The sequence below is a fragment of the Lutra lutra genome, chromosome 3, assembly GCF_902655055.1.
Source record: "Lutra lutra chromosome 3, mLutLut1.2, whole genome shotgun sequence".
Lineage (NCBI taxonomy): Eukaryota > Metazoa > Chordata > Mammalia > Carnivora > Mustelidae > Lutra > Lutra lutra.
Window position 1 is genome coordinate 119,417,879 of NC_062280.1, and position 65,649 is coordinate 119,483,527.

The 65,649-nt window shown below is 39.2% G+C and overlaps 3 protein-coding genes and 1 pseudogene across 9 annotated transcripts; 3 read left to right on the plus strand and 1 right to left on the minus strand.

The window, feature by feature from the left end:
• The first annotated feature begins 4,089 nt into the window (after positions 1-4,089).
• SAP18 (Sin3A associated protein 18) lies at positions 4,090-11,897 on the plus strand. 3 transcript variants are annotated; one of them, XM_047722888.1, is made up of 4 exons: positions 4,090-4,344; positions 4,514-4,623; positions 11,299-11,421; positions 11,672-11,897. In XM_047722888.1, the coding sequence occupies exons 1-4, from the start codon at positions 4,105-4,107 to the stop codon at positions 11,826-11,828; spliced, it is 630 nt and encodes a 209-aa protein (XP_047578844.1). In that variant the 5' UTR covers positions 4,090-4,104; the 3' UTR covers positions 11,829-11,897. The 3 variants fall into 3 exon arrangements, with proteins under 3 accessions (XP_047578844.1, XP_047578845.1, XP_047578847.1); XM_047722889.1 differs by having other exon boundaries at positions 4,090-4,332; XM_047722891.1 differs by having other exon boundaries at positions 4,167-4,325.
• A 2,422-nt stretch (positions 11,898-14,319) lies between these two features.
• Positions 14,320-39,598, minus strand: SKA3 (spindle and kinetochore associated complex subunit 3). 5 transcript variants are annotated; one of them, XM_047722883.1, is made up of 9 exons: positions 39,350-39,598; positions 36,399-36,460; positions 36,125-36,290; positions 31,117-31,528; positions 26,827-26,906; positions 22,485-22,570; positions 20,484-20,687; positions 19,081-19,211; positions 14,320-14,607 (listed from the first exon to the last, which is right to left on the minus strand). In XM_047722883.1, the coding sequence occupies exons 1-8, from the start codon at positions 39,450-39,452 to the stop codon at positions 19,083-19,085; spliced, it is 1,242 nt and encodes a 413-aa protein (XP_047578839.1). In that variant the 5' UTR covers positions 39,453-39,598; the 3' UTR covers positions 14,320-14,607; positions 19,081-19,082. The 5 variants fall into 5 exon arrangements, with proteins under 5 accessions (XP_047578839.1, XP_047578841.1, XP_047578843.1 ...); XM_047722885.1 differs by having other exon boundaries at positions 14,321-14,592; XM_047722887.1 differs by lacking the exon at positions 14,320-14,607 and adding an exon at positions 14,634-14,939.
• Positions 39,599-41,066, plus strand: MRPL57 (mitochondrial ribosomal protein L57). Its single transcript, XM_047722892.1, has 2 exons — positions 39,599-39,702; positions 39,906-41,066. Exon 2 carries the CDS (start codon positions 39,914-39,916, stop codon positions 40,220-40,222), a length of 309 nt encoding a protein of 102 aa, XP_047578848.1. The 5' UTR covers positions 39,599-39,702; positions 39,906-39,913; the 3' UTR covers positions 40,223-41,066.
• Positions 41,067-59,293: 18,227 nt separating this feature from the next.
• On the plus strand, positions 59,294-59,815 carry LOC125096170 (60S ribosomal protein L12-like; annotated as a pseudogene).
• The last annotated feature ends 5,834 nt before the right edge of the window (positions 59,816-65,649 follow it).

Here is a 65,649-nt window from a genome sequence, read left to right on the forward strand (position 1 = left end):
GATAAAAATATATGTTTATAAAGCTGTAAAAAAAAAAAAAATAAAAAGAAAGAAAGGATGAATCCCCAAGTTTTGTAGCAACATGGACGGGACTGGAAGAGATTATGCTGAGTGAAATAAGTCAAGCAGAGAGAGTCAATTATCATATGGTTTCACTTATTTGTGGAGCATAACAAATAGCATGGAGGACAAGGGGAGATGGAGAGGAGAAGGGAGTTGAGGGAAATTGGAAGGGGAGGTGAACCATGAGAGACTATGGACTCTGAAAAACGATCTGAGAATTTTGAAGGGGTGGGGGGTGGGAGGTTGGGGGCACCAGGTGGTGGGTATTGTAGAGGGCACGGATTGCATGGAGCACTGGGTGTGGTGCAAAAATAATGAATACTGTTATGCTGAAAAAAATAAAAAAATTAAAAAAAAAATAAGTGCCTCATATAAGTGGAATCATACAATGTTTGCTCTGTTGTGTCTGGCTTATTTCATTTGGCAGAATGTTTTCAAGGTTTGTCCTTGTTGGCGTGTATCGGTACTTCATTATTTTTTAAGTCTGAATAATATTTCATTATAGGTATATCAATTCACTAGTTGAGAGACAGTTGGTAGTTTTCACTTTTTGACTACTATGACTAATGCTGATATGAACATTGGTGTTCAAATACCTGTTGGGAGTCCCTGCTTTCAATTCTCTGGGGAATATACCGAGAAGTGTAATATTCATGTGTGTAAATTCTAAAGGATGCATATACTTAAATATTACAATTTGTGTTCAGGGCTGGACCTAGAAGCCCAAGTACATGGACTGAGGGATGCTGAAGATCTACCTTAACTATACCTGCAGTTCCACTGCCTCAGGGTATTGGAAAACTCTGTTTTGATGAAGGCTTGTCATTTGTAAAGCTCTAAAGGACAGCTTATGTGTAAGAAACAAAACCTCCCCAATAATAGCAATAACACACTGTGAAGTTCTTCATTTTCCCAGTTTCAACGTTGTCCCTTTAACTGATTGGTTAGAGTGCCCTCATGTGTCTGTATTTTTGTGCTATGAAAGTTTTGAAAAAGATTTGGTATTATAATCATAGAGGGTGGGGGAATGGGAGAAATAGGTGATGAGGAGTAAGGCATGCGCTTGTGATGAGCACAGGGTGATGTATGAAAGTGTTGAATCACTATATTGTACACCTGAAACTAATATTTCATTGTATGTCAACTGGAATTAGAAGAAAAACTTAAATAAAAAAATAAAATTTAATTTAAAAGATAGAATCATAGAACTGGAGAAGAAATTTAAATACCTTTTTAAAAAGCTGAATATTATCTACATACAAGGACCCATTTCTAAGCAGTTTAAAAAAATCTTTTTTAACAGAGATCTAAATCATACACACCAGTATTTATAATGTATAGCTACAGTGTAGCCAGTGAAAAACCACACTTCCTCTAGTGAGAAAGAGTACTTATTAGTCCTAGAAGCTCCCTGGATGCACTTCATAAATTGCATTGCCCTAGCTTACTGTCAGAGGTAACACTATCCTGAATATAGTGTTAATCATTGCCTTGTTTCTCTATAGCTTTACCACTTAGTGTTTGTTTCCCTAAACAGTATTTGGGGGAAGAGAGAGAGAAAATTCCTATTTTTTAACTTTCCATAAATTGAATCCTATTGTATGTATTGTTCTGTGACTTGCTTTTTTTAGTCTACCTTTTTAAAAAGTATATTGATTCATATTTTCAAATCTTTATGGAATTTCATTTTATGAATATATTCTTGGTAGACATTCAGCTTTTTCTAGTTATTAAGAATAAGTGTTTGAACCTGTTGCCTGGGGCTCATGTGTAACAGTTTCTCTGGGTGTTCAAATATGAGTGGAATAGCTGGGTCCTAAGGTGTGCACACATCCAGTCTCTCTAGATAACACCAATGTTTCTACAGTGGATGCGAGCGATCTATGGCAATTCCGTTTTCTCCATATCCTTGCCCATACTTGTTAGGTTTTTACATTTTGACCAATCTGAGTGAAATGTTACTTTGTTGTGGATTAAATGTGCATTTCTATGATTATTCATGAGATTGGGCATCTTTTCATGTTTATATGGTTATATGTAATTTGCGTTTTTTCTTCTATGAAATACCTATCACAACTTGTGCTCACTTTTCTATTGGATTGTATGTTTTTTATCAATTGATAGGCATTCTTGAGGGGGGCTTTTTTTAAATAGCAAGATACAGCTTTCATACAGAGAGTGTAAAACATAAACACACTGCTTAATGAATGATTTAAAATAAAAACTGTGCAACCACCACAGAGGTAAAAGAATGTTGCCAACACTCCAGCAACACCTCCTTTGCGTTCCCCCAACCTCATCACCATTTTTTCTCAGAGGTAATTACCATTCTGACTTTTGTGGCAATTACTTCATTACTTTTCTTTTTATAGACTTATCACCTGGGAATGTCTCCTGAACAGTATAGTTTAGTATTGCCTGCTTTTGAACATTACAAAAATGGATTCACAGAGTCAATTCATGCTGTTTCACATAGTTGTAGTTTCATGTAGCTATAGTTTGTTCATTTTTGTTGCTATATAGTATTCCATTGCTGTTTGGTACTTTTGTTTCTGTATAGTACAACACAATTCTTGGAATTATTGTCTTCATGATGGAATTGGGGTTGTTTTGAGCTTTTTGTTCTTACAAAATGGCCAAGAACATTCTTATAATGTCTCTGGATACCCTTGATCAAGATTTCCTATCTCTAGGGTATATACCAAGCAGTGAGATTATTGGATCTAACATATACATATCTTCAATTTTATTAAATAATCCTAAACTACTTTCCAAAGTGGGTATACCAGTTTCTGCATTCACCACAAGTATTAGAAAATTCTCATTAGTCTACCAACAAATGTTGTCAGTTTCTAATTTTTGCCAAGCTAGTGAGTATAGTTTGTTACAAACCAATCAATTAAAGCCAATCACTATGGCTTTAATGCATTCCCTGGTTGGTAATGAGTTTGGGCACCTTATATGTTTATTGGTCATTTGGATTTTTTCATTTTAGAAGCACTTATTCAATTATTTTACCCATTTTCTATTGGGATGTCTGTCATTTTCCGTATATATTCTGGACACTAGCTTTCGTCAATCACATGCATCGTAGATTTTTTTTTTTCCACTCTGTGGTTTTTGTCTTTCTTTCCCTAAGGTGTATTTTGAAGGTCAGGTTTTGTGTGTGTGTGTGTGTTTTAAATTTAAATCTAGTCAAATTTATCAATCTTTCCTGGTTAGTGCTTTTTATAGCATGTGTTCCTTTATTTATTTATTTATTTAAAGATTTTATTTATTTGTTAGAGAGAGAGAGAGAGCATGAGCACAGGCAGACAGAGTGGCAGGCAGAGGCAGAGGGAGAAGCAGGCTCCCCGCTGAGCAAGGAGCCCGATGTGGGACTAGATCCCAGGACGCTGATATCATGACCTGAGCCGAAGGCAGCCGCTTAATCAACTGAGCCACCCAGACATCCCTTTATTTATTTATTTATTTAATCTTGGGATTTGCTTTTTATCTATTGATCTTTTTTCTTGGTGCTCCAATCCATTGATCATGAAGATAGTTTATGATGTTACATCCACAAAGTTCTAGTTTTGCTGTTCACATTTCGGCTTTGCTCCACTGTGGTGCGGGAAGAGTCCAATTCACTTTTCCCCAGTACAGATCACTAATTATTTCGTGAGCACTTACTGCAGGGCATTTTGTCTTCCCCTCAGCTTTGCAGAGCGTCTTCTGTCTTCACTCAGGGGTCCACATACTAGGGTCCATTTCAGAGCTTGTTATTCCTTTATAAAAAGGATACTTTGCTAATAAAGTCATGCTTTTGCTTACTCACTTACCTCCTGTACCACTCTTAAGAGTGGTTAACTTATTCATTGCGTAGGAAAAATGCCTCCGCAAGCTCGTGTGCCTTGGGCTCATCTCCGTGATTTCCCAGACCACCAAACACCCACCAAGGCTAGTATCCCTTAGAAGCTCCGCCCCGCGGACGCCAACGCCCGCCTTTTTCAGAGCACGCAAACCGCAAGCGCGGCCGGGCCCGGGCACAGGCGCCGCACAATGAACTGCGCTTGCGCCAGCGAACGCCCCTCCCCTCTTACCCCGGTCTTCTATAAAGCCTCGAGTTTCTCCTCGCGAGAGAGTTCGTTCTCATGCTCGCTGCAGGGGTCGGAGGTCAGACCGAGCGTCTCGCGGGCCGTAGGAGGAAGATGGCGGTGGAGTCGCGCGTTACCCAGGAGGAAATTAAGAAGGAACCGGAGAAACCGATCGATCGGGAGAAAGTATGGGGTCCGGAAAGAGGTGGAGGTGGGCCCGGCGGGGCGGAGAGCGAGGCCTGTGTGCGGAAGGCGGCGGTGTTTTGCTCCCCGGGCAGTTCGGAGGCCCCGGCATCTCCGGAGGGAAAGGGAGCTCCGGACTCACAGTCATTTTCTTTAACTTCTGCCCTTCCTTTTCCTCCTCTCGCTCTCAGACGTGCCCACTGCTGCTGCGTGTTTTCACCACCAATAACGGCCGCCACCACCGAATGGACGAGTTTTCCCGCGGAAATGTACCGTCCAGCGAGCTGCAGATCTACACCTGGTGAGGGCGCGGGGGTGGTGGGGGGCGCGGGGGCGCGGCCGTTGGGGGTTGGGAGGGTCCGGCAGTAACATTAAATAATTCCCTGTGCCAGTGAAGAAATATCCTCTCGACTTTGCTTTCTGTCACTCGGGGTCTTTGGGCCCAGCTCTCGGGAAGTTAGAGATTTTAGCTGTTAGGTAAAAGGGGATTCACGCCATCTGGTAATACTGTTAGGTTTAATGTTCAAAGTTTTGGGTTGTGAAGAATTGACACACCCAAGATTGCTATCACTGTTGTGGCTGCTTGGTACAAATATAATATGTAGATAAATAAAATGCAATAGCTGCCGTTAAGGGGCTCATAAATAAGTGGTACTGGAATAACATGGTAAGGAGGAGTCATGGGATATTTATCTTCAAGAGCATTTCTGTGTAATATTAAGCCTTGGGTGCATTAAAAAATAAAAAACAATTGATTTCTGATCTGGTGCTTAATGGAAAAGCTTTTGGTGTGTTTCCTGAAGACCTGCCCCTTAAAGTTTATATCTCACCTGTACCTTCTATACCCCCAAGTCTGTCTAGGGCCATTACATATTACAAGCGTATCTTTAGAGCTGCATATATTTCCTGAGTTTGACATCATAATAGCTGTTAGTAGCAGTAAAAGGTTAATAAGGTTTAAAAATATGTTTTGTGGTAGAATTACATCACATTTGTGTAACCATTACCCATTACCAAAACTTTTTCTTTTACTCCCTGGCAGAAGTTTTGTACCCAATAAGCAATAACTCACCATTCCTTTCTTTCCCCTGTTAGACTCTAATCTAGTTTATATCTATATGAATTTGCCTGTTCTAGATATTTGTGTCCACTTGTGTAGTGGACTCATACAATATTTGTTGTGTCTGGCTTATTTCACTTAGTATAATATTTACAGGGTTCATCCATGTTGTAGCTTGTAACAGAACTTCATTCTTTTTTATGGATGAATATTCAGTGTGTATCAACGTACCACATTTTGTCTATCCACTTTTTTGTTGATAGGTACCTGAGTTTCCATTTTTTGGCTTTGTGAATAACGCTGCTATGAACTGGGTATACAAGTATCTGTTTTGAGTCCTTGATTTCAGTTATTTTGGGTATAGACCTAGAAATGGGATTGCTGGATCATACCGTTATTATATGTTTAACTTTCTGAGGAACTGCCAAACTGCTTTTCACAGGAGCTGCACCATTTTACAGCCCCAGAAAGGTGTGTGATTTTAAACTGTGAGCCCAGCATAGTAAAACTTGATTCTTTTAAAGATTGGGACCCAATTTGTCTTTTGTAGGTACTTGTTAAATTTATGTAGTGTGATTTTAGTTCAGCATCATTCCAGGATAAAGTTCCAGAAAGTTTGATTTAACTTACGAGGAAGAACTGTTACTAATGTATTGATGAAAACTTCTGTTTGGAGATTAAAGTGTATACTTCTTCCAGCAGTAAGAGTTCTATTTGCTAGGTGCGGTGGTTAGATTCTGACGGTATGAAGGAAAGAAGGTACTGCCCCTCCCTGTAGTAAGCTGAGTCTAACAGAGAAAGCAGATGAATAAATAATAATTAGGTAAAACTTTAGGGTGAAGATGGCAGAGTGAGATTGTTCTAGAGGTCCTCTATTCCTAATCCAGAAAATTTAAAAATGCAGAAAAATTCTGCCCTAAATTGCCCTATCTCTAAACTGCAACCAAATAAGGAAAGGCAACCTTATGTTACACCTCAAAATGATGGCCAAAGACAAAGATTCTAAAAGATTGAGTGGTTGGTGTGACAGCACGGAGCCCTGCCCCCTTTTCCAGAAGGAGTACTGAAGGAAGATTAGTCAACAAATCTTGGGAATTCTCTGTTTGTAGAAGTAGACTGAGGGACTAAATAGGCAGTCCTAAGATAAGTCAGAGAAAAAGGAATGAAGTCCAGAGGAGCCTAACAGAAGCAAGTTGAGTTTGCCAAAGTTCAAGCCAGACACCACAGGAGTGGTTAATCTCCTGTGCTTGGGTGGTCATTAAACATGTTATATAGAAAGAGAATTACCTAGGTAGCTCTGTCAGGGTTCAGATTGAAAAATGGAACCAGTAGGAGATCTCTATGAAGTGATTTATTGCAGAGAATTAATTGGCTTACATGATTCCGAGGGCTACCTAGATAACTCTTAAGTTCCCAGTCTGTGAGGTGAGCTCTAAGGAAGGGCCAGACAGGAATTTTTTTTTTTTTTTTTTTTAAAGATTTTATTTAGTTGACAGACACAGAGAGGGAACACAAGCAAGGGGAGTGTAAGAGGGAGAGACAGGCTTACTGCTGAGCAGGGAACCTGATGCAGGGCTTGAGCCCAGGACCTTGGGATCATGACCCGAGCCAAAGGCAGAGGCTTAACACAGATGCTTAACGGCTGAGCCACCCAGACACCCCCAGGTGGGAACTTTTTTTTTTTCAAAGATTTTTTTATCTATTTATTTGACAGAGATCACAAGCAGGCAGAGAGGCAGGCAGAGAGAAAGGAGGAAGCAGGCTCCCTGCTGAGCAGAGAGCCTGATGCGGGGCTCGATCCCAGGACCTGAGACCATGACCTGAGCCGAAGGCTGAGGCTTTAACCCACTGAGCCACCCAGGCGCCCCATCAGGCAGGAACTCTTAAGCAAGAGCTAAGGCTCCCCATAGCAGCTTGAATTTCTTCTGCAGGGAAGCCTCTGCTCTCGTAAGCCCTTTTCAACTAATAGAATCAGGCCTACTCTGAGTGATTGAGTGAGGCTTACTCAGATTAACTGGGGTAATTTAAATTTAAAGCCAACTGGTTATAGACTTTGACCATATACACAAAATACCATCTAGTAACACCTTTATTATTGTGATTGAATAACTGAGGTTGTAGCTTTGCCAAACTGACACAAAACTGAGTCTCACATTGGCAACACAAAGACTTCAGCCCCAAGAGAGCTCTTGCATTCCTCAAGCTTTGGACCAGTGGTCAGAAGGCAATACTTGGCACTCCCAACTACTGGTCTAGGGAGGTGGTTGTTAGGTTAGAAGCTTATAGGAGATTCACTGTCAGAACTGATAACAGATGTAAACCAAATTCCGCATGTTCACTAGGAACAAGATGACAATATGGGAAGTGTTTTTAGAAAGGAAGAAAGGACCCTTTCTTGTACATATCATGTAAGGTGTACCAGGGAATAGCTGATGCAGAGTAATTAGCATCAGAAGATCGGGTTTAAAAAAAATCCGTCTTGCCTCAGACTTCATGGGGACAGAGTTAAAATAGCCCCGGGAATTGTTGCAGAACAGAGTAGAACTCTGACAGAGTAAATAAGAAGTTACAAAATTAGGTGGTGATAGGGGTAACTGAATCTTTATTAAAATTTTATAATTCCTTCAATTTGTTTTTTATTCTGTTAAACTCAAGTAAATGTGAGTTTTATTAAAAATACATGTAATATTTGAAGCATGAATTACACTTATAATTATATAAAATAATTACCTTAATAATTGCATTATTCATTATTAATAATTACAGTTATAATCTTAGTATGTATAATATGCTTGATAATCTTAAGATTTTTTTTCTGTAGCATTGTGTATATGTAAAAAAAAAAGATGCCTACAAGTGATGTTAAATATCACTGGTTATTTCTGGTTGGTGAAATTTGGGATATAATTTACTACCTTTTTGCATATGGCTTTCCCACCTCTTTAAGTAACATGAAGATCCGTCAAGTGGAGAAAGGCAGTCATGCACAGCTTCTCACCCCTTCCCTGCATGGCCACATGAGTGACCTGGGGCCCAGAAGGGTTTTTTCATTTGGCTTTTTGTTTTTGTTTTTGTTTTCAAAGATTTTATTTATTTATTTGATAGAGATCACAAGTAGGTAGAGAGGCAGGCAGAGAGAGAGGGGGGTGGGAAGCAGGCTCCCTGCTGAGCAGAGAGCCCGATGCGGGACTCCATCCCAGGACCCTGAGATCATGACCTGAGCCGAAGGCTCAGTCCCCTGAGCCACCCAGGCACCCCTGTTTTTTTTGTTTTGTTTTGTTTTGTTTTTTTGCAAAGAGTTAAAGAGCTCTCACAACTGTGCTGGGTAAATGTCTTTGGGAGTATCTTTCCCTATTCTGGGTTTGATATGTTCTTTGTTCTGCCTGTGTGCCATTGTGTGGGACCTGACCTGCAGTATCTGTTCTCAGGGGTCTTTACCTGCAGCACAAGAAGGGTACATGCAGACTGTCTGGGCAACAGCTACAGGGGGAGACCTGCTGGCCATGGGGGACCCACACTTCATGAAGCATATCTTCTGCTGTCTTTTCTCAGTGCAAGTAAAGCATTGTTCCCTCTGTTGTCTCTGAGTTGTGTCTGTCTTGGCAACCCCACCACCTGCAAGCTAATGCAGTAGGTTGATATTCTGGGATTGCTGCTCCTGGTGGAAGGCATTTTTGGGCTCTTTGCTATCCACCAGGTGGTTGGTCTCCTCCCCGGGTGGTGGTAACAGGTGTCACTCGTGTGACAACAGCTTTACACAGAAACTTTAAAAAACTGAGATGGAGATGAGTCAAAGGCAGTTAAATAATGAGGTATAGAAATCTGTGATGGTGAAAAATGGAGAAAATGATATGCTCTGTATTTAGGAGGTAGAAATAATGGGATGGAAATGGGAAAAACTTTTAGGTTTATGGCCTGAGCAATGATGTGAGTGATAATAGAGGTTTTTTTGTTGTTTTTCTTTAAGTAGGCTCCACACCCATTGTGGAACCCAACATGGGGCTTGAACTCAAGACCCTAGTTGAGGTCAAGAGTCAGATGCTCAATGAACTGAGCCATTCAGACGCCCCAGTGATGGTAGTTTTGATGGTATTAGGAGAGAGCCAGGGCATGTTTTGGAGAGAACACTCTTGGAGAGTATCTAGTGTCCCTTGTTTTCATTTTGTGGCCCCCTACAGGCAAAATTGTTTCAGTTTCACATCATCCATTTCATTCTTTTAGTTGTCATGAAAGAAAACTATAAAAATTTACACTGTTACAGTTTGTTAACTTTTTCCAAGATGCTCATATTTAGAAAGATTTTTTTCAGGTTGTGTCATATTAGCTCAGAGGACTGTTTTAAGTTCTGAGTTCAAATAAATATTTGCAGGGCAAGAATATGTACTGTGAAAGGAAACTATGCTTAGTCCTAAAGAAAATTTCATGTTTCATTGGTTTTATGGCTCTATCTACTGTAAAACTCTTAAGATTCCATCTTAGAAAGAAGAAATACTACATCTTAATGAAAATGCTTTCCTGTCATTGATTCTAAGATGCATTCCAACTTTAGACATGAAATGTGGAAAAGTACATGCTTTAGAGATAAGGAAATATAATTATTTTAATTGGATTACTTTGGAGTAGTTACTCTTAAACAAGTAAATCACTATGCCAGTAAGATGTTATATAGCAACAAAAGATAACAAATATAATCCCTGAAGTGCCCCCCACCCCTTTTTTGGATAGGTATATTTATTTTTTTCTTTTTCTTTTTTTATTATTAACATATAATGTATTTGTTTCAGGGGTACAGGTCTGTGATTCCATCAGTCTTACACAACACACAGGACTCACCACAGTACATTCCCCTCCCCAGTGACCATCACCCAGCAGCCCCGTCCCAGCCCCCTACACTCAAGCAACCTTTCCTGAGATTAAGAGTCTCTTATGGTTTGTCTCTCTCTCTCTGGTTTCATCTTGTTTCATTTTTTTCCTCTCTTCCCCTATGATCTTGTTTCTTAAATTCCACATATATGTGAGATCATATGATAATTGTCTTTCTCTGACATAGTTTGCTTAGCATAATACCCTCTAGTTCCATCCACGTCGTTACACATAGCAAGATTTCCCCCTTTTGATGGCTGTGTATATATACCACATGATCTTTTATCCATTCATCTGTCGATGGACATCTGCGCTCTTTCCATAGTTTGGCTGTTGTGGTCCTTGTTGCTGTAAACATTGGGGTGCGGGGTGCCTGGGTGGCTCAGTGGGTTAAGCCTCTGCCTTTGGCTCAGGTCATGATCTCAGGGTCTTGGGATAGAGCTCCGCATTGGGCTGTGTGCTCAGCAGGGAGCCTGCTTCCCCCTGTCTCTAGCTGCCTCCCTGCCTACTTGTGATCTCTCTGTGTCAAATCTTTAGGAAAAAAACCAAAAAACATTGGGGTGCAGGTGCCTCTTTGGATCATTACATTTGTATCTTTGTGGTTAACAGGGCACTTGTTGGTCAAGGGTAGCTCTATTTTCAACTTTTTGAGAAATGTTCATACTGTTTTCCATAGTGGCTGCACCAGCTTGCATTCCCTTTTAGCACTAATAGTCTGACTTTAATGTATTAACATTTCGATCATTGGGGCTGGTAAGGGGAGTTTATGGGGGCAGATAGGATTATTAGCTGCTTTAAAATCAAGCATGGGGCACCTGGCTGGCTCAGGTAGAGCATGTGACTCGATCTCACTGTTGTGGTATGAGCCTCATGTTATGTGTCAGATTACTTAAAAATAAACTCTTAAAAAATAAAATTAAAGTATAAGACCTTGACAGTTGTAATTCTAACAGGTCACAATTCACACATAATTAACTCATTGTATATCAATATTCTTGTTATGTTCTTATATTATTGATTAATCAAATATAATGTTTTCTTTTAAAAATTCAGGATGGATGCAACTTTGAAAGAACTGACTAGTTTAGTAAAAGAAGTCTACCCAGAAGCTAGAAAGAAGGGCACACACTTCAATTTTGCAATTGTTTTTACAGATCCTAAAAGGCCTGGCTATCGGTAGGTAATTTTTAATTTTTAATTCCTATAATCTCTTTGGTTAATAGATAGGGATAACCCCTCACCTTTTAATAAGTCTTTGGTTTGGGGGGCGGATATAAATTCTATTACTCTGGTTTAGCTTAATGCAGTAATTAATTTTAATCGTGCTATAAGATATGGAGCAAATCCAGTCCCATGTTTACTTTGCAGTGCATATTTAGTTTCATTGACTTGTGATCCATTAACAGTTGGGTCTCCTTTTCTGCAGAGTAAAGGAGATTGGCAGCACCATGTCTGGGAGGAAGGGGACTGATGACTCGATGACCCTGCAGTCGCAGAAGTTCCAAATAGGAGACTATCTGGACATAGCAATCACACCTCCAAATCGGGCACCACCACCTTCAGGGCGCATGAGACCATATTAAATTTTATTTACTATTTCTTGAATTATTTTTCATTCAGTTATGTAAAATAAATTCTTTTTCTTCCCCTCATCATTGCCATTAAGCCTTTAAAGTCTAAACAAATTGTAATGCGTCTATTTAGGAATTAGATTTGGCTGTGCTATGGTATGGATATTAATAGAAAGTCTATATGTTTCTGGTCCTTCCATAGAATACAAGAAAAGTGCTCTTAGCATCCTTTGTAAAACTCTATTGTTAAATATATGTGTGCAATCAACCAGAGTGTGAAAGTTCATGAAGGCACGGGAACAGGGTTTAATGTAGTATCTGGGGTTTATGCTGAGTAATGGATGGTATGTTTAAGCCCAAATGGGGCCGACTGAGAAAGCCTCGGGATGAATTAGAGGGCGAGTTTGTGGCCTGGACTGTTGCCTGCGGTTAGAACAAGGATGAGGTGGCATTTTGGAATAGCATGAGCTGAGGCAAGTTGAAGAAGCTGTGTCTGCTCAAAGAGATGGGCCTCCCTAAAACAAGGTACAGTGATGTAAAAAGAGGAAAATGGGTGCCATGGTGAGGGCTTTTTATGTTTTAAAAATGGGGAGAATAGGGCATTTTGAAGACGAACCAGTATAGGGTTAGCACTTAGGATAAGTTGGGAAGGTTTACTTCGAAGGTCTGAAAATGGAGGGACAAAAGAGGAATCCCAAGACGTGGGAGCAGAGCCAGGGATTTGGCGAAGTTGAGTAAATAGAGGCTATCGACACTTGGTTACCAGTGCCGGGGATTGGCTTGTATCATTGTCTGGCGAGTCCGCGTGCGTCGTGCTTAAGACCAGCTGGGCTGAACATTTTTGCACCAGCAGCTTGGCAGCCTTGGACCAGTTACTTGAATCTCTTGGTATTTATTTGTAAAATGGAGAGGACAGCCCATGGGATTGTGGCGATTAAATATTTCTAGAGGCTTGACCTGTAAGAAACAGTAAATACTAGCTAGTAGCCATAAAGTAGTCAAAGCTGGAGCCGAGTCTTCTGTGGCTCTATTACATTCCCATTTTGAGGTTTCTAGAGTGTGGCCAGAGTGTAGTGAGCCTAAATTACCATAGTCTGTTACAGTAGGAAATGGAAAACGTATATTCCAAAATGAACAAATAGGTGCTAGCAGTGATTTTCAGTCCAATTCCAGTCATTTTATCTTGTACATACAGAAGCAGCCTTTTAAATGTAATGGTTCTGTGGAATTGATGTCCCTTTTGCAAAGCCCATCACCAGGCGGCAGAGAACCAGCCCAGAACCTAGATCTAGTGCCTCTTCTCTGAAGTTCACCACAAACCCTTAGATTTTTTTACTCATTCAGACTAGATAGACGAGTTCTGTCAGTCATAAAAGTAATTTAAACCTTTTTTCTTTTTTTTTGAGAAGAGGAACCATGGTTATCTTCCTGTTTGTGGGGAAGAAACTGATTTACTATGCAGAGAACAAGGCAGGAACTAAATACAGGACCTTTGTAAGCCAGTTTTTTATATGGCGTGAACTACAATGAGGGCTCTCCTGTAATTCCAGGTTATTCTCCCAGTAATTTTAAAGTGGTTTATTTGCTTGGTTCCAACATGGAATTTTTCCTTTAAAGATTTCAGTCTTCTACCAAAAGTACAGTTAAAGACTACCTGATGGATTTATTATTGACCATAATGCTAAGAATCAGACGACTTGTACTTAGTCCTTATTTACCTCTGGCTTTGGTAAGTATGGCTTATAGGTAAGTATCTGAGCGGTTTCCTCAAATATAAAATAGAAATAAATGGTCACCGTGACAGAACCGTGCTCAGTGCTTAGTATCCTGACTGCCTTGTTTGCTCAGAAGGTGTTTCTGGAGTTGAAATTTTCCCTTCGGAGTATGTGTTCTAGCTCATGTGTTGCCTATAATTTGCCTATCTTTTGAGTTTCCTCATAGTATACGTGAACTTGGTGTTTTGAGTTATTTACCAGATCTTCAATAGGGAGTCTCGCTGTTACATTTATATTTGGATTTTACAAAACGTGGCTGTGGGACCATTACACCCACAGTAATCGCTGGCTCGGGTGATGTTTGAGATGGTGGCGTGTGCACGTGTATGCGAGTGCACACATGCATGTGAGGGGGAAGGAGCTATTACACTGTTAGCTTAGGTTTAGAATTCTAAAACTTAAACTGTTATTCTTCAATAAAGAGCTGAATCCAGCCTGCCTCTTTCTATTCAGTCAAATTCCAGACTTGAGTACTTCTCAGACTCCAAGAGGGCCACACCCTGAAACAGTTCATCAGAATCACAGTTAGTGGGGTGCTGTGCTAGGCACGAGGAACTTGACTGTGTATCCCCTCAATGAACCTTCCCAACCAAGCTGCAAGGACTAGTTCCCATTTAGAGGTGAGATTGAAGCCTGCTTTAACAGGTCACAAGTGGGTCACATGAACCTAGGTACTGAACAGATGTTGAAATAATATATTTCCAAAAGTGATGTTCTTTGACGGTTTAATTGATCCTCAACTCTGCACCCTGGCTTCCACCCGCACCCCCCCAGGTTACTGTTTGCTTAGGGAAGTTATCCTCTGTAACTGATTTCTGCCAAGGTGCATTGTCCTGAGTATGGACTGGTTTCAGTTTTTATACAAACCAGAACATGTGTCTTAAATGATATGGTTCCTGCTTCCAGTTGGAGGGCCAGAACTGCCGAAAGGTCTGTGTTCGAGTTGTGTTCTTTTGCTTGCATACAGGTTGTTTTACCAACAGCTGTAATTTCTTGGGAGCCTGCAGTGGAACAAGCTTGAAGGAAGTATGTTTATTTATGGATTTTCTTCCCCCCTATACCAAGCAAATAAGCTAATGTCTAAAAAGCAATTTTAATACTTAATACTAAAAAATAATCTTCCTAAGCAAAAATGAACCCAGGAATGTTAGGCATAATTTACTATAGAAAGGTGTTCTCATCAGTACCAGCCACAAAGGCTTGTTGGGAGGAGCCGATGAAATGGTGTTGAGTGTGCCTGATGGTGAATATTCAGTGAAGAGCAATTTACAGAGAAGAAAAAAGGCATTTGGTGCTTCCTTGTTTTGTGCTTTCAGCTGTCAGAATTTCCTGTCCAGGCAAGCAGCTCCTAAGAAAATTTCAGATAGGAGTTGAGATTAAAGCAGTTTCCCCTGTGAACGAGTTAAACCTCCTGAGGCACTTTCAAAATCTGCAGCATGACTATTGGGAACTGTCAGAATTTGTAGGATTCCTGATTAACTCCTCTCGCTTTCCAGTACTGTACCAGGGGATAAAATATATTTAGAAAGTGCTTCCCTGGTAGTAGCTACTATGGGCCTGGTGTGGTACACAGATAAATCTGACCCAGATACAGGTCCTCCTTGGAAAGTCTTACAGTCTAGTCATGGAAGTATAAACATGATAAAAGGTGGAGGGGAAAGGGTCATGCCAAAGACAGTTGCTACTGAAGACGGCATTTGCTTGTTGAACTCAGAGAAGTTGGGTTGGATTTATACTCCAGATACAGATCTAGCATGAATAAAGGCAGGAATGTGAAAAAGGAACAGTTCCTGCAGCACTGAAGACCTGTTTTGACTGGAGTTGAGGATAAAAAGGAATGTCTGATGGCACTGCAGCAGTCTAGGTGAGAAGGGCAGTGGTGGCGGAGGGAAAGGGGGAGGGAACACGTCCCAGAGATCTTAGGCTGTCCAAAAGCTCTGTGGCCAAGATCTGGGTGGGAAATGGGGCACAGAAAAGTTAAGTCAGTCATTAAAGCCACAATGTACTCATCCGAAAAGTTGGGACCATAGGACCTACTTCATAAGAGTTGATCTAAGAATTGGTTAATATATTTAGAACTGTGCCTAGCATAGTGTGATCTCAGTGTTTGACGTTACCACGAAATCATTCAAGAGCTTAAGTTGCTAAGTATCTGCATAATGAACAAAAGCAAACAAGATCTTTGCCCTTACTGAGTTTATGGTCCAGTAGTGGAGAAAAAAATTAAAACAACACAAGATATTTTCTAACAAATTCTACCAGGTATTGTGAAGGATAACAGGGAGCTCAGAACTATGCAGGAGGACCTTTGGGCCAGGGAAAGTTAACAAAGTGATGTTTAACCTGAGACCTGAAACAAATCAGCTGAAACTCCTTTCAGATGACAAGGAAACTCCAGCTAGCATAGTGCAGTTTAGGAAGCATTTAACTGCAAAGTCTCCAGCTAGTGAGAGCTGGCTGTGGGCCCAGCTAGATGATGAGGCTCCAAGTTGTCACACCTCAGCTCACTTGCTCTCTCCTGCTCGGGGTCCATTCCCATCATGGTGAGAAGATGGTGGCTAAGAGCTCCAGGTGTGCGTCTCTGTGCCCCCCAGAAAAGAACTGGTGTTTCCTAGCAGTTCCCAAAGTCCAAGAATTGGCTCTCATGGACTTAATGGGTCATAATCTCATCACTGACCACACCCGTCAGGGATCCTGATATTGCTTGGTTGAGCCTGGAGGTGGGCTGTCAGTTCTTCAAGGAAAATATTTTTTCCTTTAAAGGGCTAGTAGTGGTGGGCAGACAAACCTCAGGCATCTGAGGAAAGATGGATGAGAGGGTGTTAGCTAAGCAGAGCAGGTAGGGAAAAGGAGCAGTGTGCCTGAAGCCCCGAAGCAGAAAAGAAGGAAAGGAAAGGAAAGTTGGCCTGCGGGGCTGAGCGCAAGGTGCAAGAGAACATGGAGAAGTAACCTAAAGGTCAGATTACATAGGATCTTGGATTTCATTTTGAGAGCAATGTGGAGACACTCCAAGGGTTTTAAGCAAGGAATAGGCTTGCAAGATCCTAACTTGATAAGCCGGGAGCATCATAGTTAAAACAGAAACTAGGATCATAGCAGAAAAGCGGGAAGCGTCAGGGAAAGAAAAGTGTTAGACAAATGGAACTTGGGGGGCCATAACAAAACAATTTGGGGATACTAGCAGACAGCCAGAAATGTTTACTATAGCATTCTTTCTCATTTTAAAATACCCTTTGCTCTTCATCCCACCCCCCCACTTTTTTTCAGCCCACTGCAGACCTCTGGTCCTAGGTCCTCTTAGAATTAATCAGTGCTGTCAATCAGTTTCACCACGTCCAGTGGTCAGTTCTCTTTTTCCACTTAGATTCTCAGCAATATTGACAGAATTGATTACTCTCTGTGAAATACTTTCTTCCTGCTTCACTGGCCTCTTCTCAACCCCCTTTGCTAGACTGCTCTGCCTCTTTCCATCTTCCAAAGTTAGGAGAATTCCAGGGTTCAGTCCTGAGTTTGCTTTGAATCTGCCCCTCCCTCCTCAAGCTGTCTCGTCTGCTCTGTGGATCTCCGTACATGTAGCTATGGAAAACAGCGAACAAGAGTTTGACAGCAATTTGGAGTCTGTCATATATAAAGTTGACCAGAGCTTTACCTTGAAAATAATTTATTTTACACTATACTTAATAAATATTCTAACCACACAGGAATTACTAAAACAAAGAGCAAAGTTTTGTTTTAGTGATGATTTTCTGACAAGATGAAAAGCACCATGTGACAGGTTTTCACAATGAACTTCCAAGATACCATCATAACAGAGGGGGTAGTCTTTATTTTTAGGATTTTATGTATTCATTTGTCAGAGCACAAGCAGGGGGAGGAGCAGGCAGAGGGGGACACAGGCTCCCTGTTGGTGAGGAGCCCAAAATGGGACTTGATCCCAGGACTCTGGGGTCATGACCTGAGCTGAAGGCAGATACCTAACCAACAGCCACCCAGGCGTCCCAAAAGAGGGTAGTCTTCACTGCAATATATTTCCCAAACCTAAGCCTTTGAAGCACCTTGTCACAATACTTGCAAACTGTTTCTTTTCAGCATTTTAACTGCTCTCTGCAATAGACCAGGTCCTTATTTTTCCCTTTGGCTATAATCTGGAGTTTGCCAATAATACTTGCATGAACTTTGAACTACTTCCTGCTTATACTTCTATGGGAAGGATCCTGGGCTCATTGGACAGGGCAGCCTGAAGCTATCAAAGAGCTCGAGAGGCAAGGGTCTCCCACTTCCTGGGCTCTCAGGTAACAAGCCACAGAAGGGTACCCAGCCCAGGAAGAGTCATCAGAACCTTCCAGATAGAGGCTCAAGGTCTGCTGGGTGGCCAAACTGGAGAGGGCGCTTGGAGAGGTCAGCAGACATGTGATGGAAAGAGCTGATCTGAGAGGATAAAACTGACATGAAGTAAATAGCTGGGAGTAAAAACAAAAAACCACACATCCTGACGGGTGAGTCTGTTTCCAACTCTCTGAGACCTGCTATACACTTTTCAAGTTATTTGAGCTGTCGTTTGTAGACAAGAGAGTCTTAAAAGCACTGCTGAAATAAATGGTGTGAAAGGCTCTGGGGGCAGTTGAGAGAGGAGACAGGACAAGGGCAGAGCCAGAATCAGGGAAGAAGCCCAGCTCCAGCCAACAGCAACACCACTTCACCATGAGATCAGGGTGGCCCTGCTCAAGTAACAAACATTTTAAATTTCAAATTATTTGCCCTGCTTCCTGATATTACTCAGCCATTCTGTCAGATTAGGCAGGGTAAATGTGAAATCAGTGAAATACTAATGATCTTTGAAAAGTGAGTAACTGATTAAGACCAAGGTTAAACTAAAGCAGATCTCAATAAAAAACATTATGACAGGGGCGCCTGACTGGCTCAGGCAGTAGAGTATGCTGCTCTTGTTCTCAGGGTTGTGAGTTCTCGGGGTTGTGAGTTCAAGCCCCACACCGGGCATGGAGCCTACTTAAAAAACAAAAACAAAACAAACCATGTTATCACACCAGTGTCCATGATCATCTTCAATATGGGTTGGTTTTTAAGAAGGGGGGAAATGTAGGGCAATGTGAATAACAAAGTCCCGATCTGCTTTCAACTTTCTGTTCAGTTTCTATAGTGGGTGGGATCCATTAGAACTTCTGCAAAAAGATGCAATTTTTTTAAAAAAATCAAGCATAATTAATAGACACCAATAAAACAAATGATAGAATATTGTGGCTATATATTTAACAATAATAAAAATAACTGGGTATACATTCCCAATGATGTCATCCAACTGCTCGTGAAGTCTGAATTCCAGGGTTAACAAGCTCTGTATCAAAAGAGAGAAGGCTGTTAACCTAAGCTGTGAAATGGCAAATAAAACTTTTTTAGTACCCCCCCATATGAATGTTAATTTTTAAATGTTCTCAAATAACACGGGTAATTTCTTTAGAATGGTAACATACCTTCACCAGTTTTCTTTGTTGCCAACACCTCGAATGTTTGGTCCTTCGTGTTTAGTGGGGAGCCCTTTGCTGGGTGGCACGGCTTTCACTGCTACTGGAGTTGCTAGGTTTGAGTTGTATTTTGATAAAATCTGAAACAAAACAAGCTCCTTTTTAGCAAGTCATTAAAACAACACAACAAATTTGGAAGCTCTTTTAAAACATTCAAGGAAAGCCAAGGAAAATTGAAAGATACGGGTTTTTGAAACTAATAATTTTTAGCAGCACAGACAGATGTTAAACAGCAAAGAAAAGATGGAGTTATGAGAAACTGAATTTGGAGGCTTGATTTCTAAAGCCTTTTATAATGTACTCTAAGATTAATAGGAGTAAGCAGCAAATCATCTCTCAGAGCAAATTAAGCCTCTACAAAGTTGTTAGGGAAAATGTATATAGGAAAAAGGCAAGAGACATGCTCAAAAGATCATCAGCTCTTAAAGATTATAAAGAGTCTGAAATATCACCTATGATATTTTTCATTAAATACAAGGTTCCCCCTCTTCCATGTAGAAATAAAAAGAGAAGGATCAACCACAGTAAAGTGGAAACTCAAGAAAACTCCTTAAAGACAGAAGATGCCCACCCTACTTTTTATAATGCCCAGGAAAACAGAAGACAAAGAAAAAAGGGTAACAAATACTTTGTTGATTGTCATAGGATGAGTCTGCTCTAATGGCATTTAGGTATTCTTCCAAGTACTTTTTCATCCTTCTCACACCTCTCCCAAACTAGGTCAGTTGCTAGAATGGTTCTTAACAATTCCACTTGCCTAAGCCATTCCACCAAGCACTGTACTTCCATTAAGGGGGGGGGGAATGACTGGTGGTTATTTAGCAGAGCTGGCAGTTGGTATACAGACCAGGAGTAGACTAGAGGTAAATGATGATATACTAAAGAATCAGATATCCTAACATTTAAATCAGTGTTTCTCAAACTGAGGTCCAAGATGTCTTGGGTTCAAGAAATGCTGATCTAAGTGGTTCAGGATACCCTACCCTGGAGAACGGGAGGGTAAACGACATTTCTGATTTTTGCCAGCCATACCTCCAATGGAAACAATGGCCAGCATGGCAACTGCGGTTGAACAATTATTACAAAATATTGTAAGAATACATTTCAGAACATGAAGTTAGACAGAAAATACAGTGTGAGGACATAAAAGTATGATGAAGTCATGAGCTTGTACAGCTCAGAAGAGCTTCAGCCAGGTGCTCTCAGAAGGGCACAGAATTTGGATTTTCTCAGTATACAAAACAGCACATTAGCCCACTGAGAAATAAGACAGTTTATATACAGTTTCAGGTCTTTAAATATCTAATTTTGAAAAGAATGTGTCAGAGAAAGAAATAGCATGGAAAAACAACCTGGAGAATATCTTCTGGAATGGTAGTTACTTCTGGAGGTGTAGGTGTTCTCAGGAGATTCTCATAAGAAGAAATTACAGGAGAAGAGGGATCCGCAAAACTCTCAAAACACTTGTCTGAATTTAAAACTAATGATGTACAGTCTTTCATTTCCAAATCATTTGATGAACTATTTGTTTTTGGTAATGGATAATCTGTGCACCCCTATTGAACAAAAATAAATCATTAAATTATGATGGTATAAAATACAGTGAACAAAAATTGAGTCAATTTTAGTTCTGTTGCATGAAAGTGACATAGAAGTAAGCACAAAAATGACCTGTTCTTCCTCGACTGAAGAAAATTGAGAAAACAAAGAAATGGCATAGGGAGGACAAAATACCATCCTTTGTTACTAATGACGGCTGAGTTACAGCTTAATATGAAAACTAAACGGGCTTGACTGAACTAGATTTAGATCGATTCACCCACCAGTTTCGGGCAACACTAAGCTGGGCCAGGTGAGAGTAACAGCACGGATGAGCACAAGTGTTCCACAAACCCTCACTCAAGACTAAGAAAGCCCATCTGACGTAGCTTAGCATGAAGTTCACACTAAACTCACCAATCCAGTAGATCCCCCTCATCTCCCTAGGGTCAGAATTAATAAAGAGGGAGTGTCACATCAGTACAGTGCCTTCCACACTGGAACACTTGTAAAAGGCAAGTACTAGCAGGCAATAACCCGAGAGGTACTTAGACTGATATGAATCGCATTTGGTTGGTCTAGAGCAACACTGTCCAATACAGTAGCAACAAGCCACATGGGGCTATTTAATTTTAAATTCATCAAATTTTTAAAAATAAAAACTTAGCTCCAAGGATATATGGTCACATTTTATGGACTGCACTGCAGTTTTCTGGACATGCAGTCTTCTGCACTGGTTGTTTTTTAAGTATTCACAGCGACTTTAAAAAAGGGTTGAGATATGCTTAAAGTAAGTTTGTTCATTGAGAAATATTTGGAAAAAGCCTAAAAAAATCACCTGTAAATCTATAACCTGTAAATAATCACATTTTGATAGTTTTCATTCTTTTATTCTTTTTCCTTGAAATAAAGTATATTGTGTGTGTTTGTATATCCATATGTATGCATGTCATTTTCCATCATTAAATATTTCTTGAAAACATTCTTTATATGTTCTCATCTGTTCTTTAAAACATATAGTGTATTTCGCTTCTCCATTACCACTTGACATCCAGATTTTTCCCATTCTTTGCTCTTATAAATAATGCTGTTCTTTCTTCTATAACTTTATTATTATAATTCTTTGTGCCAATGTGCCTTAGAATAAATTCTGAGATACGGTTAGAGTGTATGAAAAAATTTTAAAGCTTTTGCTATACACTGCTAAATTCCCCTCCAGATAGGGTGCTTGGGTGGCTCAGTCATTAAGTGTTTGCCTTTGGCTCAGGTCATGATCCCAGGGTCCTGGGATCGAGCCCTGCATCAGGCTCCCTGCTCAGCAGGAAGCCTGCTTCTCCCTCACCCACTCACCCTGCTTGTGTTCCCTCTCTCACTGTGTCTCCCTATGTCAAATAAATAAAATCTTTTAAATAAATAAATAAAGGGGCGCCTGGGTGGCTCAGTGGGTTAAGCCGCTGCCTTTGGCTCAGGTCATGATCTCAGGGTCCTGGGATCGAGCCCCGCATTGGGCTCTCTGCTCAGCAGGGAGCCTGCTTCCTCCTCTCTCTCTACCTGCCTCTCTGCCTGCTTGTGATCTCTCTCTGTCAAATAAATAAATAAAAATCTTTAAAAAAATAAATAAATAAATAAATAAACTCCCTTCCAGAAATAAAATACTCGTAAAGCCTGCATTAATCTGTGTTTTTTTTTTTAAGTGAAGTATAGTTGACATATAATAATCTAAGTTTTTAAAACAGACTGTTGCAGTCTAGAAACAGTAGTGTATAGGAGTTATCAGGAAATAGATTAGAGCTTTCAATGTTACGGAACTGTACCAAAGCTGTATTGTTCTTTGTAGGAGGAATTTTCAAACCAGGAGTGCAGAATGTAGGTGCTAAGGGAGAATCTGCACAGTCAGCATCTAAAAGACACAAACAATGGCATGAAAAGATATATTTGAAAATAAAGGTTATAAATGTAGTCAAGATAATTTGTGTACTTTATTCTTAATAACTTAAGAAATAGCTATAGTGTGAGCTTGATCAGACAGGAAGAAATAAAACTTCATATTTGCTTATCTAGTTATCATCGGCACTAATAAAACCTCAGCAAGGCTGCAAGATATAAGAGCAATACATAAAAATGAATAGTTCTAGCAAAAGAGCAACAAACAATTAAAAATATAATTTGAGAAAAGCCACCATCTGGGTGGCTCAGTCAGTTAAATGTCTGCCTTCAGGTCAGGTCATGATCCCAGGGTCCTGGCATCAAACTCTGCATTGGGGTCCCTGCTCAGTGGAGAGCTTGCTTCTCTCTCTCCCACTGCTTGTGGGCTTGCTCTCACTCTCCCTCTTTCTCTCAAATAAATAAATAAAATCTTAAAAAAGATTTTTTTTTAACAACAAAGAAGACATGACACCTACATGTGACTCTATTAAAATCTATGATCTTTATGGAGAAAATAAAATTTCTGAAGAAGAAAGAGGAGGAGAAAGAGGGCAAGGAGATCTGCCTTCTAAGACTTCAATGGGGTTTTTCTAAAGCAGTAACTGAAGCAGTAATGGACTATCAGAACTTTTAGAAAGAGATCCCAGGAACAGAATCATGGGTATAGAGACATTTAATACCTCTGCCATACATAGTATCATGAAAGAAATCTTAAAAAGAAGAAAAAAACCAATGAGGGGCACCTGAGTGGCTCAGTTGGTTAACCCTTGGTTTGGCTCAAGTCATGATCCATGGGTTGTGAGATCAAGCCCATATAGGACTCTGCACTCAGTGGGGAGTCTACTTGAATATTCTCTCCCTTTGCCCCTCCCCCTGCACACACACGCAGTCTCTCTCTCTCAAATAAATGAATAAACCTTTAAAAAAAAATCAAAAAGAAAAAGTATATGTTAGAAAAATAACAAGACTGGCAAAAATTTATGAAGTCTAAAAATCATCAAGTGGTGGAAAAGATGGAGAAACAGAAATGTAAACACTGCTGGTGAGAATCAGGACAGCCACTCTCGAGTGGCAAGTAAGCATTTTCTAGAATAGGGGATGATGTGCATCCCATGTGATTTAGAGGCTCCACTCCTAACATGAGTAACACACGGGTACAAAGAACAATTTCATCAGAGCACAATTTTGTCAGAGCACTACCTGTAATAGTAAAAAACAACTACTCCTTAATAAGCAAGTAAATAAATAAAATATGGCTTATTCATACAACACTCAACAATTAAAATGGATGAACTGGATTTACACGAATTGAGTGAAAAAAATCAAGTGGCAGAAGAACACAAATTGGATGTTGCAACTTAAATTTTCAAACACAACTCTAGAATAATCATCAATTTAGGGTAGGAAGGGAAGGAGAATAACAGAGTGAGGATTTAGCTTTAGGTATAACATGAAGATGAAGATCTGGAGCAAATTCAGTAAGATGCTAACATCTACCTAATCCGAAATTTCCAAGTACACACCCAAACACCTGGGATTCTAAGACCAGCACAGACAGAAGTTAAGGGCACAGGCTCCAACGTAGGAGGCACTGAAACAGAGCATGGTGTATCAAGCCAAGAGCCGGGAAGAGCAGTGAGGTATGTGAAACAGAGACTGGAAAATACCTGTCCACCGGCACCAGCTCCAGCGGACAGGATGAAGTCAGCCAGGCTAAGGGTTAAGTCTTCAGAAAAGACTGAAAATCAGAATATCAACTCTACCCAGTGCAGCATTGTGAGGTTCTAGGTTCACCCTAGGAGTCCAGTGCAGGCATCCTGAGTCCAGCAGTTCACCTAAAAACCTGTGTGCAACTCGTAAACCATGGGGTGGGGTGAGCATGAAACAGCTCCACAGGACAACCTGTGACTCCCAGAACTTCACTGAAAACAGTGTCACCAGAAGAGGAGTTCACAGTTAAAAATTAAAGGCTTGTGAGGAAAGGCACCTCCAGGAAAGAACAGAGCAAAATAAAGAGAAGTATCAACACTTTAAATAAACAGTCTTCCAGATACATATATTTAAAATATTCAAAGAGATAAAGGAAGGCACAGAAATTATGAGGCAAGAGAACAGTAGTATGGAGCGGAAAAAGAACAGTCACATTTGAAAGAAAAATGTATAAAACAGAAAACATCACCGGAGTAAAAATTTAATAGATTAAAATAGTAATTTAGACTCAGGGTAAGAGAAAAATAGCAAAATGGAAGAAAGTTTTAACTAAAGCACAAGGTAGCAGAGACAAAAGGAAGGAAAATATCAAAGGGAAGTTAACCAAGGAGACTGAAGAAAAACATTCTAAAATACAGTGTACAGGAAACCCAGGAGAAAAAAAATTGAATTAGGAGAGAGGTAATTTTGTTAAAGAGATAATTTCAGAGTATTTTCAAAAATTAATGACGTAGGTCCTTAGTTCGAAAATCATACCAAATTCTAAGCATAAAAGATTTTTTAAAAAAAGGTATTTTAAAATTATAGAGAAATGTAGAATGTCAAAGATATTGACAAAAATCTTACTACCAGGAAGAAAAGACCAACAATCTACAAACAAAAGCGAATCAGACCCACAGCATTCTGCTTATCAGCAATGGACACCAGATGACAATGAAATAATTTCTTTATAAAATATTGAAGAAAGTCAGCTGTCAACCTATTGTCTATAACCAGTTAAATTATTGTTAAAAAATGAATGAGAAAGAAAAATAAAGTCTTCAGACACAAAACCAGAGATGACTTCTCGCAGACTCGAAATAACATCTCTGAAAGAAGTGCTGATGGATGTGCTTTAACAGGAAGAAAACTAAACCCAGAAGGAATGAGTGGGATATAAGAAGCAAGAGTAAGTAAAGAAAATGGTAAACAAGTTACTAAACCTTCCCAGGTATGGACTGCAATAATGGTACTTTTGTGGCCTAAGAACAGGGTCAAGCTAAAAAACAACAGAAACTCTCTTAACAAGCCTCCACTTAACCAAAGTACTAGTGGATAAACCTGAGCTTGCCATTCCTTTCACAAAATACACTGCCTGTGGTTACGGAAGACTTTCAGTCAGGAAGCTATTCTTTAAAAATCCATCCCACTTCAGAAGTTACACAGATATTCCCCTCCTTCATCATTTTTTAAAAGTTTGCTTCCACTGGGAATTAATTCTGGGTCTGTAGGAGGTGGTGGTCCACTCTCTCCCTCTCTTTGGTACAGGCAGGCTCTTTCCAACAAGCTGAGGTCTAAGTTTACTAGAAGTCATTTGTATTTTTTCACTTCTGTGTATGCCAGAAGTACCTGATAATTTAATAACATATGTAACAACACATTTCATATTTAATAATTTAATAACATTTAATTTAATAACATGTCAATGAAATTAGTACGAAAAGAATTTTTCTAAAAATATGTTTATAAATTTGGAAAGACCCGATGAAGACAAGTTATTTCAAAAAAATATGCCAATAAATTTATATAGACAATTGTAAATTTAAAAAATCACAAACTCTAGAATTTTTTACATTTTTGTGAAAACTAATGTTTTCATGTTTCGTGGGACAAATATGAAAACACTACATGAAAATTTTCTTTCAGATCTTGTAGTATTTTAAAAAAACAATTTGAAATGGTAGCTAATGTATTCTGAGTGTGGTTTATATAAGAAAAATAATGTAGAATTCTAATCATTAGGTTGACGCTAAGTTTTAAAAAGGTACTACTGAGGGCAGTGGGATGGTGCAGTCGCTTAAGCATCCGACTCTTGGTTTTGGCTCAGGTCGTAATAACTGGGTTGTGATCTCAGGGTTGTGAGATCAAGCCCCGAAACCAGCTCTGAACTCTGTGTGGTTACTTAAATTTCTCTCCCTCTCCCATTGCCCCTCCCCTCTAAAATAAAAAAACAAATCTTTTTTAAAAAGGTACTATTGGCTCTGTATCAAAAGTTTGGTAACTGAATATATATATATATATATGTTTTTAGTAAACTTGTTAAAAACAACAAGCCGAGATACTGACTATAATCAGGAAAAATATGAAAAACATACCAGAGAATTATATCTTTCTACAGTATGAAATCATGTTGCACCTGATGGGATGATACTTTATATAATTCAATGTTATGAACTGAAAAGATGCAGATACAGAACCATTTCTGTACAAAGATAATCTAGAAAGAGGATAGCTGAGAAGTAATGTGATTGTTATACTTACCATTTTTTTTCAACTGCTGGAGGCCAGGAGTGACAAAGAAATTATCACTGGTCATTGGTTCTGGTTCTGTGGCCTCTTCCCTGGTGTGAATCATAGGGAAATTATAAGTTTAAAAAAAGTTAATATTGAACCTCTGGGGAAAAAAATCAATCTTACTGGGGCGCCTGGGAGCCTCTGCCTTCGGCTCAGGTCATGATCCCAGGGGCCTGGGATCAAGTCCCACATCCGGCTCTCTGCTCAGCAGGGAGCCTGCTTCCCTTCCTCTCTCTGCCTGCGTCTCTGTTTACTTGTGATCTGTCAAATAAATAAATAAAAATCTTTATAAAAAAAAATCAATCTTACTATATATCATCAAGTCTGGACAAACATTCAGTTCTGTTTTACAGAACAGAAGTCCCATGGACCTAATCTTTTTTTTTTTTTTTTTAATTAATGTATACCCACGGGTCAAAAAAGGTTATACACCATTTTGTATTGACAGGTATGACTTAGAAGCAGGTTAAGAAACTCTGACCTGGGATGCCTGGGTGGCTCAGTCGGTTAAGGGGCTCAAGTCATAATCCCAGGTCATGATTGAGTCCCGCATCAGACTCCCTGCTTGGTGAGGTGCCTGGTGCTCTTTCTCCTCTGCCTACTTGGGCTCTCTGTCAAATAAATAAACAAAATCTAAAAAAAAAAAAAAAAAAAAAGAAAGAAAGAAAAGAAACTCTGACTTAAGGGCAAGCCATAAGTTTAACTCATTAGTTCAAATATAGGAATTATATAGCTCATGGTTTCAAAACCATGAAGTGGAATTTTGCAATCATAACCAGACATAGATTAAGAACTTTTCATTTTTTTGGACTAAAAAGACTGATCCTGTCATCTAGTTACTAAGGGTATTCCAGTCAATTACCCAGATGTCTGAAATATAGTTATAAAGAGGAGTGTCATCAAGTATTACAAGCTGGTTCAATTAACCAATTGTCCTAGCATAATTTTTTTTAAAAAGATTTTATTTGTCACAGAGAGAAAGAGAGAGAGAGAGAGAGAGAGAGAGAGGAAGAGAGAATAAGCTGGGAAGCGGCAGTCAGAGGGAAAAGTAAGGCTCCCCACTGAGCAAGGAGCCCAATGCAGGGCTCGACACCCCCCCACCAGCCAAAGGTAGACAATTAACTGAGCCACCCAGGCATCCCTGTCCTAGCAAATTTACTGAACATTCTTATTAAAAAACACCTTCTTCTATAAATTATATAAATTTAGAGTTGGTTTCTGGGCTATTCTATTCTAGTTACATATCTATTCTAAAACAGTTTTATACTGTTTTACTTATTATAGCTTTATATATTTTCATATTAGGTCAAATTCCCTCATTATTCTTATTTTTCATTATTTTTTTAAGCTACTCCTACTTTCTATTCTTCCAAATATTTTTTTTTTTAAAGATTTTATTTATTTGACAGCTAGAGAGAGTGAGAGAGGGAACACAAGCAGGAGGAGTGGGAGAGGGAGAAGCAGGCCTCCCGCCAGGTAGGGAGCCCAATGCAGGGCTCGATCCCAGGACCCTGGGATCATGACCTGAGCTAAAGGCAGTTGCTTAACAACTGAGCCACGCAGGTGCCCCTATTCTTCCAAATAAATTTTAGAATCATTTTATCAAATATCCCTTTCTCCTTAAAAAATCCTAATGAGGCTTTGTTGTAAATGTATGACATCAGTAAGTTAATTTGTTGTGATTAAACATCTTAGCAATATTCAGTCCATCTTCAGATGAAGAAAAACACTACATTCCCTAATTCCCCCTTTACATAATTCAGAAATGTCTTACAGTTTTTAATCACATAGACCTTTTTACCTATCACTGATGTTGGTATTTTATTTTGTTTTTTTCCACTTTGTTTAGAAATTATTTGTTTTTTTTTTTTTAAGATTTTATTTATTTATTTGAGAGAGAGAGCAAGACCCAGGGGAGAAGCAGAGGGAGAGGGAGAAACACACTCCCCACTGAGCAGGGATCCTGATGTGGGGCTCAATCCAGGGACTCTGGAATCATGACCTGAGCTGAAGGCAGACGCTTAACAGACTGAGTCACCCAGGTGCCCCCAAAATTATGTTCTAATAAAATAAAGGAAAGCACATTATTTTACATAGTTATAACTGTATAAAATATATCAGTCTCTTTCTTGAAATTTTAGATGAGTTTCTTGGGTAGCCCAATTACAAAACATGGTCTAAACATACTTCTTACTGGCCAGATATCAAGAATGACATTAAATGATGGTGACAGATAGCTTCATTATTGAGATACCCATAGTTTATCATGTTAATGAAGTATTCTATTTTGAGTTTGACCAAGCATTTTAAATGAGGAATGAATGTCAGATTTTCTCAAATTCCTTATTGGTATCTATTGGGATTATCCTTTCTCTTATAAAGTCATTAAAATAATGCATTTTATGAGTTTCCAAGTATTAAACTATCTTTGCATTCCTAGGATAAGCTTAACTTGAAAGTTGTTCACTACACTTTTAATATTCTGCTAAAATCAATTTGTGAGTATTTTAATTGGGATTTTACATCCATATTCTAAATTAGATTGGCTATACTTTCCTTTTGTGTGCTTTGTCAGGGTTAGTGTCAAGGGTATGTCAACCTCATAAACTAAACTGCAGCATTTTTCTGTCTTATTCTACTTTTAGAAAAAGAATTTTTTTTAGTCTATGCTCCAATAAAACTTTAAAGATTTTTTTTTTTTTAATTTGTCAGAGAGAGAGGGAGAGAGAGCGAGCACAGGCGGACAGAATGGCAGGCAGAGGCAGAGGGAGAAGCAGGCTCCCCGCCAAGCAAGGAGCCCGATGTGGGACTCGATCCCAGGACACTGGGATCATGACCCGAGCCGAAGGCAGCTGCTTAACCAACTGAGCCACCCAGGCGTCCCCAATAAAACTTTATTTACCAAAAAATGGGCAGCAGGCTGGATTTGGCCTGCAGCAGTAGTTTGTAGACCCCTGATAATGCATTCCTCTTAAAGGTAATTATTTTTATAGCATCTCATTCTTAAGGCAATTTATAACTTTGTTATCCACTCTATTCCACTGACTCAATGTGGTAAGCAGCAATGGGTATGGTTATATACATTTTACTAGTGAGGAAATGGAAAACGGAGGTTTTATGAATCTGAAGAGTCCAGGTGAGATGCTGAGACCCACAATACAATGTATATCCCCTCCTCAGGAAAATAACTTTTTATGTAAGATGAAATGTATATATTCTATGAAATTATGAAAGGATTCATCCAGAAAACCATCTGTGCTCAGAGCTTTTTGGAGTTAGTTCTTTGATAGCTTTTTTGGTTTTTTTCTCTTTTGGTCTGTACAGGTTTTCTATTTCAAGCTGATTTTGATAACTGCGTATTATGTCAAAAAATTTTCAATTATCTGAATTTTCCATACTTCCCAATACTAACCCCTATAGTAGTTTTAATAGATTAAAAAATAATAAATATAGCCCTTCCTTCCTAATTCTGCTTATTTGCATTTACGTTTAAGTATGAACCAGTTCTTCGATTTATCAACACTACTCTTCTAAAAATCTTTTATAATCACATTTTATCTTTGGTGTTTACTCCCTTCTCTTTGTCCCACAACAAAGGTTTTTGAGGTTTTTACTTGACTCCTTAGGTTGAATGTTTATTTGACTTCTTTAATAATTACAGTTCTTAACGATACGGATTTATCTTTAGCTCTTGCTTGGCTGCTTTAATATGGGGCATTTTCATTTTCATTGTAACTCTTTAAGTACCACTTCCACACTATTCACTCCACAAAAATGGGTCACTGAGCTTCCAATTCATATTAAAATACCTACACTCAAGAACACCTCTACCGGGACCTCTAAAACAACATGGAAACACATCCACCTTTAACCGAGGCTGCAGGTTTTCCTGTCTTCATTGTTTTCCCAAGCATCATCACAGGTAACAAAACCGAAGTCTGTGATTTATCCTGGATCCCCAAGTCTTTCCCCACATCTCCATGCAAAATCATTCACAGGTTCTTACTGACTCTACCTCTTCTCTATCCTTCCAAATGCTAAACCCTATCAATTACTCCTACAGCATCTAACTGGAAATCCAAGAGCTCACACTTTACTCATGGAATTGGTGATTCAGGGAAGTTTGAAATGTAAAGTTTCTGAGAAGCATTTGAAGGAAAGTTACTGTCTGAAATGTCTTATCTCTTCTAGGAAAAATCAATCATACAAAAGATTTAGAAAGTTAGATAAAATGTGCCTTTTATGAAAGTGGCTTACCTTTTATTCTCCTTCATATTTTTAAGTCCCATTGTGTAATCTTCATTTAAACAGGCAGTATAGTCAGAGATACCGAAGTGTTCTAATTTAGGAGTTACACACTCAAAATCATCCATCTTCAGAGCACATTTTGGAGTTTTTAGTACTTTAACTAGTGACTGTTTAGAAGATGGAGTTAAATTTTTTGGCTCTTCCTCATGGTCATTTACTGCCCGTGGAGGGTTTGGTGGAACTTGGGATATCATGTACCGTTCAAGTCCAAAATCGGAAAGTTGTGGACTCCGTGGAGACTTCTCAGAACCAGAAGTCCTCAGAATAGCAGGATCAGATAGACTGTCCTTCACATCAGGCATTTGAAAATTTTCATGCTTAGTGGACTCTGATTCAGAGTCAATGATTTCTTGTTCATCCACTGTGAGGAAGAACCAAGGAGGTCATATTTTGGTCAAACATCAAACCACAAAATTCCATGTACTAAAACCATATACAACAGCTCCATTTGAAATGTCCCAAATCAGCAAAGGTCCTGATTCCCTCCTTAGTCTCTAGAGTTTTATTTCAATTGTCCCTTTAGGAAATTTCTGACATGTACCTCTTGTGGAGCCATATCCCATTTTGAGGACATTTAAGAAGTAAACTAAAATGTTAAAAGATGAAAAAATCAATGCAAATAAAAGTCCAATATCCTTACTTTCTCAGTTACTTTGATTTACCCATCTCTCTTAATAGATTGTAGAATCATTTTACCATTTCATGACATTAAGCACAGGGTGGAATTAATCATGATCTAGATTTAACATGAAGTATAGTATTATTTTAGATTTTTCATTTATAGATGCCTAACTTAAAAAGGAAAGACTATTACACCAAGATAAATTTTTATCCTCAGTCTGGAACACATGTAACAAAAGTCTGGTTGAAGAAAATGACAGGAGAGCATTAGAAAGACATATAGTTTCTCAACCCTGAGTAGGTTATATCTGGCTCCAGACCCCATATGCCTAACAACCACACTGAGCATTTCAGACTAAATAACCGAATAACAACTACGCTTTTCCCCACAGTCCTTTGCCATTCCTTGCACACATTAATAGTTTTTTTTTTTAAGATTTTATTTATTTACTTGACAGACAGAGATCACAAGTAGGCAGAGAGACAGGCAGAGAGAGGAAGGAAGCAGGCTCCCCTCTGAGTAGGGAGCCCGATGCGGGGCTCAATCCCAGGACCCCGAGATCATGACCTGAACCGAAGGCAGAGGCTTTAACCCACTGAGCCACCCAGGTGCCCCGCATACATTAATGGTTAATGAATTTGGTGTGGGACCCAAGTGGCAGTTAAAAGGTCTGGGATAGCACTATGATGCCAAGAAAGATTAAGAAAGAGAAATAACAGGTTTTAATGCAAGACAACAGAAAGTCAAAGAGGATAACCAGAAAGAAGGTAACTGGATTTGGCCAGGATCTGGGCAGAGATTAACTTAAGAAAGGACAGGGCTTCAGTGAGATAACAAGGTGTGGAGAACCGAACAAGTGTAAGAAAATGCAGGTCAGATGTAAAATGTGTAGCATGCAGTGGAGAAGAAAATGAACCAGTAATTAGAAAGGGTACCAGAAAGGAAGAAAAAATGGAGGAGTTGAGATGAAGGAAGACAAATAAAAATGTGTTTAGACACCCACCCCCCCTGCCGGGACACGCGTTTGAATGTTTCACTCCATTTAATTTTTTTTTTTTAAGATTTTATTTATTTATTTGACAGACAGAGATCACAAGTAGGCAGAGAGGCAGGCAGAGAGAGAGGAGGGGAAGCAGGCTCCCTGCTGAGCAGAGAGTCCGATGTGGGGCTCGATCCCAGGACCCTGGGATCATGACCTGAGCCAAAGGCAGAGGCTTTAACCCACTGAGCCACCCAGGCACCCCTCCATTTAATTTTTGTATTAATTGTTTCAAGCATGAAACATCTTAGGATCTTTTTCCTTGCTTTTATAGGTAAAGGTATCAAACAACGTTCTGGAAAACACTCAGCTGATTAAAATTTAAAGAGCAAGACTTGAACCCACATCTTTTGATTCCAAACACTACCATTTGTTTAAGAATAAGGAGGGAGGGAGTTCATACAAAGATCTGTTTTAGATGACCTTGAATAGATAACATTTGGTTGCCAAATTGGAAATATGAATTGTAACAACTGCACAAATTGAAAGACAAGGGAAAAAGTTTCTCCATAATTTCTTGCATTTTTTTTAAGATTTTATTTATTTATTTGACAGAAAGATAGACAGCACAAGTAGGCAGAGCAGCAGGGAGAGGGAGAAGCAGGCTTCCCTTGGAGCAGGGAGACCAATACAGGTCTCATTCCCAGGACCCTGGGATCATGACCTGAACCAAAGGCAGCCGCTCAACCAACTGAGCTACCCAGGTGCCCCTGTTGCATTCTTTTTAAGAATAAAGTATTTGGGGGCGCCTGGATGGCTCAGTGGGTTAAAGCCTCTGCCTTCGGCTCAGGTCAAAGTCTCAGGGTCCTGGGATCAAACCCAGCATCGGGCTCTCTGCTCAGCAGGGAGCCTGCTTCTCTCTCTCTCCGCCTGCCTCTCTGCCTACTTGTGATCTCTGTCTGTCAAATAAATAAATAAATAAATATTTAAAAAAAAAAGAATAAAGTATTTGTACTTTTCTTATGAATTGGAACATATTTTTGCAAATCTGATAGTGACCTTTTTTGTTTTTCTTCACTTCATCTTTTAAAGGAATGTCTGTAGTTAAAATGGGGTCTTTCAGGGGCACCTGGGTGGCTCAGTGGGTTAAAGCCTCTGCATTTGGCTCAGGTCATGATCTCAGGGTCCTGGGATCAAGCCCTGCATCAGGCTCTCTGCTCAGCAGGGAGCTTGCTTCCTCCCTCCCTCTCTGCCTACTTGTGATCTCTGCCTGTCAAATAAATAAATAAAATCTTTAAAAAAATAAAAAATAAAAATAAAATGGGGTCTTTCGGACATTAGTACAGAACCATCCCAGAATCCTTTAGATCCAAAGGAATAGAAAAAGGATAAGTTTAGGCTATACATTTCCTGGTCCAGCTAAGAGATCCAACAGACTGGAGGAAGTGAAGAGGAGCACATTTTTTTTCTTTAAAGATAGGATTTTCTTTGTTTTGACTGGTAATAGGAAATGAACTAGGATAGGGTACTATTTTTATATGCATGATAAACAAGGATGTATTAAATATGGAGTATGTACTGTAAGGGCCTACTTAGCCAGAGCGAGCCATTTTGTTGTTTATGCAATAAACTTAGATTGAACCTGCCCCTTCCCCTCAAGAGGAAAGCGCTTAGAAACAGAATTGGTGAAATACGGCCAAATAACTCCAATAACCCCAATAACAGAGCACAGATACCAGGACATGTCAGGCTGGGCAAAAATAACGGAGCCCAGATACAAGGACGTGTCCAGCCAGGTGGAAACGTCCAATCAGTGAAAGCGCAAGTATTACCTCCCTACCCTCCAAGGACAGGTTCGGCCAGGTGGAGACATCCAATCAGGAAAGCACCTCCCTAACCACCCCAGAATGTGGGCCCTGCCTTTTGGGCGCCAATTCTGACCAGGGTGATAGGCTAGTTCAAATAACTACTATGGGGTAGAATGTAATTCAATTGGCCACCTGTGTGTGGCCAGGCTCAACCACATGGCCTTTACTCTATAAAAGTTAGTCTGTGAGACTGGGAGGGGTCGCCTCTTTGCAAGAGACGGCCAGCCGGTCAGTTTGATTCTCGATGCTTGGCGCGAAATAAAGCTTTGCTTAACCTTCGCCTTGTATCAGTCTCATCCTTTTGTCTACGGACCCTTTCAGTACCATACCAAAAAAAAAAAAAAAAAAAAAAAAAAGTTACAGACTTTGGTTTCTTGACTTTTGGCCCCTGGAAGAGCTGTTGATTACTTTCTGTTTAGGCATTGTGCTTTCTGTTAATTTGGAGAAATGTTATAAAAGCTACCAAAAACCTATTCTTGTATTTATCACAAGGTTATCACTGATGAGATTAATAAAATCATCACCATATCAGTGCCTCTTGGGAGATATTATCATTCCTACTTTGCAAGTGAGGAAAAAGCAATTCAAAGAAATTATCCAGGGTCACACACATGTAGTAACTGGTGGAGCCAGTACTTTAATCCATAGCTTGTTCACAATTAAGTCAACTGAATTCTTTCCACTGTACCATGGAGACTGTTCAATTTACCCTCCATACATATCCTCAATATACATTCGCTGAATTTAATTAATGGTTTATTTATGTACAAAGATCATTCTCTTCACAGAAACAAAGACAATGAAGCATACTGAAATTAGTCATTCATAGGTATGGGCCTAACAGTACTTAACACAGGGTGATTAACATGCCAGGTACTATTCTAAACAAATTTTATCTCATTCAATCCTTATACAACCTCAGAGGTAGATACTATTAAACATCTCCACTTTACAGATGAGACACTGAGGTACAACGCTCAGTAACTGGTCAAAGATAATACAGCTAATAAATGACGGAAATAGAGATTTGCATTCAGATTGTGGGTGAAATTCTAAACCACCATGCTATACTAACCATTAAAACTGTAGAACTTAAAAAGGTCTTTTCAATTTATAATCCCCAAATTTCTCATTCTACAGAAGAGAAAATTGAGAAGAAAAAGGAAATAGCATGCTTTAAGATTAGTCCCTCAGCTATTTACTGGCAAAGCTGTCTAGAAACCAACTATCCTAAAATCATGTAGATTTATATCTTGTACTCTTCTTTTACCTAGTACTTTGGAAAGGAGAGCAAGGACTGTCTTTGTTTTACACCACCAATCAGCACTGCATCCACCACGGTGATGAATAAATAATGATCATGCATGACGGTCATAATGGCAGAGCTAGAACCAGAAAGCATGGCCAAGCCCAGAGTAGTCATATTTAACCATGCAGGCTTCCTTCTTTAATACTAAACAAATACTTTAAAATACAAGTTGTCCACACCTGAATCTTTCTTGGCACGTGGATTATATCCATACTTCTGGAAAAACTCTCTTATTTTCATGATATCCACTGAATTTTTTTTCATCAGTACTTTTGTTGCCTTTATGAAACCAATGCTTTCTTGACTTTCCAAACTTGCTTGATCAAGAAGAATACTGACATCATCCTTTTATAAGGAAAAAAGTACATTATAATTTCTGTCTTTTGACTAAGTCTATTTAGATTTTAAAAATTATGACACAAAGATGATACATTAATATTGCAGAAGCTATACCTTTAGAGTCTGGACTTCTGAATGAAGGTCATATAAAATTCTCATTGGATAATCTTCACAGTCTTCAATATGAATAGAGAAACAAAAAAGTGCAAAATAGAAAATATAATTTAGTGTTGTTTCCCAGAATCATAAAATCCTTGTCAATATTTACTCATAATTTATCTGTCAATTACCAAAAAAAAAAAAAAAAAAAAGTTAAGGCCTTTCTTTTAAAATTTATGAAATTATAATGTACAAAAATCATAAGTATATAGCTTCATAAATTTTGAAAGCGAACATACCCTACATAATCAGTACTCAGATCAAGAAGGAAAGAAGGGAAGAAGGGAGGGAGAAAGAGAAAATGTAATCTGACTTAGCAATTTTTTTATGGTGAGAAACTTCTGGTTCCTAGTTTTAAAATCTATGCCAATGACAACACTTACATTTTCTTCTAAGTGCTTTATTGTTTGTCTTTTGCATTTAGAGCTACAATCTACCTGTAGCTACAAACTTCAATACAATCTAATTGATTTTTTTAATATAGCAAGAGGTAAGGATCAAGATCCATTCTTATTTTCCATATAAGTGTCCAACTAGCCTGACACCATTTATTGAAAAGACATCCTTCACCCACTGTACTGTCACCTTATTAATCAGTTGCAGTATGTATAATATACATCATGTAAAAGCAGTTTTTTAAATAATTATATTTTTCTTTCTAAAACACACCTCCTTTGAAGATATCCCTTCACTGCTAAAAGCTGACCAATTTTCATTTCAGAAGTGCAAGTCAACACAATGGTGATACTTCATACCCACTAGAATGACTATATTCAAAAAGACAATAATAAATGAGGATGTAGAGAAACTGCAACCTTCATTCATTGCTGGTGGAAATGTACAATCATGTATCCACTTTGGAAAACAATTTGGCAGCTCTTCAAAAAGATAAACATAGGGTTATCATATGACCCAGCAGTTCTACTTCGAATCACATAGCAAAGAGAACTGAAAACATTATGTTCACCCAAAAACTCACTCATAGATGTTTACATACATTCATAATAGCTACAAAGTGGAAACAACCCAAATGTTCATGAACTGATAAATAAACACAGTGGGCTGGTATAGCTATACAATGGAATATTATTCAGCAATAAAATGAAACGAGGTACTGATACATGCTTATGACATGAATAAACCTTACAACATTATGCTAAAATAAGTCAATCACAAAAGCCCACAAATTGTATGATTTGTTTTATCTGAAATATCCAGAATAGGCAAATTTATACATACAGAAAATAGATTAGTGTTTGCATAAAGCTAGTGTGGTAGGTGGAGGTGGGGCTATGGGGAGTGGATATTAACAAGCAAGAGAGTTTCTTTTGAGGGTGATGAAAATCTAAACTTACTATAATGGTTGCACAACTCTGTGAGTATAGAAAAAAACATTGAATTGTATCCTTTATTTCTTTAAAAATTTATTTTAGAGAAAGAGAGAGCATGCGCAGAGGGAAGGAGCAGAGGGAAAGAGAATCCCTAGCAGACTCCATGCTGACTCATCACTGTGATCATAATAGATGAGATTTTTTTGGTGATCATTTTCTCTATCACAATTCCATATTTTCTGTAATACATGCTGGCTGCAAATAGAAAAATCATTCTAACTTTTTCTTATAAAACCAGACGAAAATGCAAAATGTCTGTACACAGTTAATATGCTGGTAAGAGGGTAAACTGGCACAAGCTTTGTGGAAAGCAATTCAGCTATATCTCAAGAATCCAAAAAGGCACCTAGCTGGCTCAGACCCTTGACTATGTGACTGTTGCTCTCAGGATCATGAGTTCAAGCCCCACATCAGGCACAGAGCTCAACAAAAAAAAAAAAAAAAAAAGAGAGAGAGAGAGAAAGAAAACAAAAAATAATAAAATACTAATAGTGGTTTCTTTAAGTGGTTGAGTTATAGGAAATATTTATTTTCCTCTTTCTACTTTTGCATATATATCTCAAAATTTTGCCATGTACATGTATTGTTTTACAGTCAATAGAATAAATATTTTTAAATAGCTGGAACACTTCATAATATAACTAAAGTAAAAGGAGTCTGTGTCTACAGGGTGCAATGTTTTAAGGCAAATAACAATTATGACATTTATAAAATAATCTCAAAATCTGAATGAAACAATTTAAGAAATTCTAGCATAAAGATTAGTGGTGAAGAATTCTGCTATATTTATTTTTTTAAAGAGCCGTATTCAGGGGTGCCTGGCTGGCTCAGTCTCATGAGCATGTGACTCTCAATCTCTGGGTCTTGAATTCGAGCCCCACATTGGGTGTAGAGGAAGGAAGGGAGGGAGGAAGGAAAAAAGCATTACTGAGTCCTAGTGTTTGTGTTGGCAATACTGTTTGATGAAAAAACACGGACATTTCCTGCAACTGTGGACAATTTGGGTGAGACAAAATCACTGTGCATCTAAAGAACCCTGCTAAATAAATGCATTTTATTATATTGTATTTTTATTGATAAATACCCATTATATGTGACTTGAAAGCATATCATGTATGCATTATGAGCTCAATCTGTCAATTTACATTCTTAGTCTATGCTGTTTCTCTTCGCAACACAGTAATAGCGCTATTTCATTATTTGAGGAGAGCAAATGTAGTCGTACATAAAAGTGGAAACAGCCACAACATACTTGAGGGGCGCATAAGAATAAATGAAAAGGTGACACTTGTCACCTCGGAACTCTGCTAATATGGAGCATTTTGATAGGTGTACCACCCCCCATTCCGTATCTCTTTCGAAGCACTCCTCACCATTATAGACAATAACCTTTCTGCAAGTGTGTGCGTTTTCACTTGTTAAGGTCCTTTTCAAATGCCGCACTCCTGGCTGGGTGGGGCGGCCGAGTGGGTCGTAGTATCCGCGATCTCCCCGATGCCCGCCCCCTTCACTCACCGCTCTCCTCTCCGTCCAGTGCTCGCTGCAGCCGAGCCGTCTCGCTGTCTAGGGTGATGGCCAGGGACCGTAGCTTCGCGTGGAAGCTTTGAATCAGATCCATGGGTAAGGACTCCTCCGCGGTACACTAGTCGCTGGGAGATCCCACCGGTCCGCTTGCGCCCGCCACTAGTTTGAATCTCTTTGCGCCGGAAACGTCCCTGTGTCCGCGGAGTCGCTCAAGTCCTCTCTCGCGAGAGCTGAGGTCTCGCGAGAAGAGGCAAGGCCGTTCCGAGGGACGGGCGTACTTCCGGGGTCGCGTCCGCTATCCTGCAGAGGACAGGACGTCACCCGTGGTCTGAGGGCCGCAGCCGGTGAGTTGGTTGGCATATTTGGTTCTTTCACGAGTCTCTTTCTTCTCCCTGTCGCGCCTAGCTGGGATCCCCGCTTTGTATGGGGTGCGGTGTGCGTTGTCGGGGTTGGCCGAGTGGTAAGATATCCGGTTTTGCGCTCGCTCGCCTTGCTTCTTCCGCGGCCAAACGCGTCGTCAGTGTTTGTGCGACTTCTGCCATCTCAGCAGGTACCATGTTCCTGACCGCCCTCCTCCGCCGCAATCGCATTCCTGGCAGACAGTGGATTGGGAAGCACCGGCGGCCGCGGACCGTGTCTTCCCAGGCGAAGCAGAACATGATCCGTCGCCTGGAGATAGAGGCGGAGAACCACTACTGGCTGAGCATGCCCTACCTCACCGCGGAGCAGGAGTACGGCCACGCCGCGGAGCGCAGGGCGGCGGCCTTCGAGGCCATTAAGGCGACCAGCGTGTCCAAGTTCCCCCCACACAGATTTGTGGTAGACCAGCTCGACCATCTCAATGTCAGCAAAAAGTGGTCCTGACCCGGAGGCAGTCACAGGGCTGCCACCTCTGGACTGATTCTGGAACCGAAGGAGGGGGAAAAATGATCCTTTGGACCACTCTTATTGAACAGCAAGCATGAGTATAGTGGTCTGCATATAGAATATCTGGGACTCCAAACTCTCTAATAAAACTTAATAGTTCAGTCTCTGTGACAGTGTTTCCTTTTCTGTCACCCTGATGGGAAGATACAAGAGATTTCCTAAGTCACAGAGGATACAGAATGTATTCCGGATGAAAGCTTCAAAAAAAGCTACGAACTATGGTTTGGAATCTCTGTTTAATTATGAAATACTTGATGGGGCCTTACCTTTCTTACGAAGAATAATTGCCTAAACATAAGTGGAAAAAAAGTTTTTTTGGTTAAACATACTCCTAAAAATAGCATTTTCTTCTGGGATCGCTACCAAAAGATACTTAAATGAAGTAAAAGGTACTCATCGGAACTGCTACATGAAGTTGTATTTTAAAAACATTTTGAGGTGCCTGGGTGGCCCAGTCCTTAAGCGTTTACCTTCAGCTCAGGTCATGATCCCAGCATCCTGGGATTTGAGCCCTGGGTCAGGCGCCCTGCTTGTGCTCTCTCCTTTTCTCTGTCAAATAAAACCTTTAAAAAAATAAAATATAAAAACTTCTTCTGAGGTACCTGGGTGGCACAGTCCGTTAAGCCCCTCTAACTTGTGGTTTCCCCTGAGGTGGCGAGATCCAGCCCTGCATAGGGCTTCATGCTGGGCGGAAGGGGGTGGGGGCAGGCGCTTCTTAAGATTCTCTCTCTCTGCCCCTCCCCCTACCTCAAATAAATATTTAAAATTTTTAAAAAAATTTGGGACGCCTGGGTGGCTCAGTGGGTTAAGCCGCTGCCTTCGGCTCAGGTCATGGTCTCAGGGTCCTGGGATCGAGTCCCGCATCGGGCTCTCTGCTCAGCGGGGAGCCTGCTTCCCTCTCTCTCTCTCTCTGCCTGCCTCTCTGCCTGCTTGTGATCTCTCTCTGTCGAATAAATAAATAAAATCTTAAAAAAAATAAATAAATAAAATAAAATTTTTAAAAAAATTTAAGAAGACCTTTCTGGGATGTAATTAATAAACCTTACAGTCCACCAGTTGAAGATGTTTGTTGTTTCAAATTACCTTTTAAAGAATATTAATAGTCAAGCACCTCATAGGTGTTAACCAAATACAGCAATCCTATCACCTGGGGCTATTTTACATGTGAGGACATATTTAAGAAACTTGTCCAAAATCATACCCAATAAGGAGTGTGACTTGAATTTCAGTTTCTGTGTAGTCTAGAAATAATAACTGCTATGTACATATTTAATAGAACACTTTCAGAACACAGAAGAAAAATAACTCAGCCCCATTACCCAGAGATGAAATATTGAATTTACATGCATAAACAGAATTTAGAGCTAAAAACTCTTAACATTTAAAGATCGTGATGTGGGGCACCTGGGTGGCTCAGTGGGTTAGACTAGCCTCTGCCTTCGGCTTGGCTCATGGTCTCGGGGTCCTGGGATCGAGCCCCACAATGGGCTCTTTGCTTGGCGGGGAGCCTGCTTCCCCCTCTCTTTCTGCCTGCCTCTCTGCCTACTTGGCAGAAACTTTCTTTGACTTTGGAGTTTGGAGTTTGAAAAAGTAATGGTTAACTTGAATCTTGGAGAAGGAAGAAGATGCTAAAATCTTGAGTCTGAAGAAATAGAAGGCAGTTCATGAGAAGAGAGGTATTACATCCCCATTATGCAGGTTAGAAACTGAAGCTCAGAAATGTCAGCAACATTCCCATGTTCACACAGCTAATAAACGATAAAGGTAGAATTCAGGATAAGGTTTTTCAAAAGACCATATTCATTTTAATATAGTACACTAGCTACTAGAAATAAAAAGATTGTAGCTTTAGGGGCGCTTGGGTGGCTCGGTGGGTTAAAGCCTGTGCCTTCGGCTCAGGTCATGATCTCAGGGTCCTGGGATCGAGCCCCGAATCAGGCTTTCTGCTCAGCGGGGAGCTTCCCTCTCTCTTTCTCTGCCTGCTTGTGATCTCTGTCAAATAAATAAATAATCTAAAAAAATATATTATAGTTTTGTTTTAATCAGTTCTTGGTCAAAGCAATACTATTGAAACAATTGAATTTTCTCCTTGAAGTCTACAGTTATTACCTCCACAGTCATCATAAAGTTAATCTTTTTTTTTTATCAACAGAGTTCATTGCCACACAGCTGATTATAATTACATTGTAATAAAATATATCCATGCCAACCTGTACATTAGGAACAGTCACTCCTTTCTATCTGTAATACAGCTCCTAAGGCTCTGTGTTTTCATCCAATTGTTCACTTTGCAAATATTTATGGAAGATCTATCATGACTCATTCTGGTGCTATTGATCATTAAGCTCAAGGACTCTACTATCTCACTGGATAAAATGCACAATGTGAATAATAAACATGATGATTGGCTTCATGGATATAAGTATGAGGTATAATGAGAGTCCAGGGAAAGGGCCATTTGTCAATCTTACCTGAAGAGTTAGGAAAAACTTCAGAAGAAGTGATCTTTGAACAAATTCTTCCTTTGCCTGGCAGGAAGTAAAGGTAGAAGTAACAGTCTAATGATTAGTCATGGAATTGCCAGTAGTTTAGTTGCAATATAGGGTATCTGAATGGGGAATAGAAGTGATAGACAATGAGGCTGAAGATGTAAGCAGGCACAGGAAGGTGAAGGTTCTTGTATGACACTTTAAGTAGTTTGGCTTTTATCCTGTAAGTAATGAGGAGCCATCAAAAGTGTTTAGTTAAATAATGGGGAAGCATTGTGAAAAGTGGCTTGAAAGAAGAAATGACTAGAAATAGAAAGACCTGGTAGCTATTAAAATAATCAATTACATATTGATATTTGGGTGGTGGAGGTGGAAAGAGGTTAAGAGAATTTTAACAGAAGTTTGTGACCATTTGTATAACTGCTAATTTTCTGCCTTGGGTCCCTAAGTGGAGGGTAATTTATGATTTAATTTGGATAATCCATACACCTTCAGTGTCTTTGCTTCTCCAGCATATTCCCTGAAAAGTCCCCTGTGAACTGGATCATTTGCCTTTTGTTGGGAACCCACTGAACTGCCAGATATTGCTGGAGAAAATCACTTAATTAGGATTATTAGTTTCTGTTTAAAACTCTCTTAAATGACCACAAACCTCAGATTGGAACTGAACACTGCCCAGGAACTTGACCATGTGAATTAGTTTGCTAGAGTTGCCAGAAGAAAATTCATAGTGGCTTGAACATTTATTTTTTCATAATACTTGGAAGCTGGATGTCTGAGGTCAAGGTGTTGGCAAGTTGGTTTTCTCTGAGGGCCATAGGAAGGATCTGTTCCAGCCCTCTCTCCTTTGCTTACAAATGACTACCTTGCTGTGTCTTCACATTTGTCATGCTGTGCTTACATGTGTCTGATATCAGTCTGTGTGTCTAAATTTCCTCCTCATATAAGGACACCAGCCATATTAGATTAGGGCCCACCTTCATAGCCTCATTTTAATCACCTCTTTAAAGACCTTACCTCCAAATATGATAACATTCTGAGGTACTGGGTGTTAGGACTTCAACATATGTATTTGGGGGTCACAAATAAGCCCATAACATGTTTCTCTGATTGCTGTAATTCCTATTCAGTGAGATGACTTTTTTCTCTCCAAAAGCCTTATACCTACACACCTTCTCCATCATCACTCTCAGTTGGGGACTCATATTTTACTGATAAAACTAAAGCCTATGGATGTGAATCCTTTCATCTTCATAGCACCAAATTTTCTCTCCTTTGTTAAAATCAAAGATATATCCCTTGTTCCAACCACAATGCCAGGGTTCCAATTTTATGATGATTAATCAAACACATGGGTTTCTCTCCCAATACCTTGGTGAGGTGACAGTAAAAACATTTTAAAAATTATTAACCCATGAGAAGAAAGGGAGAGAAACCAATAGGAGCTATTTCAATGAATGTTTTGGAAGAAATAAGGATGTCTGGGATGTTAACATAACAAAGGGAAGAAAGTTGAAATCTAAACATCTGAGGAGAGAGGCAAAGGGCCTCCCAAGAAGCTCACATGGAAAGCAGCTGGATGATGAACTCCAGGAAAACCAGAGAGTAAAACAAGAATGAAAAAGGCACGGAATTGACACAGGAGAGCAGGGAAGGAAAGTACAAACATAACTGTTTGGGAGTTGTCTAAAAGTCAATAGGTCCAGATTGGATCAGGAGGTTGGAAGACTCAGGAAGGGTAGTTTCCAGGAAAGTACAAGAAATGATGTGTTTGACTTTATGGAGAGTATTACTAATGGACACCTGGCAGAAATACTAGCCAACAAACTGGGCTAGAAGATGAAATGTACAAATCTTTAAAAGATGCAAACTATTAAGCTCACTTATGAAGAAGGAGAGAACCTTAATGGCCTTATATCTATTAGATAATTGAATTTGTAGGTAAAAACCTTCCCACGAAGAAAAATCCAGACCCAGATATTTCACTGGTAAATTTTACCAAACATCGCTGGAAGAAATAACAATTTTACACAACCTTGTAAAGAAATTGAAGAGGAGGGAATACTTCCTGACTCATTGTATGAAGCCAGTATTACCCTGATATCAAAACCATAAAGACTTTATATGTTAAGAAATTGATAGAGGGGCACCTGGGTGGCTCAGTGGGTTAAGCCGCTACCTTCGGCTCGGGTCATGATCTCAGGGTCCTGGGATCGAGCCCCGCATCAGGCTCTCTGCTCAGCGGGGAGCCTGCTTCCTCCCCTCTCTCTACCTGCCTCTCTGCCTGCTTGTGATCTCTCTCTGTCAAATAAATAAATAAAATCTTAAAAAAAAAAAAGAAATTGATAGAAATATCCCCTATTTACATAGATTAAAGAAAAACCTCAGGACAAAATTTTAATAAACCCTATAGGGTGTGAAAACATTAATACATCATGACCAAGTGAAGTTAGCCCTTGAATGCAAGGTTCGTTTAGGATGTGCAAATCACTATAGTTACCATATTAACACACACAAATCATCATATCTTTAGATATAGACAAAAGCATTTGACAAAATCAACATCCAATCCTGATTTAAAAAAAAAAACTCAGAAAATTATGATTAGAAGGAAACTTCCTTAACCTAACAAAGGATTTCTAATGTGCTAACAGCACAATTACTTGTGAATGAACTGATTATTTCCCCCTAAGATCAGGAACTATGTTAAGACGACTTGTCTCACAAGCTCTATTTAGTATTGTACTGGATGATATAGTCAGTGTAATAAAGTGTAATAAAGCAGTAAGAAGAAATAAAATCCATCCAGATTGAAAGTAAGAAGTAAAACAGTTCTTAACAAATGAGAAGTGTGTCTACCTAGAAAATGACAAAAATGCTACCAGAACCAAGTGAATTTTTTAAGGTTGCAGGAAAGAGTACACTACTCAAAAATCAACTGTATTTTTATATGCTCTCAATAAGCAAATTAAATTTTTAGATGCTATTTCCAGGGGTGCCTGTGTTGCACAGTGGGTTAAGTGCCTGATGCTTGGTTTCGGCTCAGGTTGTGATCTCAGGGTTGTGAGATAGAGCCCCATGTTGGGTTCCATGTTCAGTGCAGACTCTGCTTGGGATTCTCTCTCCCTCTCCCTCTCTCCCTCCCACTCATGCTTGCTCCCTCTCTCTCTCTAAAATAAATAAATATGGGGCGCCTAGGTGGCTCAGGGGGTTAAAGCCCCTGCCTTCGGCTCGGTCATGATCCCACAGTCCTGGGATTGAGCCCCACATCGGGCTCTCTGATAAGCAGAGAGCCTGCTTCCCTTCCTCTCCCTCTGCCTGCCTCTCTGCCTACTTGTGATCTCTGTCTCTCTGTCAAATAAATAAATAAAATCTTTAAAAATAAATAAATAAAATAAATAAATATATCTTTAAAATCCCATTTCCAGTATTACTAAAAAATATGAAATACAGGGTGTCTGGCCAACTCAGTCGCTTGACTCTTGATCTCAGGGTTGACAATTCAAGCCCCATGATGGGTGTAGAGACTTCTTTAAAATATATGAAATACTGGGACGCCTGGGTGGCTCAGTTGGTTAAGCAGCTGCCTTCGGCTCAGGTCATGATCCCAGCGTCCTGGGATCGAGTCCCACATCGGGCTCCTTGCTCATCAGGGAGCCTGCTTCTCCCTCTGCCTCTGCCTGCCATTCTGTCTGCCTGTGCTTGCTCTCTCTCCCTCTCTCTCTCTCTGACAAATAAATAAATAAAATCTTTAAAAAATAAAATAAAATAAAATATATGAAATACTAGGGCGCCTAGGTGGCTCAATTGGTTAAGCGTCTGACATTGAGCTACCTGCTCAGCAAGCAGCCTGCTTCTCCCTCTCCCCCTTTATTTGCTCTCTCTCAAATAAATAAATAAAAAAATAAAATCTTTATAAAATATATGAAATACTGGGGCGCCTGGGTGGCTCAGTGGGTTAAAGCCTCTGCCTTCAGCTCAGGTCATGATCCCAGGGTCCTGGAATCGAGCCCCACATCGGGCTCTCTGCTCAGCAGGGAGCCTGCTTCCTCCTCTCTCTCTGCCTGCCTCTCTGCCTACTTGTGATCTCCGTCTGTCAAATAAATAAATAAAATCTTTAAAAATATATATATATATATGAAATACTTAGAATAAGTCTGAAAAAAATGTACACCACCACACAGTGAAAATTATAAAGTGTTTGAGGGAAATCAAATAAATCCTAAAGAAATGAAGAGATATTCTATGCACATTGGTCAGAAGAGCCAATAAGGTAACTGCTAATTTTGCCAAAACTATAGTATCAATACAATCCCATTTCAAGTCCCAGTAGGATTTTTTTCTTATTTTTAGAAATTGACTAGGTAATGGGGCGCCTGGGTGGCTCAGTGGGTTAAGCTGCTGCCTTCGGCTCAGGTCATGATCCCAGGTCCTGGGTTCGAGCCCCACATCGGGCTTTCTGCTCAGCAGGGAGCCTGCTTCCTCCTCTCTCTGCCTGCCTCTCTGCTTACTTGTGATTTCTCTCTGTCAAATAAATAAATAAAATCTTAAAAAAAAAAAAAGAAATTGACTAGGTAATTCTAAAATTCATATGGAAATTCAAAGGACTGAGAATAGCCAAAACAACTTTGAAATAGAAAAACAAAGTTGCAGAACTTAGTACTACATTATTTCAAGTCTTACTATAGAGCTTCAGTAATTAAGAGGGTATAATGTTGACATAAAGATATATAGGGGCACCTGGGTGGCTCAGTTGGTGAAGCATCTGACTCTTTATCTCCTCTCAGGTCTTGATCTCAGGGCTGTGAGTTCAAGCCATGCACTGGGTTCCATGCTGGGTGTAGAGCCTACTTTAAAAAAAAAAAAAAAAAAGATAAATAGATAAATAAAATGGAAGGTCATGTGTATAGTCTATTAATTTTTAACAGATACACACAGGAAACTCAGTGAAGAAAGGATAATCTTTTCCAAAACATGGTACTAGAACAAATGAATATTCATGTGCAAAAAAATTGCTCTCATGCCATATCCAAAAATTACTTAAAAATGGATCATGGACTAAATATAAAACCTAAAATTGGTATAAAACTTCCCACATGGGGCGCCTAGGTGGCTCAGTTGTTAAGCATCTGCCTTTGGCTCAGGTCATGATCCCAAGGTCCTGGGATAGAGCCCTGCATTGGGCTCCCTGCTCTCCGGGAGGCCAGCTTCTCCCTCCCCCACTCCCCTTTCTTGTGTTGCCTCTCTCACTGTGTCTCTCTCTGTCAAATAAATAAATAAAATCTTAAAAAAACAAAAACAAAAAACTTCCCACAGAAAACATAGGGGAAAACTTTTTGTGACCTTGGGTTAAGCAAAGATTTCTTAAATGTATATGAAGATCACGATTTATAAAATCCAAATTTGATAAATTAGAATTCATCAAAATTAAGAACTTCTGTTCTTTGAAAGACACTCTGTTAAGAGAATGAAAAGAAAAGCCAAAGACTGGAAAAAAAATACTTGATGAAGGACTCATATCCAGAATATGTAAATCATTCTTAAAACTCAATAACAAGGGGCACCTGGGTGGCTCAGTGGGTTAAGCCTCTGCCCTCAGCTCAGGTCATGATCTCAGGGTCTTGGGATCAAGTCCCACATCCGGCTCTTTGCTCAGCAGGGTGCCTGCTTCTCTCCCCCCCACCCCTCCCCGCTTGCCTCTCTGCCTACTTGTGATCTCTGTCTGTCAAATAAATAAATAAAATCTAAAAAAAAAAAACCACAAACCTCAGTAACAAGAAAACAACCTAATTTTTTTGAATAGGCGAGATATTTGGACACTTTATCAAAGAAAATAAATGGATTGCCAAAAACAAACAAACAAACCCCAAACCCATGGGTAAATGCTCAATATCCCTAGTCATTAGGGAAATGCAAATTAAAACCACCATAATTACCACTACATATCCATTAGAATACATATTTATTAGTGTAAGATTTAAAACACTGACAATACCAAGTGTCATGAAGGGTATGGCGCTCCTGGAATACTTACATACTGGTAAGAATGTAAAATGTTGCAGCCAAGTTTGGAAGTTCCTTAAAAAGTTAAACATTCATTATTCATAACTCAGCCACTCTACTCCTGGGTATTTACCTAAGACAAATGAAAGCATGTGTCCATAGAAAGGCCTGTACCTAAATGTTCATATCAGCTCTATTGTTTTAATAAAAAAAAAACTAGAAACAATTAACTTTCGATTGATGAATGGGCAAACAATTTGTGGTATATCCTTGTACAAATGAATACAAATGAATGATCTGGTAAACACAATAATATGAGTGAATCTCAAAATAATTAGGCTGAATGAAAAAAGCTAGATGACCCCATAAAGTACATTCCGTTTATATAAAATTCTAGAAAATGCAAGCTAGGCTATAGAGACAGATCAGTGCTTGCCTGGGTTTAAAGTGGGTAGGCAGAGAAAGGCAGGGAAAGGAAGGGATTACAACCTGGCTAAAGGAACTTTTGTGCTTGATGGATATTTTTATCTTAATTGTGGTGATGATTTTATGGCTGTATATATGTAAAATCTTTTTTTTTTAAAGATTTTATTTATTTATTTGACAGAGAGAGATCACAAGTAGATGGAGAGGGAGGCAGAGAGAGAGAGAGAGGGAAGCAGGATCTCTGCCGAGCAGAGAACCCGACGCGGGACTCGATCCCAGGACCCCGAGATCATGACCCAAGCTGAAGGCAGCGGCTTAACCCACTGAGCCACCCAGGCGCCCTATATATGTAAAATCTTAGCAAAACGCACATTTTATATATGTACATTTTATTCTATGTTAACCATTCTTTAATAAAGCTGTTTTTAAAATTGTCAAGTATTTTCCAAAGTGGTTTTAAAGCAGTTTACAGTCCTACCAGCAATGTATCAGAGTGGTTTTAATTTGTACTTGTCTGATGACTAATAATGACTGGCACATTTTAACATACATCTTGGCTATCTGTGTAGCTTCTTTTCTGAAGACCCTATTCAAGTCTTTTGCACATGTTTAGATTCTTCTTAATGAATTGTAGTTGTTGTTTTTTTTAAGATTTTAATTTATTTATTTGGCAGAGAGATAGCACAAATAAGCAGAGCAGCAGGCAGAGGGAGAGGGAGAAGCAGACTCTCTGCTTAGCAGGGAGCCCGATGTGGGGCTCAATCCCAGGACCCTGGAATCATGACCTGAGCCTAAGGCAGAGGCTTAACCAACTGAACCACCCAGGCACCCCTTGTAGTTGTTTTCTTAATATATATTCTGGATACAAGTCCTTTGTCAGAAATGTTTTGTGAGCATTTCACAAATGTCATCAACTTCATGATCTGAGACTTGTCTAACTTATTTTCTTAACAATTTTTCAGTTAGAATTTGGCAATTTTCTCAAAGTCTAACATCAATTTTTTGGTTATTGCTTTGGGTTCTTCTTTCTTTCTTGCTTTCTTTCTTTCTTTCTTTCTTTCTTTCTTTCTTTCTTTCTTTCTTTCTTCTTTCTTTCTTCTTTCTTCTTCTTCTTCTTTCTTCTTCTTCGTAAGCTCTATACCCAATGTGGGGCTTGAACTCATGACTCAGATCAAGAGTCACATGCTCTACTGACTGAGCCAGCCAGGCACCCCTTAGATTCTAAATCTTTATCTGTGACCAAATAATGAAGATTTTCTTCTATTTTTCTCTCTGGAAGAGTTTTAGTTTTACCTTGTATGTTTAACTTGATGCTCTCTCTCTCCTATTCTTTTGTGTATGATATCAGATAGGAATCAAAGTTCACTTTTGTTTTACATTTGGACACTGTTGGTTCAGTACCGTTTGTTCAAATACTTCCCCATTACATTTGCATTGCAATTTTACTGAAAATACATCAACTATATGAATGTGCATATATTTCTGGACTCATTCTGTTCTATCCATTTGTTTTGTAATTACGCCCATATCACACTGGTTCAATTATTTTTACTTCAGGGTAAACTTTGAAGTGTAACTACTACAATATTGTTCTTCTTTTTCAAAGTTGTCTTGGTTCTTTTAAGTCCTTTGTGTTTCTATATACATTTTAGAATCAGCTTCTCAGTTTCTTTCTTTCTTTCTTCTTAATTTTATTTATTTATTTATTTATTTATTATTTTTTAAAGATTTTATTTATTTATTTGACAGAGATCACAAATAGGCAGAGAGGTAGGCAGAGAGAGAGGGGGAAGCAGGCTCCCTGCCGAGCAGAGAAGCCCGATGCGGGGCTTGATCCCAAGACTCTGGGATCATGGCTTGAGCCGAAGGCAGAGGCTTTAACCCACTGAGCCACCCAGGCGCCCCAGCTTCTCAGTTTCTTAAACATAAAAAATGCCTGTTGTGATCATGAGTTAGGATTGTATTGAATCTACAAATAGATCTGGAGGAGAACTAACATCTTGAAAATGTATTTTTTTAAACATCTTGAAAATATTGAGTCTTCCCCTCCACAAATGTGTTCTCTCTCTATTTATTTAATCTTCTTTGTCTCAGCAATGTTTTGCAGTTTTCAGTGTAGAAAACTTTCATTTCCCTTAATTTATTATTACAACTATTATATGCCTTTGATACTCATATATATATAGGAATACAATTGATTTTTGATATTGACCTTGTATCCTGAGCCCTTGCTAATCTTATTTGTTATAGCAGGTTGTTTTTTTTTTTTCATTGTTACCAATTTCTTGGAATTTTTTTAAGGAATTGTTATCCCCAAATAGGGACAGTTTTGCTTATTTTATGTTGCTTATGCCTTTCATTTATTCTTTTTGCCTTACCAGATGGGACAGAACCTCCAGTGTTACAGTGAATAGAAGTGATGAGAGTGGACATTTTGCCTTGTTTCCTTGTATTCCTGCTTTCCTGAGCATTTTCTATCATTAATGATGCTGAATTTTATAAAATGCTTTTCCTTAATCTACTGATTTATTTGTTTTTTCTCTATTATTCAGGTAATATGCTAGATTATATTGATTGATTTTGAGATGTCTAACCAATCTAGGGCTTCTGAGATAAAACTCACTTGGTTATGGTATATATTATTCTTTTTATATATTGCTGGATTTTATTTGCTTTGTTTGGTTAAGGATTGTTTTGCCTATGTTTATGTAGGAACTTAATTTTTTGTAATGACTTTGTTAGTTTTGGTATTAGGGTTACACCATATTTAAAATAAGCTGGGAGCTTCCTCCTTTATCTTCTTAAAGATTTATGTAACGTTGGTATTATTACTTCTTTAGCTGTTTGATAGAGTTCACCAATGAAACAATCTGAGTTTGGTGTTTTCTTTGTGGTGAAGGGTTTTTTGTTTTTTGGGCTTTTTTTTTCCATTTGCTCTTCATCTTTGTTTATTCATTACAGTGAAACGTCTATTAATTCCTCCCAGAACACCTTTTTTTTTTTTTTTCCCTGCTAACAAGTCTCTGATTTTCCACTAGGGAATTATCCCTTTTCTCAGTCTTTTGCTGCAGGTGGGGTCTTCCTCCATCTCAAGAATGGGTCCAGTGAGCACATTGTACACCTGTAGTTGTGGCTGGTTCAGGGAATGTTATGTGATCCACTGAGATACATGGGGTGCAATGATGCTTTCTCTTGGAGTACTGGGATAAAGATCCTTCATATTCCTATTGGGTACGAACCTCCAAAGATTAGTAGTTAAGGCCACTGCAGCCAGTTTTTCCATCACATGTAAGATGGAGCCAACTCTAAGTTGTTGCTCCTTCCATCTTTCTTTCTGATGTTGCAAGAATTCTTATTTTATCATTTCTTTTCTGCTTAGGCATTCTTTTGGGGTAGGTCTGCTGGCAATGAATTCACTTACTTTTTAAAAATTGAAGTATGGGGGCACCTGGGTGGCTCAGTGGGTTAAGCCTCTGCCTTCAGCTCAGGTCATGATCTCAGGGTCCTGGGATGGAGGCCCGCATCGGGCTCTCTGCTCAGCGGGGAGCCTGCTTTCTCCTCTCTCTCTATGCCTGCCTCTCTGCATCCTTGTGATCTCTCTCTGTTTCAAATAAATAAATAAAATCTTAAAAAAAAAAAGTCTCTTAAAAAAAAAAATTGAAGTATGGGGCGCCTGGGTAGCTCAGTCATTAAGCACCAAGCTTTCCCAGGTGTCCTGGATGGAGCCCCACGTCGGGCTCCCTGCTCAGCGGGAAGCCTGCTTCTTCCTCCCCCACGTCCCCTCTTTTTGCTCCCTCTCTCACTGTGTCTCTCTCTGTCAAATAAATAAAATCCCCCGAAAATAAAAAATAAAATTGAAGTATAGTTGACACACAATATTACGTTAGTTTCAGGTATACAACATAGTGATTCAATATCTAATCTGTTTGTTATGCTGCGCTCACCACAAGCGTAGCTATGATCTGTCACCATGAATTCACTTAGAAAGTGAATTTTATTCCTGACCAGTATTTTCACCAGATGTATGTAGGATTCCGCATTGGTGGTTCTATCTTTCAGTGCTTGAAAAATGTGTCACTTCCTTCCTGCTTCTTATTTTCAGGTAAGAAATCCAAATCCACTGCCATTCGACTTGTTTTTCCCTCTAGGTAAAGGTGTCATTTCTCTTGCTGTTTTTAAGAACTGTTTCCTTTGTCTTTCGTTTTCAGAAGTTTGATTATTATGGGTGTTGGCTTGGATTTTTTTTTATCATTTGGGGTTCACTCAACTTCTTAAATCTGTAGATTTATGTATTTTGTCAAATTTGGGGGTATTTTCAATCATACGTCTACAAATACTTTTTCAGCCCCACACTCTTCTTCCTGTTCTTCTTGACCTCCAATAATAGGAATGTTAGATATTTTGTCATAGTCCCACAGGTCCTTGAGGTTCTGTTCTCCCCTTCTTCCCCGACCCTGAGTTGATTTTCTGTTGTTCAGATTGGGTAATTTCTAGAATTCTATTTTCAACTTCACTATATTTTTCTTCTGTTTCCTCCATTCTACTGCTAAGCCCATCCATTATGTTTTCTATTTTATTTATTGTATTTTTTATTGTATCTTTTTTGTTACTGTATTTATTGTATTTATTTATTTTTTGTTATTGTATTTTTCAGTTCAACTATAACTTCCATCTGTTTCTTCTTTGTATCTTCTATTTCTTTGCTGGGACTTTCTATTTTTCATTTATTTCAAGAATATTTATAATTGTTCACTGAAACATTTTTATGATGGCTGCTTTAAAATTCTTGTCAGATAACTCCAACATCTCAGTGTCAGTGTCTTTATATTTTCTCTCAAGTTGAGGCTTTTCAGGTTCTTGGTATGATTGATTTTTTATTGTATCTTGGACATTTTAGGTATTACGTGACCTTGGGTCTTACTTCAATCTTTTGTAGAGGTGTTATTGCTATTAATTCCTAATTTTATTCTGTCACATTAATAAGACATTGAAAAATACTTCAGTCTTTCAAAAATTTTTTTAAAATTTTATTTTGTTTATTTAAGAGAGAGAAACAGAGATAGCAACAGAGAAGGCAAGAGAGAGCATGATTGGAGAGGGGAGGGAGATGCAGGCTCCCTGCTGAACCCGGAACCTGATGTAGGGCTTGATCCCAGGACTCTAGGATCATGACCTGAGCTGAAGGTAGGCGCTTAGCCAACTGAGCCACCCAGGTGCCCCAATCTTTCAAAATTTGGAAATTTTTTTATAGTTCACCATGTGGTCTTAGTGAACATCCCATGTGTTAATGAAGATCAGTGCATTCTATGGATAATGGGTGTACTGTTCTGTAAATATCAGGTCAAGGTGGGTGATAGTGTCACTCAACTCTTTATATTCTTATATTCTGACTTTTGTTATAGACATTTAATCAATTATAAAGAAAGTGATTTAAAATACTCCAGGTTTGTCTATTTTTCCCTTTAGTTGTTTTTACTTCATGTATTTTGAAGCTTTGTAATTAGGCACATATAAATCTGTATTATGCCTTCCTGAAGTATTGATCTTTTATCGTTATGAAAGCATATTTTATCTGATAACTAATGTTTGCATGACATGTATATTTATTTCATTCTTTTACTTTCAAGGTTTTTTTTGTGTGTGTTCAAAATACATTTCTTAGAGACAGCATATAATTATATAATTGGGTCTTACTTTTTTTTTTTTAAGAGAGAGAGGGTGAGAGAGTGCGTGCATAAGTGTGGATCGAGGGGCAGAGAGAGAGGGAGAGAGAGAATCTTAAGCAGGCTGCATGCCCAGCACGGAGCCAGATGCGGGGCTGGAACTCATGACCCTGAGATCATGACCTGAATTGAAATCAAGAGTTAGATGTCCAACTGACTAAGCCACCCAGTTGCCCCTAGGGTCTTGCTTTAAAAAAAAAAAAATCTAGTTTTGACAATTACTATCTTTGAATTGTAGTATTTAGTATATTTACATTTAAGTTATGATTAAGGTCTGCTTTTTGCTCTTTGTTTTCTACTACTTTCATTTGGTTTTTGTGTCAGTTCCTCTCTTGACTTCTTTTGGGTTAACATCTTTTATTATTCCATTTTGGCTCCTCTGTTCACTTTTAGGCTATATTGCTCTGCAGTAATTTTTAGTGGCATCTCCAGGAATTAGGAACTACATCTTTAAGTTATCAGTCTACTTAGAGTTAATATTACACTATTTTCATTACAACTGTATAGTTTCATTTACCAACCCAATTTTTTGTGCTTTTAATGTTACAAATCTCACAATATAGCATTATAATTTTTTTTTTAGATTTTATTTATTTATTTGACAGAGAGAGATCACAAGCAGGCAGAGAGAGAGAGAGAGAGAGGAGGAAGCAGGCTCCCTGTCAAGCAGAGAGCCTGATGCAGGACTCAATCCCAGGACCCATGACCTGAGCCAAAGGCAGAGGCTTAACCCACTGAGCACCCAGGCGCCCCTATAATTTTTGTTTTAAAGAAGAACAGCTTTTAGAGAAATTAATAAAATATAATTTTACATACTTATCTATGAATTTGCCATTACTGGTGATCATTTCCAGGCTATAGATCTGATGCACAAAATTTGTACTATCTCTTCTAAGCTCCAGATTGAAACATCCCATTATTTGATGTCTTTACCTACATGTTATCTCAAGATGTTCAAAACCAAACTCTCTCTTCCACCTCAAAGCATCTACCTTCTTACTAGCCTTCTCTATTATGGAAACTCACATTTTCTCATACCAGAAGCCAGAAACTTCAAAGCATTGATTCCTCATTTTATTTTTCTTACTTGGTGCCCTTTTTGTTTTTCTTTAAAAAGGGTGTTGTTAAAAAGGAAGACTTTCTATTCCAGCCATTTTTCTTCCTTCTTTGTACCTTAACTTGAACATGAATAATTTGCCCACATAAGGGGCGCCTGGGTGGCTCAGTGGGTTAAGCCGCTGCCTTCGGCTCAGGTCATGATCCCAGGTCCTGGGTTCGAGCCCCACATCGGGCTTTCTGCTCAGCAGGGAGCCTGCTTCCTCCTCTCTCTCTGCCTGCCTCTCTGCTTACTTGTGATTTCTCTCTGTCAAATAAATAAATAAAATCTTTAAAAAAAAAAATTGCCCACATAAGCCGCATGAGCGGCACAATAAAGATCATATATATTGTTTCACATTAACTTTACTTCTAGCCACAATCCTAAATTTCTCTTATACTATGTTCAGTAAATTGTCCCTAACTCAAATCAAGAGAGTTATTTGTGGTGTCAGCGCAGATCCTGAAAGCCTTAGGGCACACGGGTCTGATTCTAGCCAGGTAGCTTTATCTTCACAGTCAAGGTTGTTTCTGTTGACTATGCTCTTTATTTATGACAACAACTAAGGTTCATTGAAATTTCTTTTTTAAAAAATTAACATATAATGTATTATTAGCCCCAGGGGTACAGGTCTGTGAATCCCCAGGTTTACACACTTCACAGCACTCAGTATAGCACATACCCTCCCCAATGTCCATAACACAACCACCTTCTCCCTACCCCCCTACCCGCCCGGCAACCCTCAGTTTGTTTCGTGAGATTAAAAGTCTCTTATGGAAAAAAAAAAAAAAGTCTCTTATCGTTTGTCTCCCTCCCAATCCCATCTTGTTTCATTTACTCTTTTCCTACCCTCCAAAGCCCCCATGTTGCTTCTTGACTTCCTCATATCAGGGAGATCTTATGATAGCTGTCTTTCTCCAATTGACTTATTTCGCTAAGCATAATACCCTCTAGTTCCATCCACGTCATCGCAAATGGCAAGATTTCATTTCTTTTGATGGCTGCATGGTATTCCATTGTATACGTATACCACATCTTCTTTATCCACTCATCTATTGATGGACATCTAGATTCCTTCCATAGTTTGGCTATGGTAGACATTGCTGCTATAAACATTAGGGTGCACGTGCCCCTTCAGATCACTACGTTTGTGTCTTTAGGGTAAATACCTAGTAGTGCAATTGCTGGGTCATAGGGTAGCTCTATTTTCAACTTTTTGAGGAAACTCCATGCTGTTTTCCAGAGCAGTTGCACCAGCTTGCATTCCCACCAACAGTGTAGGAGGGTTCCCCTTTCTCTGCATCCTCGCCAGCATCTGTCATTTCCTGACTTGTTAATTTTAGCCATTCTGACTGGTGTGAGGTGGTATCTCATTGTGGTTTTGATTCGTAGTTCCCTGATGCCGAGTGATATGGAGCACTTTTTCATGTGTCTGTTGGCCATCTGGATGTCTTCTTTGCAGAAATGTCTGTTCATGTCCTCTACCCATTTCTTGATTGGATTCTTTATTCTTTGGATGTTGAGTTTGCTAAGCTCTTTATAGATTTTGGACACTAGCCCTTTATCTGATATGTCGTTTGCAAATATCTTCTCCCATTCTGTCAGTTGTCTTTTGGTTTTGTTAACTGTTTCCTTTGCTGTGCAAAAGCTTTTGATTTTGATAAAGTCCCAATAGTTCATTTTTGCCCTTGCTTCCCTTGCCTCCTTGAAATTTCTAAGAAGCAGATGTTACTTTGTATTTATTTTGATGCTGCGGGAATTTTACTGAGCTAATTCCCATGGTGTTTAGATTTCATTATTTAAAAAGGGAGGTGACAACTTCTTGGCCATTCATACAGCCTCAGTCTTCCTGTTTTAAAGGTACCACTCAAAACATTTCTTATTGGTTACTAAAATAACATAAAAGTATAATATTTCCATTGAGAAAAAAGTCTAAACAGTGTGCAAACATGTGGAGGAAGCAGTGAAGTCTTCCCTCCTCTGTCAGCACACTCCTGCTTGCCCTTCTCGTCCCCAGGGCTAGGTAGTAGGAACAATTTGCTGTCTACCCTTTAGGTGTTTTCCTATGCATATAAAATTGACATGCTAACACATGTGCATGTGTGTGTATAACATATGTTTATCTTTTTATAGATTTATTTAGTTTTGAGAGAGAGAAGGCAAGCTGGGGGGAGTAGAGGGAGAGAAGATCCTCAAGGAGACTCCCTGCTGAGCATGGAGCTTGACACAGGGCTTAAAGGCACGACCCTGAGATCATGACATGAGCTGGAGTCAAGATGACTGATCCATAACATACTTTAAAACAGGAATCATACTATACACTTTGTTATGCAACTTGCTTTTTCCAAGCACATGGTTTTGTACCTCACTTTTTCATTTGTCATGAATAATGTCCTGTATCAAAGTTTGGAAACACTAGTTTTTTTTAATCAGTATGAGTGAACATCACCAACTCAGTTAATAAAGAAAGGTAGTCTAGTCCTAGGTAGGAGAATAAAATGTTTCATCTTAGAAGCAGGAAAGAACATCAGGCCCCTATAAATATTTCAATTAGAAGAGTGTCTTCTCTTTTAATAATCAGAATAAAATAAGACATTAAACAATAAAGCACAGAATATATAATTGAATGCTTCTAATCAATACTTGACCTATACTACTAGAGTATTAATTAGCAAGAAAGCATGTTTTCCATTTAAGTGTTTAACAATGTATCTATAGAGTATAGCTATATCAAATGCTGATTGATACAGATCAGTCTGCAGCTATAATCTACATAGAAACACATCTGTAGAACCTCAACTTTGTACTGCCTTTTATCTCACTCACAAACCAACGAACAAGCACCGAATGTGTACTTTCCAAAGTGGTTTAACAATTCTACCTATAAAATAGTTCTCCAGTTTTACATAAAATTAAACAGAAAGATATTTATAAAATGTTATTCCACTAGCTCTATATCATGCGTCATCACCCAAGACATCTAGGTTGTTTCAAAACAAGAAACTTAATTTCTTTTATTTATTTGAGAGAGTACAAGCAGGGGGAGTGGCAGAGGGAGAGAAGCAGGCTCCCCACTGAGCAGGGAGCCTGATGTGGGACTTGATCCCAGGACCCTGAAACCGTGACCTGAGCTGAAGGCAGATGCTTAAACTGAGCCACCCAGGCACCCCAAGAAATTTAACTGTATCCACTACAAACACATATGAATCTTTTGGTTTGGGGTTCTGAGGAGTGTTCTCTTCAGTCAGCTACCTCCACCACGACCCCTAAGTTTGACCCCAGTGAGATCACACTCATGTACCTGAGATGCTCTGGTGCCACATGTGCCCTGGCACCTACGATCAGCCCCCTGGTCTGTCTCCAGAAAAAATGGCTGGTGATGACATCACTAAGGCAACTGGTGATTGGAAGGGTTTGAGGATGACTATGAGATCTACCATTTGGAACAGGCAGGCCCAGACTGGAAGGGCTACCTTCTGCCTCTGCCCTGATTATCAAAGCCCTCAAGGAACTGCCAAGAGACAGAAAGAAGCAGGAAAACATTAAGCACAGTGGAAATATCACTTTTGATGAGATTGTCAGCAATGCCCGACAGATGTGGCACCAATCTTTAGCGGGAGAACTGTCTGAAACCATTAGAGAGGTCCTGGGCACTGCCCAGTCTGTGGGCTGCAATGTTGGTGGTCGCTGCCCTCATGACATCATAGATGACATCAATAATGGTGCAGTGGAATGCCCCACTAGTTAAGAACTACAAAGAAAAACATTTCAATAAAAGATCATTTAACAACCAAAACCAAAACAACCCCCCCAACCCCCCACACATATGGAATCAAGTATAATTTGGAGTGTTTTCTATAAATGAACAGATGGCATAGGACATTTCCCTTCATACATTCTTTTGTAATTTGTCCAGGAAAGAGTTCATAAATGTGATACAGCTCGAAGAGATGGAAACGACATCAGTTTCAGAAGACAGTCCTTTTTTTCTTTTTTTTTTTCCTTTTAAAATAAACTCCATCACAGGATATTAGGTTTTGAACTTAATAACCCAAAAAAAAAAAAAAAAAAGTACCAAAAGCACATCATTTTACTATGTGTAACAAACATCTTCACTTCAAAGTATCTAGAAAGACTAGATGTTAAAATATGGACTTACAATGTTAACTCTATGTATAGCTGTTTGGAATAAAATGCACATGGGGAGGAATGGTTATAATCTGAAAGTGTCTCCAAAATATGACATTTTGGCAAAATCTCTCTTATTTTTTGTCTTCCCAACCTAACTAAAGGACAAAATACAGGCATGTTGTACTCCAGAGGTAGGTTAAGAATTTTACTTCTAAAAGTACTGTTTAAAAGTCTTCTTACAGGGGCGCCTGGGTGGCTCAGTGGGTTAAAGCCTCTGCCTTCAGCTCAGGTCATGATCCCAGGGTTCTGGGATCGAGCCCCACATCGGGCTCTCTGCTCAGCAGGGAGACTACTTCCTCCTCTCTCTCTGCCTGCCTCTCTGCCTACTTTGCGATCTCTATCTGTCAAATAAATAAATAAAATCTTTAAAAAAAAATAAAAAAAATAAAAGTCTTCTTACAAATTTAACCAAGAAAGTATACAAAATATTTATCAACCCTCTGTCATATGAAATCAGAGCACACCCTTTTCTATTGTACACACCATGTATACAGCAACATTATAGGAAATGTGTATAATTCACTTCCCAGTCTCCTCCATCTACTCAGTGAAAAGTATAGATGAATTATTTTTCAGAGTGGTTCAGTGTTTCTATTAGAAAGACAATCTAAGAAGAGCAAAATATTAACCCTTTCTATATCTACTGTTAAATAGGATGAGCACCTCTAAACATCTAGAAAAGCAACATACTTTAATTAAGGACTGAAGTTCAATCACTATATATACTACGTACAGGAGTGCTGAGTGATAGCACACATCCAGGGAAATGGCTCCAACACACCAGTTCAGGGGAAACCTTTCCCTGCCTCTCATTGTCTTCTCTCCCTCCCTCCAACCATGGACAAAATATGTGGATGTGAATCCAAAACGTGATTTAGAGGCTGCATTTCCAAAAGTCATTTCCAGATGAAGTGTCTCTTGAGTGAATTTTGACAAAAAGATCACAAAACAAGTCTTTTCTCTAATTGTCCTTTTAGCATATGGTTGATAGCTTCTCTGCATCTAGAAAGGTCACAGGTCACCGAAAAGGGCTTCAAGTTTAAAAAGCTGTGGGAAAGGCTTACAGAAGCTTATCTACACTATATGCATAGGTTTATAGTTGGTAAATCTTTCAAACAGGTGGTCATCACTTCCAAGCAGCCAAAGGAGGCACCTCATAAGCGGCCATTTTTTTTTAAATTTTACTTTTTATAAACATATATTTTTATCCCCAGGGGTACAGGTCTGTGAATCGCCAGGTTTACACACTTCACAGCACTCACCATAGCACATACTTTCCCCAATGTCCATAACCCCACCCCCCTCTCCCAACCCCCCTCCCCCCATCAACCCTCAGTTTGTTTTGTGAGATTAAGAGTCACTTATGGTTTGTCTCCCTCCCAATCCCATCTTGTTTCATTTACTCTTCTCCTACCCCCTTAACCCCACATGTTGCATCTCCTCTCCCTCATATCAGGGAGATCATATGATAGTTGTCTTTCTCCGATTGACTGATTTCGCTAAGCGTGATACCCTCTAGTTCCATCCACGTCGTCGCAAATGGCAAGATTTCATTTCTTTTGATGGCTGCATAGTATTCCATTATGTATATATACCACATCTTCTTTATGCATTCATCTGTTGATGGACATCTAGGTTCCTTCCATAGTTTGGCTATTGTAGACATTGCTGCTATAATCATTCGGGTGCATGTGCCCCTTTGGATCACTATGTTTGTGTCTTTAGGGTAAATACCCAGTAGTGCAATTGCTGGGTCATAGGGTAGTTCTATTTTCAACATTTTGAGGAACCTCCATGCTGTTTTCCAGAGCGGTTGCACCAGCTTGCATTCCCACCAACAGTGTAGGAGGGTTCCCTTCTCTGCATCCTCGCCAGCATCTGTCGTTTCCTGACTTGTTAATTTTAGCCATTCTGACTGGTGTGAGGTGGTATTTCATTGTGGTTTTGATTTGTAGTTCCCTGATGCCGAGTGATATGGAGCACTTTTTCATGTGTCTGTTGGCCATCTGGATGTCTTCTTTGCAGAAATGTCTGTTCATGTCTTCTGCCCATTTCTTTTTTTTTTTTTTTTTAAAGATTTTATTTATTTATTTGACAGAGAGAGATCACAAGTAGATGGAGAGGCAGGCAGAGAGAGAGAGAGGGAAGCAGGCTTCTCGCTGAGCAGAGAGCCCGATGCGGGACTCGATCCCAGGACCCTGAGATCATGACCCGAGCCGAAGGCAGCAGCTTAACCCACTGAGCCACCCAGGCGCCCTTCTGCCCATTTCTTAATTGGATTATTTGTTCTTTGGGTGTTGAATTTGCTAAGTTCTTTATAGATTTTGGACACTAGCCCTTTATCTGATATGTTGTTTGCAAATATCTTCTCCCATTCTGTCAGTTGTCTTTTGGTTTTGTTCACTGTTTCCTTTGCTGTGTAAAAGCTTTTGATCTTGATAAAATCCCAATAGTTCATTTTTGCCCTTGCTTCCCTTGCCTTTGGCGATATTCCTAGGAAGATGTTGCTGTGGCTGAGGTCAAAGAGGTTGCTGCCTGTGTTCTCCTCAAGGATTTTGATGGATTCCTTTCTCACATTGAGGTCTTTCATCCATTTAGAGTCTATTTTCATGTGTGGTGTAAGGAAATGATCCAATTTCATTTTTCTGCATGTGGCTGTCCAATTTTCCCAACACCATTTATTGAAGAGGCTGTCTTTTTTCCCTTGGACATTCTTTCCTGCTTTGTCGAAGATGAGTTGACCATAGAGTTGAGGGTCTATTTCTGGGCTCTCTATTCTGTTCCATTGATCTATGTGTCTGTTTTTGTGCCAGTACCATGCTGTCTTGATGATGACAGCTTTGTAATAGAGCTTGAAGTCCGGAATTGTGATGCCACCAACTCTGGCTTTCTTTTTCAATATTCCTTTGGCTATTCGAGGTCTTTTCTGGTTCCATATAAATTTTAGGATTATTTGTTCCATTTCTTTGAAAAAAAATGGATGGTACTTTGAAAGGAATTGCATTAAATGTGTAGATTATAAGCGGCCATTTTTCATCCCCTGTACCAGAATTCCCAGAGGCCTGCTGATGTCCTGGGCCCTTGCACTGCCTGCTTGGGCCCTGGAGGATTCAGGACTGGGAGCTTCCTTTACCATCTCAGTGTGGAGGTCCTGGGTGCCCATATTCCCCCAGCAGCCAGGAGGGTAGGAGCAGCTGCCCCCCACCCCAAGTCAGCCCTGGAAGGCAGGGCAGGCTGTGTCTATGCGTTCTCTTTGGTCCCAGCACTCACCAAACCTCTGGAGCAGATGCTCAACAAATTGGCTGAGTTTGAGCACACAGGTACACATATGTACTTTGAAAGCTCTAGGCGGGATCATACCATGTAGATAGAGTCATGTCTTCAAGATCTTTCCCATGGAGATACTTCAGTTTTTATGTATATAGCTATCCAAAAACTTCTTCAAATGCCTTCACTATAGTCTCTGGAAAAGAGTAACATAATTTAGCTGATTCCCTATAAATGAACATGTGCTGCTTTTCCAAAATCCTCTAAAAAACCCAGCCTTAGGTGCATATCTCTAAATAAACTCCTAAGAGTACAGTGGCCAGTACCAAGATTATGCACAGTGAAACTTGGACATATATTGCCAAATTACTTTTTTAGTGAAGTTAACTCATTTTACATTCCCACCAAAATTCTTCTTTGCCCATATCCTCAGCAAAACTGGCTCTTGGCTGTCTTAGACAAAAATAATCTTATCGGTGTTTTTCACTTGTATTTCCTTATTTAATGAAGCCAAGCATCTTTTCATATGTAATTATTGATCCCTATTCTTTTGTGAATTTCTTGTTCTACCTCCATTTTTTCCTTAGTCCTAGTTTTCCTCTTAAATTTGCATGTGCTCAAATCTGTTTTTCTTCAAGAGCAGCAGTTTCATGCCCACTTAGAAATATCTTTCCAAGCCCATTATAGAATTTGTTGCCCATGCTTTTGCTGTAGCATTTGTTTTCATTTTCTAATGTTTAATTAAGTTCATGAGCCAAGTGGAATATGTTCTGATGTAAGATGTGAAGGATAGAGAAACTTCATTTTTTCCCAAATGGCTGGCACGCTGGTCCAGAATCACATCTCAAACAACCTATTTCTCCCTCACTCATCTAGAATGCCTAACCCATTTTTCTTTTTTAAAAGTAACAGGTGCACACAATATAAAAATAGTATGAAAGGGCAAACTGAAATGTAATCTATTCCTGACCCTCAATTCTCTTGTGAATGTTCTGCCACCATAAATAGCAGTGGAACATGCTGTTTCCATTCTTCCCTTGGTTCAAACAGCTCTGCAACTAATATCCTTAGGTACTGCTCACAATGAAGAAGTAAATCTACAAAATTCCCCAAAGTAGAACTGATAGGTCAGAGAATATGGGCATTTGAAAACTTGGTATTGCCAAACTGCTCTGCAATGATGTGGCACCACAAATTTATATCTCCACTAAAATGTGTCAAGTACTGTTTGACTAATCTTTTTCAAGTTTGGGATAATTTTATAGGCTATGATGCTCACTTTTCTTTGAGAACTTGGCACATGACAGAGTAATGAACACGAAATTCCTTACAATTCTTTTCTGAACTCCAGTGTTCATTTTGTGGGTAGGTAGTATCAAAATAAAGTCCTCAAGGATTTATAATCTAGAGCTGTCTTGAAAGCATGTGTGACCAATATATGGCTAAATTAGTAATGGTAGTGCAGTCCTTTGGGCAGCACAGAGCTGGAGTCATGGGGAAGTGTGATGGAAGCACGCTACTGGATTGGAAGTCCTGGATGAAAAGAATTACCTTACTGGTGAATGGGCTGAGAGGTAACATTCTTGCTTGAAGAACAACAGATGGTAGATTAAGGAGTGGAAATGGCACTTAAATCCTCTGTATCAGATGGAAGGCACTGATATGGAGGGGTTAAAGAAAATGAGGTTAACTTCACAGGAGTGTTAAAACATTCATTAAAACCTGTTACACAGAAAACTGTTAGTTCTCATCCCTCTAGATTCTGGGGTGCATGACTATAAGATAGATAAAAGAGGCCAACATCACTCAATTTTCCAGAATGCTTCTGAAAATTTAGCTTATGAGAAGTGAGAAAAGTAAAGCTAGCATTATGTCATTAGTGCTTTGGGTGTCAAAATGGCCATTTGGCCAGTTAATGGTCTATTTTCCTTCCTACCCCAAACATATTGCTCTAAATTCCCCTCCGCTTACCACCCCCCCACAAAAAAACATAAAGGTTGCTTTATCTCTACTGGTTCCTGCGAGTGTTTTGAAATTTTGCTAGTCTAAAAACTGGGAATCCTAGCTCTCAGAGCCTTCCTCTTTTATTCAGCAGCCTCAAATATCAAAACTCTGTTGACTGGGAAGGGAATTATAACATAATGTCGAAAAAAATTCTACACAAGATAA

What these genes read in the sequence shown, in the direction of transcription:
- SAP18 (XM_047722888.1), top strand. Translation starts at nt 4,105, where the DNA reads ATGAACTGCGCTTGCGCCAGCGAACGCCCCTCCCCTCTTACCCCGGTC. An exon ending in AGTATGGGGTCCGGAAAGAG is followed by an intron (nt 4,345 to 4,513) that starts GTGGAGGTGGGC and finishes TCTCGCTCTCAG; the next exon opens with ACGTGCCCACTGCTGCTGCG. An exon ending in CCTAAAAGGCCTGGCTATCG is followed by an intron (nt 11,422 to 11,671) that starts GTAGGTAATTTT and finishes CCTTTTCTGCAG; the next exon opens with AGTAAAGGAGATTGGCAGCA.
- SKA3 (XM_047722883.1), bottom strand. Translation starts at nt 39,452, where the DNA reads ATGGATCTGATTCAAAGCTTCCACGCGAAGCTACGGTCCCTGGCCATC. An exon ending in ACTGGACGGAGAGGAGAGCG is followed by an intron (nt 36,461 to 39,349) that starts GTGAGTGAAGGG and finishes TTCATATTGAAG; the next exon opens with ACTGTGAAGATTATCCAATG. An exon ending in CAAAGAACAATACAGCTTTG is followed by an intron (nt 20,688 to 22,484) that starts GTACAGTTCCGT and finishes TTTGTTCAATAG; the next exon opens with GGGTGCACAGATTATCCATT.
- MRPL57 (XM_047722892.1), top strand. Translation starts at nt 39,914, where the DNA reads ATGTTCCTGACCGCCCTCCTCCGCCGCAATCGCATTCCTGGCAGACAG.